Here is a 72,089-nt window from a genome sequence, read left to right on the forward strand (position 1 = left end):
CCGGCAGGAAGAGCAATGTCATCCAGGCAATAGCACTGCCTATTTCCAGCCTAAAAGTCGTTTGTACAGCTGGGATTTGGCTTTGTTCAAAGGAACCTGTGATTAAAGTCATAACATAGGCAAGCTGAACTTGGATTTTAAAAAGGTAAGCCAATTAGTACAACATGGATTTTTTTATTTTTATTTTTTTTTTAGGAGATGGAAAACTTACTCTTCTAGATTCTTGCTCTCGATGGCCCCAACATGAAGGTAGAAAACAAAGTCAGGCCAAATATATTTACAGTGTGTATACTGTTGGCTGCCTGAATATAGAAGCAGACTGAGCTAGATAGACGACCAAAGAATTGTAAAGGAAATAGGCAGAGAATAAAAGAGAAAGGTAGTGGGGAAGACTTTTAAGTCAGTCATAAAAAAACAATACAAGGCAAGGAAATAATGGAGGCCTGCTTTTTAATAATACCTATGAAATTTTTAAATCAACAAAAATTTAGGACATTAAGAGCTAATTTTCTTATCTTTTCTATCCAAGCCTATTTAAGTATTAAAACAAAAAACCTCAAACAAAATAAATCTCATAGGACAGGGCAACAATAGAAATATTAATTTTGCTGTTATGTCAAATTAGAATAATAATAAACAAGTTTTTAAAACAAAGCCTGAGGCAGAGCTGGGGAGAAGCAGAAAGATGAGGCCTCATGCTTGCTCTCTCTTTTGTAACATGTTTCCACTTTAATCCATCTACTCACATTCTGTGTGTTATTTATTTAAATAGAGGAAAGTTGTAAATACACCCAATATAGGAAGGCATAGCTGGAGATGTTTCAGCTTTGAAAATGTGGTAGGTAAAAGGTCATTAGGGCGCCCCTGGCCAGCACATTCCTGTTCTGCTGGCTAAGCCTGAGGCAGTACTGCAAAGAAATCCTAAGCAAATATTTTTTCAGTTAATGGGCGTAATTACTGAAATTTCACACCATACTTCAATCTCTCTCTGCAATTCAATTTCCTTTCCACTTTCAATATCCAACCGTTTAAAATACACATTATAAACCAAAATTTGCTTTAACAAGTTTTGAGTTCTGCCACATGGGTGGAAACATGCTTTGGCTTGGTTCAGGCTGTGAATTTCCTCTCTTTTTCTCCAGATATTTTCTGTTCAAGTTTAGGAAATGGGTTGAGGTGGGAATAGGGAAGGAGGGTTTCATATATCTTTTCTTAGGATGAAATTCCTCAGGAAGCAACCACAACTGTTTATATGCCAGTTGACATATATTTAATATCTTAACTTCTTTATTTCTACTAAGATTACTTCTACCAAGAAAGATTTGAGATTATAATGAAAACCATATATAGTACAATGAATGGGGCAACAAAATTAGGAAATAAATTTAAAAGCCATATAGTACAGGCAAAGAAAATACAATGGACCATGAATTATATTCAGAACTTTATAGTAACCAACAAGAAATATAAGCATGTATTGAGTGAGGTCTTACAAAGTGCCCAGCTCTATATCTGAACACAGAAAACACTCATAATAAATGCATAATAATGTCCAGTTATAGCATCTTCGGTGTAGACAACAAAGATGCTATAATTGGACATTATTTGGTGTTAATTAACTTTATTCTGGCTGTAGTTAAATATGATAATCAAAATATACCTTAAGCAGCAGTCATCTCTCGGGACTTATAGACTATTTGTAAACAGGTCTAGGGACATGAAAAGCTGCTGTTACCTATGTAATTGGGGAGTCTGGCTCCAGGCCAAAAGCCTATGTGCAATCTTTCAAGGCTGATCATAGGCAATTACTACACTTTATCTGGCAGACCTCTTGGGGAACTTGGAGTACAGTCTGGAGGGAGTTATTGTCAAAGATTTAGCCCCACACAGACTGGCCATGCCTTTATACTTATCTACATTCCAAGGCCAAGTTTCTCCATTCAGAGGCCTTCTTATAAAGGGCCTTCAAGACACTCTACACTCCCAGTGTTCAGTTCTTTCCCACTCCTTATTTCCATCCCCCATCCCAGGTTTTTCTTACCAGTGAGACAATCCCCCATCTGCACCGATAGATCTGACCTTTGCCTAAAAGCTGATTGGGTGTGTGTGTGGGGGGGGGGGGGGGAGAAGGGAGGAGGGACGGCGGGGGAGGAGGGTGTGGAACACTAAGGGAGCCAGTGCTTTTTCCTGTTTTGCCTCTTGATTATACTATCCTGGTGAATGAATAAAGCTTTAGTTGTTAGTTTCAGTTTGACTTGTTATCTTAATTGACCACCTCAACACCTGGCAACTCAGGTTTTTCTGATTCAGCTCTTGACAGTAATTAGATATTAAACTTTGGAATAGACACAATTTACAGTTCTTACCTAGGGTTGAATGGATATTTATCCCTAACAATCAGGCAGCTTCCCGGAATTCGAGTCTTTCTGCTCATTGAGGGTAATTGAAAAGCATCATGGTATCGTGGACAGGACACAGAACAAAATGTCAATAGTCTTAGGTTCTAATATACTCTGCTGTGTAGTTTGGGCATAAAACATCATCCAGATTGTCTAAGTTTCAGTTTTCTCAGGTATAAAATGAGAAACTTTGGACAAGTGGATATCATCTCAGATGCCTTTCACTCTATGGTCTTATGAAGAGAGATCTGAGTCATCACCTCTTCATTCCTGGATGTAAGTCAAAATACCTATTACTCAATAGGAATAGGAGTGGTGGAAAGAGGAGGGTAGGGCATAGGGAATAGTCTCCAATGCCTTTAAGGAACAACTGCCCAGTCCTCAGTCATCTAATGGGGAGCCGTAGAAGGTAGATAAAATTGGAGTTTTCTCTGAAAACAAGACTAATTGGCCTGGGAGTTTTACAATTTATTGCATATTTAGCAGAGCAGAAAAGTTCATGGTTTAGTTTTGGGGCATCCTCAGGTTAGTTTTTAGACACTTGATACGTGATGCTTTTTAAATTTATGAACATAGGAGAATAACTATTCTGATATTTACTAAATGTGTAGATTTTGAACAAACATGGGTATTATATCCTTCCAAAAATTCATATGTTGAAACCCTAACCTCCGATGTGATTGTACTTGCAAATGGGGTCTTTAGGGTGGTAATTAAGGTTAAATGAGATCATAAAAGTGGGGCTCTAATTCCAAAGGACTTGTGTCCTTGTAAGGAAGACCACTGGTGAGATTTTCCTTTCTCTACCCATGCATAGAGGAAAGGCCATGTGAGGACACAGTGGGAAAGTGGCCATCTGCAGGCTGGGAAGAGGGGTCTAACCAGAAACCAACTATGCTGACACCTTGATCTTGGAGTTCCAGACTGTGAGAAAAACAAATGTCTGCTAAACCACCTAGTCTGTGGTATTTTGTTATAGGAAGCCTGAGCAGACTAAGACAATGGGGGAAAACAAGCTGCATAAAGCTCATTGTGTAAATACCAAGCAAACAAAAAATGTGACATGATACTAAGTGATTGATGGACTGTAAGGAAAGAATATCCATTTGACCCTGACATTGGAAAAGGTTCCTTCAAGCAGCACAGGTTTATTGATAGAGGATTATGTTACATTCTTGGTGGGTCCAATCACATCATTTGTTCCGCTAAGAATAGCATTTCCTTAATCATATTTTAAATATTTATAATTGCTTTTCAGTTTTCATAATTCAGCCCTTAAGTAGTTTAGAACACTTAATTATAGGATTGCGTGTATATAAATCTACATGAAATAAAATTAGTATACATTTAAATAGGATAAAAATAAAAGGTAGAGATGATAAGCTGAAAGATGGTGTAGGAGGAGAGTTGGAGTAAAATGTAAGGAACTGCCTTGGTTAGGTGGCTCAGGTGTTTGGCGCATGATCCCGTACGCAGAAAAGTTTCGGGTTCGATTCCCAGTCGTGGCACATACCAAAGTTGCAGGTTCTATCCCGGTTGAGGCGAGTATGACAAATAGTCGTCGATTGATGTTTTTCTCTTGTCTTTCTCTCTCCCTCTCTCTAAAAAAATCAATAAAAATATCCTTGAATAAGGATTTTAAAAAGATGTAGGAAACTAATTACTCATTTTGTAAATTGGAGAGTTGAGCAATACTATCTGAAGTAGATGGATTAAGAAATAGAAAACACAGTTCTTTCAGGTTACAAAGATTATAGTAGTAGAGCTAAAAATAAAAATATATATATATATTTTAAGTTTTTGGAGGAAAGGAGCTAGTGAGCTAGAACCCATATTACTTATGAAAATCAACAAATTCCTCCAAAAGCTGACACACTAAAAAATAAAAATATAAGCATATTGTTTTGAATTAAGATACCAAATAGTCGTAAGTAGATGGTATTGGAATCCCAATCAATAGAGCCCCTCTTTGCCATCCAGTTTCTGAATAAATTGGGGAATAAGACAAGGAGTAAGGTTAATGGGAGATTCAATTCAACTTTATTATTAATAAAGACTAAGTTGGAGTACATGGCTTACTGTGAGAGCTAAAAGGCTTGTTTAATGCACTCCAAGAAGAGGAACTTCATCCATGCAGTTATAAAAGTGCTGAACCAGGGCAGCCCTTCCCATATTGCGGAAGGAGTCCACATCTGCAAAAGCTGTAGAGAATGCCTTCCCCCTGGGGCTCCAGCTCTCAGGAGAAAAAAAAAAAAAGGAAGAAAAAAGGAACAAATGCCAGCTTGATACCATGTCTTCAATACACATTATCTCTAATGTAGAAGCCCTACCTAAATCTACTTATTTTGTTCATTAAGACATGGGCTTGAGATGACATCTCAGCCACCTTGTCCTGTCTTTTGGGTGCTTGATAGCCTTGTTTTGTTTCTTCCATGTGAATAAATTCTAACAAGAATGAGAATTCTGGGAGGATGGATCTTCATGCCCTTTGAACAGACTGAAGTGGGCTATTTCCAACAATACTTGCTTCACTCTTGTCCATCGCTCTTCATTCCATTTACTCCCCCCACTCCACTGCACTAAGGATATATTTCTTTCTCTCTTTTTTGTTTGTTTTTGTTTTGTTTGTTACTGTTAATCCTTACCCAAGGACATTTTCCAATTGATTTTTAGAGAGAGTGGAAGGGAGGAGAAGAGACAGATACAGAAAGAGAGAAACATCTATGTGAGAAAGACACTGATTGGTTGCCTCCCACATTCGCCCTGAGCAGGGCTGGGGATCAAGCCTGCAACCAAGGTATGTGCCCTTGACCGGAATCAATCCTAGGACCCTTCAGTCCAAGGGCCAACACTCTAATCACTGAGAAAACCGGCTAGGGCAGGTACATTTCTTTAACCCACAGAACTAAATATCCTTTTTCCTCCATTTTCAAGGTGACCAAGGACTTGGCATTTGCAGAATCTTGATCTGGGTGGTAGCTACACAGGAAATCTTTGTATGTGAAAATGTATTGAGCTGCATACTTAATGTGTGCACTTTATTCAGTTTATAATATGTGTTATACACCAATTAAAAGATAAACTGTCACTTTTAATTTCTTGACAGTTTCTATCCCTGCCTCAAGCTGTCACAAGAATAGGTGTGGCCCTTCTACCAGACTTTAATTATGGCAATGCTTTGAAGGTGTGCTTTCTGAACTCTCCATAATCTGCTAGTGTTTTTCAGTCTTTTAAATATTTCTTTTCCTCAAGACTTATTGTTTTCAAATCACAATTAAATTTCTCCTTCATCAGATGTTGTTAACTGAGACACAAAATGTACAAGCCATTACTAAATATTGTTACTCTTTGCTCTATTAAAAAAGAACAACATCTGCATAACAAAAATACCATGATTAAAATAAAAATAAATGAAAAGATTAAAATGAGAAAAAATATTCAAAACTCAAGTCAAGTCAAAGGATTATGTCCCTAATAAATATAGAGTTCTGACTAGTTTATAAAGAACTCAATAGAATAATGGACAAAGGATATGAACAAAAAAATTCCACATGTAAAACCCCAAACACATGAACAGATACATGCTTACAATAGAATATTAAGCAGCTATTAAAAAATGAGCAAGTTATTGTTGTTTTAATATGAAAAAACTCTTGAGTTACAGTTGAGTACTAAAACCCCAGTGAAACATAATGTGAAGGATATACTAATAATTGTATAGAGAAGGAGGGAATGGATGAATGAAAGAGGGCGGAGGTCCAGAGCCGTCTGGAATATGTGTTTGGGGGACGAGGGAAACCCACGGTTAACAGGGAGAGATTCTGAAGTAGTCATAACTTGTCTTGCATAGCCTCCTTTCCCATTCTAACTCTTTTCTTGCCTTTTAGTTCTTTGTTCTTTCCCCTAATCTTCAACACTGGGTGTTCATAGTCCTGCTATACCTCTCAATAAAGCCAATCTCTCTGAAAAACAAAATTATATTTGTGCTCGTGAATTGTAGAATTCTTCCCAGTTGTTAGGTAAATTTTAAAGGAGGACCCGGAGGATGCCGATATCTCCCATTCTTTCCATAGTTGCAGGGTCAATGATCTTGGAGGCATGGGGGTGTGTTTGGTACCTCTTGGGCAGTTGAGGCTGGAAATGTTTGAAATGAGAATGCTTAATCATTTAATATTCTCAGAAACCAGGAAATGATTTTATTTTGTGAGGCATTTTTCTCCCCGGTGACTGCCTAAAAGTCCACTTATTTTATCAAAATAATAAGGTTTCCAAAGGAAAATAAAGAACTCCTTTGGAAAGAAGAAAACATGAGGTTGCTGAAGATATTGCAGAGCACCTTGTGTCCCCACAGAGTGAAGTGAAGAAGATTCGGAAGAACAGGAGAGAGTAGGAGAAAGGAGAGGAAGTAAAAACTTCCCAAAAACAGAGAAAGGAGAAAACTACAATATAGAGGGCATCTAGGAAGGAATGATGGGAGTCAAAAGAACTGCCATTACATCTGGGCTTTGTGGTAATGCAGTGGAGACCTGAACCCTCTCAATGCATATAAGCACAAGCAGTTAACACTTAAGAAGCGGGTAGCAGGCAAACAACTCAAGTCCATCAGTGAGGACTAGTCTAATGAACCATTGTCTATCTACACAACTGGATGATTCTCACTCTAAAAGGGAGAAGACTATCTATATTACTATAGCATGATCTCCAGGGTATATTTTTTAAAAAGTAAAGTGGATAGAATCATGTATAGTATGGTATCATTTATCTAAGGGATGAATATATTTGCTTCAAAAAAACAATGGTAGGATTAACTATAAAATTAAGCGAAATGGTTACTAGTGGGGGGAGTAGGATGGGGAAAGGGATAGAAGTTTATCTTCTTTGAATATATCTTGTTTTATAGTTTTGATTTTGGAATCGTGTATATGTTTTACATATTTATAAAATAAAAATTAAATTAAAAATAATTCCTAAAAATAGATATTAAAAAAAGACAAATGACTTTAACTCTGTATCAAGTTAGAGCCATAACCATACAGTAAGTAAGTATTCTAAGTGCCTTTGAAACAGTAATTTGATTTTAATCTTTAGAGGGATATTCTCTATGGGAAACTATAGAACAAGGAAAGTGGTTTACTCAACAATGACAACAACAAAATTTGCAAGGGAAATAAAAGAGGAAGAGGTGGGGAGGGAATCCTCCCAAGTCTGAGGAGGCATAGCTAACTCAATTGCAGTGTATCCATCATAGTTGGATTCTGATTCAAACAAAAATATTCTAAGACAAAACATTCTAAGTAATAGAAAAAATCAAGCATTCTAAGACAATTGGGGACATCTGGGTAGTGACTAGTTTCCTGCTGCTAAGAAATCATTGTTATTTTTTTTAGGTGTGAACATTTTATTATGGTTAAATTTTATTTTAAAAATAATTATTAGGATTTATTATATAATTAGAAATATTTAAAGTCAAAATGATGCCTAGGATCGCTTCAAAATAATCCCAGGAGAGAAAAAGTGGGTTATAGGTACATAGGCTTCATTATACATCTTTTTATATCTTTAAAACTTTCTAGTCTAAATAATAAGTTATATACAGGGCAGCAGGAGAGAGAAAATTCTCATTGAATGGTACATTAGCAAGTTATATGAGTAAGGTCTTCTTTGCACAATTGAGGTCTTTCAGTTAGACTCGAGTATTTGTGTTCTCTCCAGTGAGATTTAAACCCCTAGAGATAGTTTACTCTTTCAGGCCACAAGAGAATGATCAAGCCTTTGAGAAGATCAGAATTCAGAGGTTCCAAGTTCACTTTCATGTGCATCTATTCAGTACCTACTACACGTCAAGTGCTACAGTAGATACTGGGATACAAATATGAAGAAGGCCTTCCTTCAGAGGGAATTCAATCTACTTGCAGACAGCCATATCCCCAAATATACAGAATTTACAATTGATTGTCCCAATCCTTTATTGAAAGTTGTGTAAAATATACTTTTTTTTTTGTTTTGAGAATGTGTAATGGCAAAAATAAAAAAAAAATCACATTAATCAGTTTATTTAAATTGTGACAATTTAAAACAAGCTTTCTACTTAGAAATGGTGTATCAGAGAGGAATGTTTACAATTAGCTTAGTACATTAATGATGAATGCTTAAAGTTGTTTGACAACCATTAAAACCACTCCTTTACTTGTTAGAGATGTTCCTACTGATGGAGAAAACCAACTCCCTCTTCAGATCCTTATTTTTTCAATTTTTCTGTTGCCTACTTTTGGGGCACTTTGTTTTTTAATTAAAAATTCTCTTAAAGATGACTGGAAGGGGTAAGGAGATGAAGGTTAGAGCAATGTTCAAGTATACTTGTTAGTCAGGTGGCTTCTTGTTAACAGCTCTGTTAAATTTTTTATGGAGAAAGTAAGTCATTGACTGACCTGAGCCTTTGAGGTTATCACTGAAGTTTTGCCAACTCTAATCATACATTTAAATTTTTTATTTTTTTTTAACCATTTTGTATCTGATGCAAGATGGCTTTGCTTACCATCTTCTTTTGATTTAAAATGATTTCTTTCTTATAAGGTGATTTTTAGTAATTAATTAATATATTGTTTTTTTAGTTCTAAGTTGACATACAAATGAATATTTTCTATGTTATACTAGCACAAAATATTTTTGGTGAGCCCTTCAATTTATTTTCTTTTTTGTCTGTTATTTAATTCCTTTTTCTTGGCATTCGTTTCAGGTATACAGCTTAGTGGTTAGACAATCATATACTTTACATAGTTTTCCCCTTAATATTTCCAGTACCTAAACTGTTGCCATACATAGAGATTGCAATATTATTGACAGTGTGCCCTATGCTGTACTTAAATTCCCACTATTTTGTAACTACCAATTTGTATTTCTTAATCCCTTCATTTCTTTCTCCCAGTCCCCCAACTCCTCTCCTCTCTGGCATCCACCACTGTTTTCTTTGTCTTTGAGTCTGTTTCAAGCTATGGTACATATATACAATGGGACACTACTTGGCCATTAAACAGTATGAAATCTGCCTGGCCAGTGTTGCTTAGTGATTGAGCGTCGACCTATGAACCAGGACATCATGGTTCAATTTCTGGTCAGGGCACATGTCCGGGTTGCAGGTTCGACCCCCAATAGGGGGCGTGCAGGAGGCAACCGATCAATGATTCTCTATCTCTCCCTTCGTCTCTGAAATCAAATATATATATATAATTTATTATTATTATTTTTTTAAAGAAAAAAAGTATGAAATCTCACCATTTGCAACAACATGGTTGGACGTAGAGGGTATTATGCTCAGTGAAATAATTCAGTTAGAGAAAGACAAATGCCATAGGATTTTACTTATATGTGGAATTGAAAGAGCAAGATATATCTTTTTTTAATAAAGATTCTTTATTACAAAACATTACTACTCTCTCATTGTTCTTCCTCAAAACAAACCTCCAGTGTAAGACGTGTTGTTAACTGACACTGAGTTGCCTAGAAAATGAAGATATGGATTGTTTAAGGCATTTATTCTGAGTCAATGGTAGATCCAGGAAGATAACTTATTTGCCAGATGGCAGCCAATCTATTATTTTGTCTGTAGTATTTAACACAAACTTGCCCTTTATAAATTTTATACACTTATATGTGTCTAGCCATGGTGAATAGTGAAATATTCATCATGTTCCAGACAATTGCTGACCCATTTATATTGACAGCCAGCATCCTTGCTGAAGACACAATAGAACATTTTGGGCAATCACTTCCCAAAGCAAGATTCTGAGGTTTGCTTGAAATGTGTTCTCTATTATTATTTTGTTGGGATTTAGGGAAGGGCAGTGGAGATTGAGAGTCCAGTTTTATATTATTTTCATCATTATTATTTTACTTTTCGTTTTGTGGTCATCTTAGCCATGCTTGAGGAAAGAAACAAACTTGTCTCTGGCTAATTTAATTATGCAATTGCTTCTGTGATTCCTACAAGATAAGAGGGTAGAAATTATTCAAGGCAACAAATTATTCAGCAGACACACACAGAGTTGTACCCTCAATTACAACAGAAAATTATTTTCCATATTTTTAACCTAGTTTTCATTATTTCCTCATTTACTCTGAACCATGTTTGATAACAAACTGCTCCAGACAGAACCAAATTAAGGTCAAGTCTGTTCTTCACACCTAAAAATGATACAGTTCTCTGGAAATATAAGCTGTAAAAAATACAGCCTGAGTAGGATTTATAAACATGAGCCTTGGGCTTAGCCAAGTCTTTAGATCCTGGCAAAACTCAATGGCAGTAGTGCTCTCTACTGGAACGTTGTGAGTTTGGTATCAAGATTACATACCACAAAGTAGACATCCTGAAACATGTTCACCTCTGTCATTGTCTGTTTTTCCTTCTAATTTTCAATTACAGTTGATACTCAGTATTATATTAGTTTCAGGTTGTTATGGTCTGTAGAGAAACTAGGGTCAATGCTAGGAAGTAGAGGACAAGAGTATAACCCCAAACCCAAGAAATAAAAATAAACATGAAAAGAAGACAAAATGTTCTAATAGGGCAAGCAAACATTATGAGTTATTTTCCTTTTTTCTAGCCAGGAACAGACTGGTTAATAAGTGGTCAATAGGAGCAGTATTAAAACAAGTCCATTGCTCTGTTGCCTTAATAATGGAGAAGTCATTAATACGTTCCCCTTTCAGAAGTTGTACATGGTCCATTCTCTAAATATGATTGAGAATGAATTTTTTTCTTAAACATTTTCAATTATTCCATAGTTACGGAATAGATAGGTATTTAAATTTTTTAAAGGTTCCCAGATAACGGATACCCAGATAATGGGTACCCAAGACGGGAAGGAGATGTAGTTTACTGTCACTATGGCTCATTGCCATTATTTAGAGTTGTCCTGTTCATGAAGACAACTGACCACTTAAAATCTGGCTAGTACACTTGAGGGACTGACATTTTAATTTAAACCTAAAAAGTTCTCTCTCTCAGATATATATATATTTCATTTTCACCCTCTCTATTTTCTGTAACTCTCTTGGCTTAACTGCTTTCTTGCCTCTAGTCTTACACTTTGCTAAACTAGTCTCAAAAGAACTGCCAGTTACAATGAAACTTGAACATTTTTTTGAAGTATAAAAGACATACAGAAGAATAAAACATTACAAGTATATAGTTTGATGAGTATGTATTCCTTCTGTGGTTTGTTTTCAATATTATGCTTGTGAAATTCATCCAGGTTGTGATGCATATCTGGAGTTCATTTTCAATGCTCTATAGGAATTTAGTATGTGGATATATCACAATCTCTCTATTCTCTTCACAGACAATCTGGTTATTTCAAGTTTTAGGCTACTATGAATAATACTCTGAACATTTTAAAATGTGTTCTGTGCACACATTTCTGTAAGATCTATTCCTAGTAGTGAGTTACTGGGTAATAGAGTATACATATGACCAGTTTTAGAAGATACTGAGAATTTTCCAAAGTAGTATGAAAGCTTATGTTCTACACCCTCATAAAAAGATACTGTCCATCTTTTAAAGTTTATTCTTTTTATGAGCATTTAATGTTGTGCCACTATGGTTTTATATACATTTCTTTACTAATGAAGGTCAGCATCTTTTTGTATGTGTATTAGAAATTTGTTCCTTTGAAGTTCCTGCTCTCTTGCTCATTGCATGGATTGTCTTTTTACTTATTTTATTTTTAAAAAATGTTTTTATTGATTTCAGAGAGGGGGAGATGCAGAGATTGAAACATCAATGATGAGAATCATTGATTGGCTGCCTCCTGCGCATCCCCTACTAGAGATTGAGCCCACAACCTGGCATGTGTCCTTGACCAGAATCCAACCTGAGACCCCTTGGTCCATGGGCTGACACTCTAACCACTGAGTAACACAGTGCGAGTCTTGAGCTTTCCAAAGCTGTCCCTCCTTTCCTGTATATTCTGTAAATTGAGTCAGGTGTCAAATCCATTTCCAGCACTTCATTTCTTTATGTAGATCTCTTTCCACCTGGTATAATTTTCCTTCAACCAAGAATTTTTTGTAACACAGTATGTAGTGTAAGTATTCAAGAAAAATTTTTCTCAGTTTTTGTTTAAAAGTTTCTAACCTTCATTTTGAATGACACTTTCCTCTGGTATAATACAGTGACTACAAGGTTGACAGTTTTTCTTCTTGCATTTTTAAAGATGTCATTCCATTGCCTTCTAGCTTGCATAATTTCTAATAAGACTTCTGTCTTTCTTGTTCCTCTATATCAGGGGTCACAAACTTTTTTAATAAGTACTCTAGTAAATATTTTTGGCTTTTTAGGCCATAGAGACTGTTACAACTACTCAACTTCACCATTGTAATGTGAAAACCCCATAGGCAATAGGTAAACAAATAGGTATGACAATGTTCCAATAAGTATTTACAAATAAAAAGGTTGGCTTGAGGGCTGTATATAGTTTGCTGATCTCTGTTCTATATGTAACATTTTCTTTTTCTCTAGTTGCTTTTAAGAGTTTATCACTTTGCCGAAACCGGTTTGGCTCAGTGGATAGAGCGTTGGCCTGTGGACTGAGGGGTCCCAGGTTCGATTCCGGTCAAGGGCATGTGCCTTGGTTGCGGGCACATCCCCGGTGGGGTGTGTGCAGGAGGCAGCTGGTTGATGTTTCTCTCTCATCCATGTTTCTAGCTCTCTATCCCTCTCACTTCCTCTCTGTGAAAAATCAATAAAATATATTAAAAAAAAATAAAAAAAGAGTTTATCACTTAAATTTTTTTTTCAATTACAGTTGTCATACATTAGTTCTATGTGTACAACATAGCAACTAGACATCATATAACTTGGGAAGTGACCACCCCAGTAAGTCTGTTACCCACCTGGCACCATATATAGTTATTACATTATATTCCCTATGCTGTACTTTAAATCCCTGTGGCTGTTTTGTATCTGGCTTTGTACATCTTCATCTCTTCCCCCTTTTTACTCTTATCACTGTTTTTAATTAACTTATGATGTGCGCTGGTATAGTTTTGTTTATTCTGCTATAGTGTTGAGCTTCTTGGGTTTTCCATTTCTTTATTATGTTCATGTTTTTCTTTACATTACCATAAGCTGTTAGTTTGTCCTTCCTTTCCATAATTTCTTGAATCTGTTTCTATTGATTGGTTTTTCCCCTGGATAGGAGTTATATTTTCCTCCTTTGAATTCTGATAGTTTTTTATCAGATGCTAAATATGGTGAATTTTACTTTCTTAAATGCTGCGTTTATTGTATTCCTTTTGAGTGTTGGAGTTTGTTCTCCAAGAAGTTAAGTTAGTTACGAATGAGTTTAATTCTTTCAAGGACTGCCTTTAATCTTTGTTGGGTGTCAACAATCAGCCTTTACTCTAGGGCTAATTTAGCTCCACTAGATACAATAAGAAACACAAGATACAACCCAGGATAAAAGGGGAAACTAATAAAATTTGGTCCGTTAGTATAACTCTTGAGCATAGTGAAAAGTGAGCAAAAATTAGTCAATTGAAAGCAGGCAGGGAAAAGTCAGGTGAGGGGAATGGCAGGCTATACTGAGACTTGCATGTGTAAAAGCCTACAGATGGGAAATACATCATGTCATTTGAACAAGAACTATGTAAAAGATGAGGCCTGTAAAACAAGCAGAGATTAAACAAGTATAGCAAATAAATTTGTTAAGAACCATGTTTCTCAACCATTCAGAACACTACCTACAAGTTTTAACAAAGCAGAATTTTTTGTTGTTGTAGGAATCACATTTGGAGTTCAAAAGCGTTAAGTGAGCCGAAACCGGTTTGGCTCAGTGGATAGAGCGTCAGCCTGTGGACTGAGAGGTCCCAGGTTCGATTCCGGTCAAGGGCATGTACCTTGGTTTCGGGCACATGCCCAGTCGGGGGTGTGCAGGAGGCAGCTGATCGATGTTTCTAACTCTCTATCCCTCTCCCTTCCTCTCTGTAAAAAATCAATAAAATATATTAAAACAAACAAACAAACAAACAAAAAAGCATAAGTGAAATAGATTATAGACATTTTATTTCATAAAATTTATTGCGAGCCTTTATTAATATGTGATTTGCTTAAGTCTTTTGCTCACATTTTTCATCTATTGTCCTTCTATTATAGCATTGATAGGTTCAAAAGTTGGAGTTCTGAAGACTTATAATCTGTCTTATTTTCTTTATCCATAAAGAGATAAGGAAGGACAAAGATAGGAATCCACTTACAGGGCTGGTATAAGTTAAAAAGACATAAATATCAACCAGTGTCCAACACATGCTAGACACTCAATATGTTAGTCTCCTTGGACAAAAGCCCTAGGAAACAAATCATTTTTTTCTAGCCTAAAAGTTCTCAATCCAGGTTGCACATTAAAATCACATGAAAAACTTCCAAAAATATTAATACCCAATCTTTATATAATTTAATAGGCCTGGGTGGAGCCTGGGTATGGTATTAATTTTAAAAGCTTTTAAAGTGATTCTAACATGAATGCAGTTTAAAACCGCTGACCTAGCCAAGAAAGGCTAACCTTTGCATCCTTCTGAAATCAAGATGTGTGTGTGCATGTGTGCGTGTGTGTCTCACACAAAATAAAACCTAAAACATGAGCTCTGTTAAGAAAAAAACAACTGCAGGCCATAACTGACACGGATGAGAGCTGGCAACACACTTGGCTGACTTCTTAGATTCTATTTTTAATGTTACATCCACACTGGTTATGTAACATTGGGGCTAAAGGTTTTACATAATCCCTTAGAATTTGTAAACAAAGTAAAGATTTACAAAAATCTTCATTTCGTTAAAAAATAGTTCTATAGCAAAATTTCTTCTTATATGGGAAAGCTGCAGTTTCTTTATAAGTTCAAGTTTAATTTTTTTAAAAGCAGTTTACTTTGAATCCTTGTTTTTTTTTAAAATTCCCTACTCATTTTGAGGTTCATTCACTTCTAAAGAGGACTCTTTAAGAAAATTAACTTAGTAAAAACAAAATGAAGCTAACACTATGATGATATATGGCAGTTTGGTAAATGTTTATATGTGTGTGAACAACTTATATTTTAGACTTTTAACTTGGGAAAACTTTTAACTCAAATTTCCTTGCTGTTGCACTTTAACCTCTTAGTTACAGGATCACTTTTACCTTACTCCTCTAGATGATGTTACTGATACTATTTTTTAATATATATTTTATTGATTTCAGACAGAAAGAGAGAAGGGGAGGGAAACAGAAACATCAATGGAAAGAATCACTGATTGGCTGCCTCCTGCATGCCACCTACTGGGCATATACCCTGACCGGGAATTGAACTGTGACCTCCTGGTTCATAGGTCGACGCTCAACCACTGAGCCACACTGAGTTATTAACAGTTAATGTTTCCTAATAAGTTTTCATAAAATGTGAATAACTTATCCTTTATACTTCAAAAATATTTAGTTTTAGAAGTCTAAACTCTTTAGAAAGTACAGGATGAAAAGTATGTACAAAGTAGAGCATTCTTATGAGAAAAGATACTATATATAGATGTGCACGGTATTTCCTCTGAAATATTCATTTAAAATGCTCTCTTTGTATAGAGTATATTATGTGAAGTACACAATCATAGAAAAAGATGTACTAATATTTAAGAAGTAGAACGAAATACATAACATCAAAATTACTGGTGATTTCCAGTAAGATCTGTGTACTGGACTAGACCAATTTTATTTTCCTTAAACTGTGCTGGGCACACAAACATTCAACACTGTTTATAAGAGGTTAGGGAAAAGTTTGTAAAGATGTAGCATATGAAATGACAACTTATTTTTACAAATAACATTGCCATAAAAAGAACAGAAATGAGAAAGAACATTATAGATTTTACTTCAAAGACTTACTTTTGAAATATTTTTGTTCTTTCCCAAATGAGTTAAAATATAATAGATATTTTGAACCTGTCTCAAAGTCCCTGATAGCTAGACATTGGGAGAGACCTTTACTTCTATATCCAAAGGATTCTTCTGTTATCTTACAGCATTGAGACAAAAGTCAGGGTCTCTAGCCCACTGCTGCCCGGCTCCCCTGATTATTCAGCTGGAAGAGGTGATGAGAAGATACTTGAATGGAGAATGAGCTGATTCCCTTCTCCACCTTGAGCTAGCTAAGTGTCATGATTCAGAGTTGCACAGGCACCTTTGTGGATGGATTACCAAGTGCTTGTATGACTGACCACATCACATTTTTCTTCTCTGAAAATCTCTCTGGGGAGAAAAAAAAAATCTACTTTTCTCAATGTGTCAATGAAGATCTTTAAAAGGACAGACTTACGTTTCTAGTTTTTCATTTTTGTCAGTAGTGAGGCTTAATAAACTCCTTTTAAGCAGCAATGAGCAGCTTTATAAACTGATTACCTTGGACTGAACTAAAGAGAGATAGCAATAGTACTCTAGTCAGCCTTCAGAGTCAGGCCTTAGAACATTTGCAAGGGGCAGAAGAAAGTACAAAGGCTAGGAATATGGCAGGGGAAAAAAAAAATCAAAACTGGGAAATAAAGCTGTAAGGAACAAGGATGCTAATTACTGCCTGAGGAATAAGTAGATCATAGCAGTCCTTAGTATTAGCTTATTTAAGTTCAGTTGGGTGGGTTTTTTAATGAGGCTTCTGGTTACCCTAGTTCCAAGTCTCCCATAGACATAACACTAAATTCAGCAAATAATGCTACTATATTTTTAATCTTAAAAGGAAGTTTTTAATTTCAAGTCTTTGGTATTAGAATTAAGTTATCAGAATAGTTTTAGTATTACATACCTAAAATTTCATTTTTTTATCACTTTAACCCTTTGCACTTGCTTGCTTTTTTTCTTGATTCCTTTATTCTAATGCTAACCGTGTCGAGTCACACTCGACATCCAAGTGCAAAAGGTTAAAAATTCAATACATATTACCATGACATAAAATCCTTAAATGACTTGATATTTATAGATAAAACTGTGTATTGGTCTAATTGTTTTTTAGGAAACTTCTAGAAGCAGCTGGGTCCAATATCAATCCTCCAATTATTAAATGACTACCAATTTCAGTGAATGCTGAGACTGATATAACTTCATTATAAGTCATTATCTAATCTTTGGATAAGTGAGCACATAGGATAGCTTAGAAATTCACCATTAGGACAAGAAGAAGCCCACAGGAAAGGAAGTGCAATTAAAAAAACCTCCTGGTTCATTCATTTATAAGGAAGAGAAATCTTGATTAATACTGTGAAGAATTTCCAGTTGCTAACTAATCCAGTCAGTTTTTCCAATCTTCCTGGCGACTGGAAATAGGTTAGAAGTGGAGGTAGTGAGTGGAATGAAGATGAGAAGTGTGTGTTTAATCACTACCATTAAAAGCATGGGGAAAAAGATAAACCCCCAAACACCAAAGAACATTCTTTCCTTAAAATGTTTTCAAAATAAATGAGACCAATCTCCAGAACAATGTACAGCCAGGGATAAGTTAACACCTTTAGGAAGGGGGACAATGGGATAACTCTTGAACACTGTATAATCAAGACTCAGGAGAACTGACTTGTTTCCGTTTCCTGGCAGAAGAAAATGTGAAATGGTAGGAGCTGACATTTTAGCATATCTGAAATGATGAAATAGAAACAATGGTGCAAAACATCACTTAAATGAAAAAAGAAAACCAAAGGTACAACTCTAAATGTATGTGCTCAATGTTTAATATTCTGAGGATTAAGTAACAAAATCAAAAAAGATTTTTTTTACTTGACTAGGTTTATTTTCTATGAATTCTTCTAAGAGTTAAAAACAATCACACTCATCGGTTTAGAACCATCAGATTTTTACTTCAGGAAAATCTAATAATACCTTTCAAAAAAGTTATAATTTTAATGTTAGCACAAAAAAAAATCACTCCCTAACATTTCATTTTAAAAAAGCTTTCCCGCAGCCAAAGATTCCTATTTTTGAATTACAGTACTGCAAGGCACATACAGAACTCACCTCCTTCAAAACACACAGAAGAGGGACTCCCTGAAATAGAATTTTTAAATCCCTAAACAATTAGAAATACTATAAAGTTAGCAATTTGTAGGCAAAAATGTTGCTCCTATAGGATCATGCACTTTTTCTTAAAATCAATTCATCATGTATGTATAAATAATTCCTTTAAAAACATTTGTACTTCAAATGCAGGTAGTGCTGCTGAAGACAGCATTAAACAAGCCTGACAAGTACAAGAGCTTGATAAATTTTATGTTATTGCCTTCATTAGAGACTCCTATCATCTCTCATATTTTCAAAGATTTAAATTTAATAATGGGATAACTACACAGGAAATAAGGGATTTTCTTCTTTTCAAACAATATTTCCTTCACCTCTAACATAATTCTTTTATGAAGGATGCTAAATGAATTAAAATTTTTGTTCAGTAAAACTGAGGATAGGAGCATTTAAATGCTTCTACTAAATTTAATGCAGCTTAATTAGGGACCAGGTATATATTTTCCTTTGAAAATTTTTGGTCAAGCATGTCTAACCATAAAAGCAAATGGAATTTTAAGAGGTAGATTTTTTTCCCCATGATGCATTTTGATAATAAATGTATTGTCAAGAAAATAAAAACAAGCACTGAGTGTGTTTTCTTAAAGTATAAGGGTCTAATGAAAAGAAAAATAAAAGATAGCTATGATACTTATTACAGTCTGACATTTTAACAGTCAAAGTATCGGGTGTTTTGTGACCAGTGCATTTTGGACTCTCTCAGGATCAAAATACGAGTCTGCTGACTGTATTAAATCCTCCTCCACCCCCTCCGCCAGTTGGTCCACAGCTTCCTGGTGGGTCATTGTCATCAAATCCATTTGGCCGAAATGAACAGGAGGCAGAGGCAGCTTGTAGGGCCCGGGCTCGAGCATTCAACTCTTGTTCCTAAAATTAAAAATAATTTTAACAAAGTCATAATCCTAAATACAATGGATGGATATATCACCTGTATAAATATTTTAAAGCTGCCTTAATCCTTAATAAGCATCCTTCAAATCTTAGTAACTTTAAAAATACTGACTACACTAATTCTTTCCAAATCTTACTACAGTAAAGTACATAATCACAGATGGAGCAAACTTGATAGAGAAGAAAATCTTGGTATAAATCTACAGAATGACAGATCCAAAAGGCTGTTTGTTTCAGTATCAGACTATACAGAGGAGGAAACTGAAGCCTACAGTCCAAAAATTTCTCTATATTTCAGTTCATCCCCAAGAACTTTCAAAATACAGTAACACCCATCAGTACGTAAGAACGAATTTTTTTTCTAATATACATTATGCAGAATTAAAGATTATGACAATGGATTATCTACTCTAACAATTTTGGAAGTGGGTGATTACAATAAAAAATACAAATAATGAAAGAAAGCTGGATTTTTAATACCTTTTCCTTAGAGTATTTCTCAGTAAGTAAAACATCTCAAAACACTGCTAAGGAAAATGGAGCCTATCTTCTTACAGTAACACTGAAAACTTTTCTCTACTAGACCATTAACAATTTTATCAGGAATTATATTCACCTATGTGCCAGACACATATTAGGTGCTCAATAAATATTAATGATCTCAGGTTAGAACACTATTTGATACTTATCCACAAAAGGAGAAAAAGTGAATATGGCAAATTCATTTGGCAAGTTCTAAAACTCGGCTCTAAAAACTGGCACTAACTCCTTGGAAGAAGATGTAAACTATTCTGGCATGTGCCCATTTTTCTGGGAAAGGGCCTACACCTTTCAAATGAGGTCAGTGTCACTCACCCAGGTCTGAAAGCCACTGTGGTAGCAAAACCCTTAACCTGTTAGGCATAATCATCCTCAAGAACTTTCAAAATACAGTTAACATTAATAACAATAACTGTACTATATCCAAATTTAGCTTAAAGCCCAGTTACGTTGCTCCATCTGGCACGGTAGTATTATTATATATTTTTTGCTTTAAACAACTTATCAATCTGAGATTGAAGATGAAACTTAGAATTGAACAACACTGAAAAGCTGAATGAAAGTACATAACCCTCTTTAGGGACAATTAAACAATAATGAATGGTGCTCAAATATTGTATAGTCAGGGGTAAATGGTAAGACAGAGAAAATCATTTAGAGCTAGGCTGCAATATAAGTAGTTATTACAGTTTATAAGAGTTTTTGGCATTCTTATCACAGAAATTAGAGTAGTTTCTCATTTTTTCAAAATCCATGTCCCTCCTTTGATAAATATTTCACTCAATCACTGCTATATAAATAATATATATATTTCCAAAAATCAAGATTGCACTGGGTCATATTTTTCTGTATTTTATACTATAGAAAATTTCTACTTCAACCTAACCCTCTTACCCTCACCCCACCTCTTTAATCTTTAAGAATCGTGATGCTTTTAACATCCAGTGCTCGTTTGCTATCTAGGTAGGACATGGTTGAATACATTATATTCTCTGGATTATAAGCCTTCTGACTGGAGGTGAGAATCTTATTTGTAAATCAGTTCTAACAAATATTCTAGAGTTTCTAATTTTTTCTGAAAAATGTATTGTTTTTGTCACTCTAGTACATTGCATACTCCTTTAAGAATGTATCATGTACCTTTAAGTATTTTATAATACAGTAAATTTCAAAACTTTTTGAGAATTCCTCCTAAAAATCAGTACTATAGTGGTCCATTTTTTCTCTTATACTATCTGTACCTTTCAGTTTTGGGAGCTTCAAACACAAAAGTTTTAGAAATTGATTTAAGCTCATAAAATCACTTGGATTATCCAGTTAATAAACTTACAACTTCACATATAATTTACTGTTGGTCCTTTATATTAATAGCTACTTGGCAGGCTTTAAAGAAAAATATTTTGAGCAAGATCTTTATTAACTTTAAAGTAATAAAATCACTAACTCCTTGCAAAAAGTGTATTTATAAATTCAGCTTATATGAAACCTTTATTCCATGACTTTTCTTTACTAATTTGTTATTTTTTCTCCTTGGTTTTATTGCTCAGATCCTTAAGTAATACAAATAGCCTGTCTTTATATTTTCTAGCTTTTAGTGTCCTTTATTTAATCTACCTGAATGTCAAGAAATAGCCCTTAAAATACTTACACAAAGGTCTAAAAGGAATAAATACCCAATTTAGCAGCTGTTTTCCCTGGTAGGTGGGACTAAAGGGAAGAGGATACTACCATTTTATTAAACTCTATATTTTTGCCTGGAGTGTTTTATAATAATCACATCATTTGTAATTAAAAAAAGGTATGGTCTTCTATATTGCAACTAACTTCAACTTTTAATAATTCATAACTTTAGAAAGACAACTTGGTTATATAGGTTGAACTCATTTCATATAAACCCAGACTCAAATTTCAGAATTATCACTCTGTAAATTCCTTGGAAAATATAGAAGCTGTATTTCAAAGTTAAGGTGCTCATTAAACTACCTGTCAATTGTTTAACTATTTTCCATAAATGATGAAGCTTATATTTCCAACTTACCTGTAAATATAGTTTATTGTCTTTTGTTATAGCATCCATAAGTTCTTTCTGTAGAGGTGGGTCTCCGTTTACCCAGAGTCCACTGGTTGAATTATTACCATTCAAACCATTAGTGCTGCTCTGTTTTCTATACAAAAGCACATAAGCTGTGTCCTTTGGAAATCTACTCGTAATTTTCTGGACTGACTGAAATGAAGTAAACGTCACTCTGCTGTCATTAAATAAAAACCATTCTTTTGACATTTCCTTATTTTCTAAATCCTGTTCAATAACTGCACTAGGACTATCTCTTGCTAGTAAATGACTCTGGGAGGAAGCTAATGCCAGAGTTTCAGACTGGTGGCACATCTGGTATGAGGACTCTGTACCTGTGATGTTTCTGGCATAAGAGTAGTAATGCCCACTTTCAGAGGATATACCAGAGTGAACGACAACAGAACTTAATAGATAGGGCACCAAAATGGGACAGCAAGCTTCTTCAGTCCCAGAAGGCTTTAATTTTTTAGCTAGGTTTTCACTAATATCAGTGAAGTCAACATCTATAGACCAACTTTCTGACAATGAAGAGAAAGAAGTAGTTCTTTTAACTGGCAACTCCAAAACCAGTGGCAGTGACACATTGTCTAAAATTTTTCTTCTCACGTGATACTTCTGATCATATGAAAATCTCAGGAGAGTAAGAATAAGGTATTCAGGTTCCTCTGTGATTTGCATAGTTTTCTCGGCATTCTGCAAAGAGGCACAGTTTTCACAATAATACTGGTTGTCTCCAGTAAGAATCTCTGGAGCCAAAAAATAATTTAGTAAGTCAGTTACTGAAGGTGTGGCTTCACCTCCTGGCTTCTGAGGTACATCTTTATTAACAAAAATCTTACTAGATTCACTAGGGACAGAAGTGTTTTCAGTACAGCAAAATTCATCAGGAGGGCTGCCAACCATTCTTTCGTTCATAACTGAATCATAGACAAAGGTAGCCGCTGCTGGATTATAAATTCCTGGTTCTTCTGAAGGACCAGGACAAGCTCGCAGTATACCACCATCCGGTGTACTGAGCGATGATGCTGGATCTTGAAAAGACAAGCTGTCCATAGAAGAGGAAGGACAAAAGGCAAGGGAGAGATCTGTAAAGGCTTCCACTTTTTGTGAGGTACTCCTGCAGTTCAAACAACATATGTGAGTTCGTAGTTTTCCTCCAAACATTTTTTCTATCAAAGTCTTCTCACCATCACTTGTGTAAGGGGTCTCTGTCAGTACAGCTGCCTTACTGGCTACTTCCTGTAAAGAAGTTTCAATGCATCCCAGACTTTCAGAAGGCTTGTGTGAGGACTGAACTTTCAAGATTTTTTCTTCTTCATGGAGCCTGCAGGAGAGTATATCGTTACACAGCTACTTCACTTACATTTAAATGTCATTTCTATTAAAAAATATTGGTGGTTTATAAAGACAGGCCAATTATTTTTTTTAATCGAATATATAATATTTAACTTAAAAAAGCAAGTTTCTCCTCTTATAATCAAGAGGAATTCTGAACAGTTTGACAACGTAGATTAGAAGAGAAGCTACAGGCTATTTGGACACTGTATTTCATTACACTTTCTTTATACTACTATTTTATAGCACTTATTACATTACAGTTAATTGCATGTTCACATTAACTGTCTTATTTCTTTGTCTGCCTGGAGTCTCATACAAAGCTTGGCACAAAGAAACCACTTAACATATCCTCAGCTGAATGGAAGGAAGGCTGCGTATGTTGAGCTCAACTTGCTTCACTAGTCATTCACATAACAGAAGGGAGGCAGACAGGAAGTTATAAGATAATAGGCTTTATTAACTAAGTGCTAGGGAGGCAATAAAATATACCAAAGCCACACAATTATGAATCGGTCCAAAGGAGCAGCTTTTACATTTCTTTGGTCTCAGGATCCCTTTGTACTCTTAAAAATAATTGAGGAGCCGAAACCGGTTTGGCTCAGTGGATAGAGCGTCGGTCTGCGGACTGAAAGGTCCCAGGTTCGATTCCGGTCAAGGGCATGTACCTTGGTTGCGGGCACATTCCCGGTGGGGGCTGTGCAGGAGGCAGCTGGTCGATGTTTCTCTCTCATCGATGTTTCTAGCTCTCTGTCCCTCTCCCTTCCTCTCTGTAAAAAATCAATAAAATATATTAAAAAAAAATAATTGAGGAGCCCAAGAGCTTTCATTTATGTGGTTATATCTATCCAAAACTGAGATTAAAAGTAATAATCTATATTTTAAAATAACAAATCCATTACTTATTAATATAAATAACTGTTTTCCTGAAAAATAGTTATATTTCATACAACAAAAAAATTTAGTGTGCAGAATGGCACTGTTTTACATTTTGCATATATTTCAAGTATTTGGCTTAATAGAAGACAGCTGGATCCTCATGTCTGCTCTGTATTCAATCTAATGGTATATGTTGTTTTGGATTAAGTATATGAAGAAAATCTGGCCTCAACTACATATACACAGATATATAGCTAGAAAAGAAAGACCCCTGAAAGTGTTTTAGGAACCCTTAGGAGTCCTCATACCACACTTTGAGAACAACTGGTCTAAAGTAAAAAAAAACAAAAAACAACCAAAAAAACCTCAAATTAATCATAGAAGAACACTTAAAAATATAATGCAAAAACACTTGAAATATATATTTTAAGGCTAAAAATAATATTGTGTAGAAATAATCTGTTATAAAAGAACACAATTCAAATTATAACTTTAAAAATACTTTTTACTTAGTCTTGGGTGGCTCAGTTGGTTGGAACATCATCCCTTAACTAAAAAGTTTGGGGGTTTGATTCCCAGTCAGGGCACATACCTGGGTTGTGAGTTTGAATCCTAGTCAGGCCACATGAAGGAAACAGCTGATCAATGTTTCTCTCTCACATCATCACATCAATTTCTTTTTTCTCTCCCTTCCTCTCTCTAAACATATCCTTGGGTGATGATTAAATATATATATGTAGTTTTTACCTGTCTAGCAGAAACCTGAGGTATTCAGAACAGTCTTGCTGTGATCTGGGGGTAAACCATGGAGGTCTGGAAGCCTCAAAGAATATCCGAGGTGCATATGCTTCTCTCTTTTGATATCAGTAGAGAAAACACAAGAAAATGATTCTCACACCATGAACTAAAAACTGAAATCTTACTATATGTTGAATAAAGATTACTTTAAAAAATTACATTGAGCTTAACCTTTACTCTAAGCTGTCAAACATGTGGGCAAATAAACTAGTTGGAAATAGATTTAGATAACCATTAGTCATAACTTCTCATTCTGTAGTTGAGATTTAAGATCTAGAGCGGGGGTGGGGGGTGGGGGGGAACGTCCAGCCCGAGGGCCATATAAGTCCTGTGAAATCATTTGGCCTGGCCCTGACAAGGCATTAGGGGTGAGTTAATTAAGTGTTTGACCAAATACAGCAGGCTAATTTTCAAGCTGATAATTTTGTTTGGCCTGCAAATGATGTTATAAATATCCAAATGGCCCTTGGCAGAAAAAAGGTTCCCCACCCCTGATCTAGAGAAACTGTGTGACTTGCTCAAGGTCAGAGATTATATCAGGGATTAGACCAGGTCACATCTAACTCTTAGGTCCACAAAATTGTTTTAATTGTTTACTTCTGTGAAAATCTACCAATTTAGTATCTATAAACTATTAAAATGCATTTTAAAAGGTTTCTTTATGAGACTTTATTAAGTAGAAAATAATTACAATAATGAGTCAGCATAATATTCATCTACAAAAATGGAAAGTAGGAGAAATAAATAAAAAACTTAAGGGTATATCCTGATTTTAGGCAGTATCTTTTTAACATTTCTAAGTAGATTTGGGTGAAATATATATCTTTTCATCAGTTAAAAAGAGCTTACCAAGTTTGGTATAATGTGAAATTTAAAGAATATTATCATAACAACATGAATATTAACATATACACACTACTCACACTTACACTCACCTGTGTATGAGCCAAAAAGGCAAAAAGATGCTGTAATTTTTTCATTAACGAATTGCACCCATTTAGATTTAAAGATAATACTTGTCTCCTGAAACTGAAAGAGAAAAAAATATAATGATTTTCATATAAATGTGTACATACATATGCATTTTTTAAAAGCTAAAAGGAAATTAGTTCCAGAACTTACCTTCAAAGTAAAATTTTACTTACCAATGGCCTCTTACCTAGCAAAGATACTAATGACAATGTAATGAAGAAGGAAGGGGAGATTGATGGTACCTAAGCACTTACTATGTGGCCTGGTAATGACCTATATGTACTGTCACATACCATTCCTATTTTCTGGATCAGCAAGTAGAAATAGATTAAACTATTAATTAATACCCTAAGTAAGAAATTTTAAATTCTTTCAAGTCTGCATGAAATAAGTAATATCCTGCCATTAAAAGATCCTATAAAGTTAGAGTGATTTAAAAATGGTAGTATAGGAACAATTGGGGGAAAAAATGGAGTTAGGAATTATCATCCAGATTCTATAGAAATCAATATGAAAGTTCAAATACTGAAGCCTTTCTGGAGACATGTGTCATGTCCTATTCAAAGAATACCCTCTCACAGGCATATGGGCTGAGAGATTCATTATGAGCAAAACAAGCTATTAATAGTCACCAATAGGAGTAAGGTTGAGTGAATTATGGCAGATACTTTACTGAGAACAACACAGTTCTGTCACTGTCCTAACATGGGGATATTCCCAACTCAAACCATTAAAAGGTGTTAAAAAAAAAAAAGCATGCAGCTAGAAAATATATAAGATTCTCTATATTTTTTTTATTGTTGACACTATTATAGATGTCCCCCATTTCCCACCCCGCTTTGTCCACATGCATTTTTTTTGTACTAGATAAAATCTCTTAACTACAAAAAAGGTCTAGAACACTGCACATAAAACTTAAATTATCTTTGGGAATGGGAATGCCTGATTTTTTTAAAAATTAAAATTATAAAATTTTATGTACTTTTACATTCAATTTTTTAAAAAAACCATAAAGATTTCACATATTACCAAAGACAGAAAATATGCTGTTTGCCTATTCTGAGATGGAATTATTATTGGCCACTGTACAATAGATGAGCTGTTTGAACTGCTATTGCCAGTTATAACTGAATTAAGTTACTCTGCTTTCTCTATCATCTGTAAAGTAAGATGGCTGGAAGAGATGACCTCTGGTGGTGAGATATGGTTTCTTTCAGGTTTATGCCTAGTATCACTTGTGTCTAAGCAAACCGAAAACAAAAGAAAACACTAAACCAAACAAAAAACACCTTAGTTTTTGAGTGTACACATGTACTTTGGAGTCAGGAAATCAAATAAAGCTAACTCTTCATCTTTTAGTTTATGATTCCTCTAGGCAGGCATAAAAAGACCTGGAACTCAACTTGTATATATCTTTAGTCAAGTTCCATGCATCTCTATTGGTGCTGAAGAGAAAAATTCAACCATGTTTTTGCCTTTAGAAAAAATTTATCATTAGTTTGTACCTTTACAGATAGCATTCACATAGCTAACAACCTCTGGTTTCCTATTTGCTTGGCTGTAAAAGCAATGAATTTAAAAGTAAATCTGTAAGAGGGCAAAGGAACAAGTCTGTTTACACATTTGTTCAGTAGTAATCAAATTGGGGTGGGAAGCAGAGCTTAAATTTCTTTAGCAGCAACAAATAAGTTATTGATCTGATAAACAGCAAGATATCTACAGACAGAAAAAACTAAATAGGACCCCCTCAAAAGATATACTGATTTAAAAAAATTCACTACTATCCTAGCCAGTTTGGCTCAGTGGATAGAGCATCGGCCTAAGGACCAAAGGGTCCTGGGTTTGATTCCGGTCAAAGGGACGTGCCTCGGTTGCAGGCTCCTCCCCGGCCCGGGCACTGGTCAGGGCTCATGCAGGAGGCAACCAATCGATGTGTTTCTCTCACTTCGATATTTCTCTCTGTCTTTCCCTCTCTCTTCCACTCTCTCTAAAAATCAATAGAAAAATATCCTCAGGTCAGGATTAAAAAAATAAAATAAAAGTTCACCACCTTATAGGATAATAACAAATTAGTATTTGAGGACACAAACTCTTAGGCATAAACTCAACCAATCACTCTGTTACAATAATAACTATTAAGTCGGAGTAATTCACAAGATTCTAAATGTAAGACATAATATAAATATAAAGTAGAATTTGCTTAAGTTAATATTTTAATAGTACCTTTTCATTTCTGAATAAGGCAATTGTATGAAAATATTAATATTTCTGCCATTTATAAGAAATAATATGAAAACAATCTTACCATTTTGCATTTCATCATCATGCATCAATTTCTACAGTTAAAATGAAAATAAAAAGCTTCAAATTTAAACTTAATTTAAACTTACTCTGTGGCCATAAACAATGCTTGTATAACACTGTTCATATAACACGTATTTCCTAGATTAATAAGACCAGTTTTCCCAGTTTCAGATTTTCCAGAAAGTCTAGACAAGCAAGATGCCAAAGCGTCAGATTGAGAAGTCCAGGCACTTTGATTGAGAATCAATTTAATCTTCTCCTCACTAGGCTTAGGTAAATCCTGTAGATCATAAAGAAGAAAAAAAAAATTTAAAATATACACTATTCTTGTTATTAAATTAACACCAAAAATATTCTTCCACTAATACTTAACCTTTTTCCCCTCCCACTTAGTTTTGATAGTACTTGACCAATCGTCAAAAAAAATTAAATCATACTATATGCAAAAATAATTGTGTCCTAAAATAAATTAAAATCTTCTAAAGGTAGAGTTTATCAAGCTGAGGAATACTAAAAAACACACACAAACACAACAGGAATTCAAGTCACATTTGAACTATTCATGTTTCCTATTTATCAGAAAAATGTTTTAAAAATAAAACTGAGATCAGAGAGTATACTGTAGCACTATTCAAAGGCTATAGAATAAGGACCTAAATTAGCACGCAATTCAATAATCTAAACCACTTTCTTTTATATTATGTAGTAAAAAAAAAAAAAATCTCCTTTTCATTCACTACCAATACCCAGTATTAACCTTATAAATAAAGTCTCAAAGTAATCATGATGAAAAATGTTTAACCATATTGAAAATTATTATAAAATACAGATTATTCTTACCTGCTTTGTGATTTATGAGATAATATTTTAAGAGTAAGTGATTTCAAACATGAGTAGAGCACTGGAGAATAAGAACACTTGGTAAAATCATTAAGGCTTTTTGAACTGCTATTATCATCTGGTACTTATACCTTAGAGAACAAATAATTTCTGAAGGAATTTTAATCTCCTGATTTTTTGGAGCTATTAGAAAGTGCTTCCTGCGTTCAGAGTAAGATTACCCTTGCTTCTTCTGAGCTTATTTCAGTCAATAGAATTTTCAACACGTAAAGCATAACTAGCTTTCATCTATAGACATAGTGACATCATAGAGAGGGATTAACACTATCAAATCCATGACAACTCCTATACATAAAGACATTTACTTCTGTAAGTGTCAAATGTCAAACCAATGGTACGCATTAAGTGCTGTGTTCTGGGTTCAACCAATATCATTTTAATTTAATTATATAGAAAAATGTTTTTTTATCCATTTCAGATACAGAAGATAATGAGACCTTATATTGTATTTCAGATCTCAAAAAGAAATATCAGTAGAACTGATTTATAATAATTTCTGATTAAGTCTGACTGAGGAAAGTTCTCCAATTCTTTTGCTTCTCCCTGATTATGCAGTAAGTTTACTAAGAGAAAAGTATGCATATTGTGACCCATTCTTCAAAACAGAGAATTAGTGGTTTTTATATCGAACATGTATACAAACTAAAAAAACAAGGCAAGTTCACAAATAGTGCAAGTAAAGATTCTATGAAATATGGACATCCATGAACAGTCCATAGCTAAAAAGGAATAAAAAAACATCAAAGAAACCAAAGTTAAATTTTCTTTAATGAATCCTGATTTTAATGAAATTTTTCAAATAAAAAGCATATTGCCATAAGGTAATAAAATGAGTAGCTGGTTATCATCAAACATCCATCTATCACATCACGGGCTGCAGATCCACAAATACTGTTGCAACTATTATCATACCTTTATTGCTTCCAGAATAGGTTCGTAGAGATCTGGAAATCCAGAGTAATGATACATCATACAGTGTATCAATTCTGTTAACTGTACTAAGAAGGCTGTACTGGAAGGCAGACCATCACTTCTGAGGGAGTGAACCAAATTAACCACATGAGGAACAATCTGAAGAGAAAGGAAGACAAATATTCCTCAATCAATACAAATTGGCAACAAATTCTCTAGCCTGCAAATAGAATTCAATTGTTACACAATCAGCAAATAACTTTCCATATGTTCAGCTACAGACTTTTTCTAAAAAAAAAAAATGAGAAGTAAAAAATTTCTGGAATATCAAGGTAAATTTAGTTTTTTAGTATTATATGATTTTAATTCCATATAATACCCCTATCTTCATCCTTATTCTCCATCCAAAATGCAAACTAAAGTCCTAGTCACTGCAGTCTAAAAAATGCCTTCAGTTGAAAAATGTTAGGAACAAACTTAAAAGATACACCTAGGATTAGCATAAGAGCTCCATCTAGTGTGAATTTTAGAACTCTTACTTGGAAGAATTATACACACTTTGTATATTAAAGTTTACTTCAAGAAAAGTCTTCAAAATACCTTTTGCATGTATCTAAAATTACAGCTCAGGCTACAGGATTACCTTTCATTTAGATAAGCATAGGGATGATGTCAGATGTTAGCATGGTGATCCTTACAAAATGACACCCATTCCCCCTCTTAAAATAAAGGGAATCCAAAACTATTATTTTAAAAGACTGGGGTTAAAAATAAAAGGGAAATCTAAAATGCTTATTGCTCATAAACATTTAGAAAACTGTTAGTGTTATAAGCACAATAATGTTCTTTCATTATAAAATTAGACTAAAAGTTAATACAGAACTAATCATATTTTAAGAGGTTATTAATAAAATAAACTATTTTGCAGAAATGGCTCAATCCATTAGTACAGTGCTATACTTGTTCCAATTAAATTATTGTAATCTGATATTAGGTATTTACACTTCATATGTAAAAATATCTTATGTTTTATTTGTAGAACATTTTTCGGGTTGCTAACTAGTAATAAAAGTGAAGTTATAGCTTTAAGGTCTTATCATCAAATAGCATTAATAACAATTATAGTAATATCCCAATCAATCTCTTTCCTTTCTGCTAAAGAGAATAACCATATTCTTAAATTAACACCACTATTCCTATTCTGCTCTGTCTGGTTTACACTTATGCTTGAGGTCTTAAATCACATTTTAGCTTTTGTACTACTTTCTTTAATCTTCATCAAAGGTATTATTCTGGTCAGGAAACTACCAGCTTCTAATGATTTCACTCTACTGTATCACCTTTTCATTTCTAAGCAAATCTGAATTAGAATTTTACTGCATACCTATCAGATACTCTCTTGCTAAAATAATCAGAAGTCTAAATTTATTTTGTTTCTTCGGAGGTGAAGGGGGAGAGAGAACTGGAAAAGGAAAAAATTGTAAAAATGATTATTTAATTTGCAATCCTAAATACTCCAGTATAAATTTAGGCTTTGCAATCAAGTAATAAAATTGTCTACTATTATGTCCTATATAATCAAAATGATCACTGACACAGAAGTAAGACTAAGTTCTTAAAAGGCATTTAGATATATGTCCATGCAGGCGATTACCTTCCTTCTTATTTTTCTTTTTAAATTCTCATCTGAGAATTTAAATCAATATGTTTTATTGATTTTTATAGAGAGAAGAAGGGAGAGAAACATCAATCAGTTGCCTCCTATATGTGCCCCAACTAGGGTTCGAACCCACAACCTTTTGCTGTCCAGCCAGGACTGGTTCTTTTTTTTTTTTTTAAATTGATTTCAGAGAGGGAAGGAGAGGGAAAGAGATGGCAGAGAATCATTGATGATAACAGAGAATCACTGATCGACTGCCTCCTGCACACCCCCTACTGGGGATCGAGCCCACAACCTAGAATTGAGCCCGTGACCCTTTAGTCTGCAGGCCAATGCTCTATCCACTGAGCCAACCCAACTAGGGTGCCGGTTGATTCTTGCATATGCCTTGACTGGGTATCGAACCCGCAACCTTGGCATATCAGGACAATGGTTTAACTACTGATATATGTGGCCAGGTCATATTTTTACTCCATTTAAATTTTTTTCTCCACTTATAAAAAGCACATGAAAACCAACTTGGTTCATATTAACACACATAATATTAATCTTGGTTTGCTCTAAAATACTTTAAACATATAATGAATAATGATGCTGGTGATTACAGATTATTGCTCATACTTAACAACTCCTAACCTGAGTCCTTTGCTGAGTTTAATTTAGAGTTATAGGTGATTTAACTACCACATGACCCACTACTAGATGCCCAAGCTAATTTTAGTTGAGTAGGAGGTCAGGCTATCCCGACTACACAGGCAGTAATTAGGTCTTTGTTTTTAAGTTTTACTAAGTCAGATCACAATTTAATTTCAGATCTAACTAATCTATATATAAAAGGCTAAGCGACCATTGCAACCGAAACAACCAAACGGATGACCAAACAGGCTGTGTGGGGCGACCAGGCTGGCATGGGGGTTAGTGAAGGGAGACCAAATGACTGAGCAGCAAGCTGTGTGGGGCGACCAGGCCGGCAGGGGGTTAGTGTGGGGCAACCAAACGACTGAGCAGCAGGCTGCATGAGGCTACCATGCCCGCAGGGGGGGGGGGGGGGGGGGCAGGTGGGGGAGACCAGACCAGTTGGGGGGGGGCAGTGAGGGGCAACCAGGTTGGCGGCGGGGGGGTGGGGGGGGACGGACAGTTGGGGGTGACCAGGCCGGCAGGGGGAGGCAGTTGGGGGTGACTATGCCTGCAGGGGGTGCAGTTAGGTGCGATCAGGCAGGCAGGCAGGTGAGCAGTTAGAAGCCAGTGGTCCTGGATTGTGAGAGGGATGTCCGACTGCCAGTTTAGGCCCAAACCGGCAGTCGGACATCCCTCGAGGGGTCCCGGATTGGAGAGGGTGCAGGCTGGGCTGAAGGGACACCCCTCCCCCATGCACAAAATTTCGTGCCCTGGGCCTCTAGTCCTTAAATAAATGGTTTCATATTTATTTACTTCAAGAAGGCAAATAATTCAAAGGCAACTATTTATTATCTCAACTACTTTTTCTTTTTCGGAGAGATTAAGGAATGTGCGTATGCTCCATGAGAAGAGTAATAAACCTTAGAATGGATGATTATGTTATGTTAGAGATTCTCCTTCTTGGAAATTTTGAAAATAAACCCCCCTCTCAAATGGCATACACATGATTGTGCCTGAAGCCAGGGACAAATAATTGATGTTTTTTTTCTAGGGAGACTTTGCTAGCATATTTACTATATTAGCTCAAGTTTGAGTTAACAAACTGATATAAGGTTATTGATTTAATGATCAAGCCCAACAATTAGGGCAATTAACTGCTGAAATAACTCATCCTAAGTGATTTACATACATTGCTGTTTTGTGGTGACAAATGGAAACACTTGGGAGAAATACTAAACATTATGAAAATAGATTCTTTGGAGGGAAATCCCACAATCTCAAATTTCTAAAAAATCATAAAGCTATAAGTAAATAGATTTAAGACTAATGTACAATCTTTTCACTATATACAAATGTGACTCAATATTAAAATAAAATTTTAAGACAAGGTTTTTCAATGTAGAAACCTTGTCATAACTTACCAAATGGAATGCCTCTGGAGAATGCTGAAAACTAAGCAGCATGTGAGAAAGAACTGCAAGAGCACCAGGCCTCACAAGAGGAAACCGAAGTCGATTAAAAACCTTCAAAAAAAGACAAGACATCCATCTACAGAGTTTGTAAGAAAGCCATTAACCAAATCAGTGGTTATTTTCCTAGGACCAAAAATTATTTATGTGAATATCCCCCTTTCTGGAAGGTTCTATCATACCATATGTTGCCTTATTAAACCTTGTGAGAGGGAGAAAGTTGGAAAGTAACATGACAGAGATCGAGGGAATATAATGGCCTAAGCAACTCTTAAACTTCCTGATGAAATGAAAATCTGTCAAACCAAGTTTTTAGATGGTAACTCCCTGGTCCATTATTCAATTCATTCGACAAGTATTTATTGTCACTAGAGGGTGAGTAGGGACAATAAAAAGTAACATGGAGATAAGTGATATGAAAACAGGGTATGATAAATAGGAAATGCTGCATTTCCTATTTATCATGCAGGAGGCAGCCAATAAATGATTCTCTCTCATCATTGATGTTTCTCTCCATCCCCCGCCCTCCCTCTTCCTTCCTCTCTGAAATCAGTAAAAATATATTTTAAAAAACCCCAAAAAACTAAAGGAAATAAGAGTAAACCTGATGGATAATCTGGGAGAAGAGCATAGGAAGCAGGACAAAGGCTCAGCGCCTCGAGGTCCTCCACCCGGTGTACTAAAGCTATAGCAAGGAGGGCAGTGTAAAGCACAGACGCTGCCGCAGTACAATGGGAGACTGGATAAAGAGAAGCAGCAGTGAGCCAGATTAAGTAGGACCTATGGGACACCTGTAGCAGACCAAGGGCAGGGCAGGGAGACTACTGCAGTCATTCTAGAAAGGGATGATGATGACTTTGGACCAGGGTGGTAGCGATGTGACTAGTTAAAAGTGGTTGCATTCTGGATGTTTTTTAAAGATGGAAGTAATAGGGTTTAGAATATGGGCTGAGAGAGATTGAAGAGACACAAGGATAGCTTCAAGGTTTTTGGCAATAGAAGGGGGTGGAGTGGCCATTTGAGATAGGGAAGACTGGGTCTGGGAGGGAAAGATCAAGGGTTAGATTGTGAATAAGTTGAATTTGAGATCTAAGTATAGACAACTGGATAGATGAATATTGAGCTCATGGAAGAATGGACTAGAAATATTAAACCTGGCAGTCATTAGCTTAGGGATGTGCTAAGTATGGGTGGAGAAGAAAGTAGATCAAAGATGAAACTCTAAGGCACTCTAAACTTAGAAAGATCAACTATAGGAGACTGAGATACCAGTGAACTAGGACAAAAACCAGGAGAGTATGATGTCCTGGAAACTAAGTGAGGAAAGTGTTTCAAGAGGGAGTGATTAACTGTGTCAAATACTGCTGAGAGGTCAAACGAGAGGAGGCCTGAGAAATAATTCCTAGGTTTAGCAACTTTGGAAAGCACTGGTGTCCAAGATAGTTTTGGCAGAATCCTATCTAATAAAGAGGGAGTATGCTAATTGACCCTCACACCGTCGGCAAAGATGGCAGCACCCACAGCCAATAAGGAGGGAATATGCTAATTGACTGCCCCACCCTCAAAGATAGCAGCACCCACAGCCACAAGATGGCGGAGCCCAGTTCCCTCAGCCCCTCCAGGGCAGCAGGTGTGCGGCAAGGCCGGCCTTGCCATGCGCCTGCCTCCGGAGTCCCCCCAGTGCCTTCAGCCCTCCAGCCACCCAGGGCCGGCCCGAGGCACAGGCAAGCCTTGGCTGGTGGCTGCCCAGACGCCCAGGGCCGCCCGAGGCTCAGGTAAGCAGGGCCGGCCGAGGCTTGTGCTGCCAGCAGTGGCAGCAGCAGAGGTGCGATGGGGCGACGCCTTCCCCTGATCGCTGGGTCGCCTCTCGCCCCTGAGGGCTACTGGACTGTGAGGGGGCAGGCTGGGCTGAGGGACCTCCCACTCCAGTGCATGAATTTTCATGCACCGGGCCTCTAGCAATCTTAATAAAAGCTCGATTAGTTCGATTCAAGGGAAAATGGAAGAAACAGGTTTTCATATTAAATATCTGAAAATAGCAAATTACTTGTTACCTACACTTAAATAGCATTTTAATTTTTTATAGCCTATTCAAAATTATTATCCGAAACAAAACCAAACAAGAACATACTCAAAATTAGATGCTTTAAAGGGGACAACCCAAAGATAAAAAGATTGATTATATAAGTTCATACATCCTAATCCTATATAACAAAAGCCTAATATGCTAAGTGTTTGGTTATCCGTTCAACCAATCAAAGCATAATATGCTAATGATATGCTAAGGCTGCTCAACCGCTCACTATGATGTGCACTGACCACCACGGGGCAGATGCTCCAACCAGTAGGTTAGCTTGCTGCTGGGGTCTGGCCGATCGGAACTGAGCAAGACAGGCCCTCAAGCCTCCCGCGGTCCCTCCCTGGAAGGCTGGCCCTGACAGACCCCGATCAGGACTGGGTGACCCAGCCCCAATCATGCACTGGTGGGGTCCCTTAGCCTGGCCTATGCCCTCTCGCAATCCGGGATCCCGTGGGGGGGTGTCGGAGAGCCAGTTTCGGCCTGATCTCGCAGGCCAGGCCAAGGGACCCCACTGGTGCACGAATTCGTGCACTGGGCCTCTAGTAGACATATACTCCCACTTACCAGTTTTATTTTCAGTAAAGTAACATCTATCAAAATAGTAAACTTTTGGACTGCTGCCAGTCCTTTCAAGAGTGCAATCACCCACGTATCCACATGCTGAGCCAATGGCCAGGACAGCCAATCAATCATTCTGAAAATTAAAGAAAAAGAAATTATTAATATTGACAATATTTTCAACATTATTTAGAAATAACAGGTTACAGTAGATAATTACTCTCTTTGTGACTCAATATTTACTGAGCTTGCTTGTGAAAAGCACTAATCAAGATGTAGAAACGAGTATAATGGGTGCTTGTACTCAAGGAGTTTCCAATCATATAAGCTGAGATTCTTATATAACACATTTTCATAAAAAGAATTTCTGATAAACTATCATTTCACCTTAAGTTTTAAATTTATGCTACATATTGATATTAAGAATTTATTAGGCAAATTTACTCTAAGAAGAACAGTTCAAATATAGCTATCTGAACTAAGACATATAAATATAAACCAAAATTTTTCCTCTCTGGAAATATGAAATGCACTGTTAAAAACACACCTAGACTTTGAATTGTGATACAGGTCTCTTCAACCTTGTTAGAATTCTACTAAACAAAGTCAACAAAAGGAAACTTCAAATAGATAAAAGAGTACTGAATGTGCAAATATCCTAAGTGGCCTCATTGTGCATTAGTGTTTTCCTTCTTGAATATCAGCCCAGTTAATTGGGAATAAAAACAAAGTAATATAGGGTTTGATGGAGATTGTCCCTAATGTTAGACATCAACCACAATGAAGACTTGTACAACTCTTGGAAAGCAATTGGGCCAAATATTCATATTATTTGATCCAGCAATCCAATTTGGGGGATTATATAATAAGAAAGTAGTAATGAAAAAACAAACAAACAGATTTTAGTCAGAGTGATCTGGTTTAAAAATCCAATTCACCATTTATTAGCTGGGGGACCTTAAATACTTAGGTAAATTATTTAACCTCTTTGTGTCTGTTTCCTTATCTGTAGAATATATGTAGACATGCTTATTTTATAGAGCTTATGTGAAGAGTAAATGAGTTAAAATATAACACTGGAAATACTCATTGTGATGCCTCTCTTCCACCAAATATTTTTAAAGGACTGACTTCTAAATTGAAATGGCTATTTTCATAACAGCTAAGTTATAACTGTCTACATTAACACTAGGGTATTATCTTTATTAAGGTTTCTGCTCTTAAAATTTATTTTACATTGGTCAGGGTGAATGCAACCCAGGTATGTGCCCTTGACCGGGAATCGAAATGGAGACCTTTTGATATATCTAACCAGAAACCAACTGAGCCACACCAGTCAGGGCTGAGGCTGCTCATAATGTCTAATGGAACATTTGCATTTCTTTGCATTACAGAAAATGACAGTAAAATGTAAGTGCTAATATGTGGGAAAATATAGAGTATAGGGAAGTATAAGGTGGGAGTATGGTAAGAATAAACACTGCTATCCTTTTCAATTACATTTGTAATGTAAGAATAATTACTCCAGGTAGATTATGGGTTAAATAGCATTATGTAGCTAAATTAGAAATGCAATACAAAAACTGGATCACAACCTCCCATAGAAACCAGTAGGTAAAAATTAATTTCCAAATATATTTTAAAAACAAAATAAAATCATAAGATGGATGTTATGGTTGTTTTGAAAAGATTGAAAAATTAAGACCAGGAGTGCTGAATGGGAAGAAGTGGAATTTGCACTTGACTTAGTAAGTGGTGAAAGTCACTGTAGTTTGATCAGAAGGGTAAAATGAGTAGGTCAGGCTGACTTAGAGAAGAGAGATAAAGTCACTGCTGGCAAAAAGACCAACCAGAAGGCTCTGTTGCAATGTTATGGCATGAAATGAAAATGTAAGCTACTATTACTTAGGCAATGAAGGTGAGGGACCAACCAATTGATTTCTGATTTTACTTTCACTTGTAAATCTGTATTTCTCTGCATCTTCCTATTTTACTTAGAAGACAACATAATTTATGATATATTCATTTCAAAAAGAAAGAAATTTTAGTGCTGTTGCAGTCACAATGGCACGAGTGTTGCTGCTAAATAGGACACAGAAGGAGTGTCTTTGTGGACATGGAGGAGATAAAAGGTGTTTCTTAAAAGTAAATGAACAATGAGAACTTTACATAAAGACTTAGAACTCAACCACATATAAATGAGAATTGATAAAGTGATAATAAAGGGAAAAGTAAATAAAAAGAAGTAATATGAAGAAGATCCTAATAGTATGGTATCACAGGACTAGCTACTGAATAATAAGAAAATAAAAATAAGAAAAAAACACCACATTTTAAACAGACAAATACTAACAGTGTATTACTCAGAAATCCTGATTGAAAGAGAAAGTAAAAGTAAATATTTAGCTAGAAGAAAAAAATAAGATCCCAGAGGGAAGAAACAAGTAGCAAGAAACAATGAGTAAAGAAACTAGTAAAATACAGTAATAATCCAAAAAACTCATGCCTGTACAATATGTGTAAATGTATGTATGTTTTTGAAAATTAAAAAGCTGAAATAAAAATGGATTTGTGAATTACTGGGATGCCTGTCAAGCCTATAGTATAGTAAGGTAAACAATTAATTTGGAGAATCTTTAGATATTTGATTCCATGATTTCAGTTTTAAACATTTCTCTCTAAGTTTTTCATTATTGACAAAAATGCAACAAAATATCTCCTCCTCCCAAATCTACAGTTACCATCTATAGTGTCATGAAGAAGTACCTGCAAAAAGCTTGGGTCATACTTGCATCTTTGACATTTGGATCCGTAGTAAGGCTCCTGATGAGAACTGTAATCATCTGAAGAGGAATATGCTGCACAAGGCTTGCCAATGCTACAGAAGGTTCAAATGATGCATCTATTTTTTTTAATTAAAAAGAAAAAGGGATATGGCAAGAAGGTTCAAGTGAAGTATTGAGAGAGAACAATTAACCAAAAAAAAAGTAATTGCAGCAAAGGTGTTAATCAGAAAACAGTTGTCAAGCTCGACCTCATGGGTACTCGTAACATAAAAGGAATGTTACATTACAGAAATTAGAGATTAAGAATTACAATGATTGTTCATTCTATAGACAGAACTACTGCAATATAAAAACTATTGCCATATTGGGTCCATGAGTTACTTTATTTTCTTGCATTTTTTAATATTGTCTTTGTCAAGCTAAAATATTCATTTAAAAAGCAGAAATGTAAGATTTAATTCCCAGGTTAGATTGTCCTAAGTAACTTATAGCTATTAATTACAGTAGTCTGTAAAGTGTTCTAAGGAAAATACTTAAAAATCTCTTAAAGCCCTAGCTGGTTTGGCTCAGTGGATAGAGCGTTGGCCTGTGGATTGAAGGGTCCCGGGTTCGATTCCAGTCAAGGGCACATGCCCAGGTTGTGGGCTCGATCCCCCATAGGGGGCGTGCAGGAGGCAGCCCATCAATGATTCTTTCTCATCATTGATGTTTCCATCTCTCTCTCCCCGTCCCTTTCTCTCTGAAATCAATAAAAATAAATTAAAAAAATATATATCTTAAAGAAGTGGAAATTTGGGGAGAGGGAAACTTTACTTAAACCATATAAAAATTAAGCAAATCCAAGGTGAGCATCTTTATTGCTACAGTTGAAAAAGTTCTGGGGAAATATAACAACTCTAGCAACACAGGCAATACAAGAAAGATTACCATTAAAAAAAAAAATAAACCAATTCAGATCCTGCAAATACAAAGTTGGTAATTCTTTTGTAAATTTATTTAATTCATCAGAATGCATGGAGCTTGTTAAAACTCTACTCTTCTGGTTCTCAAGATAAAGGAGGACACCTCTGTCACAAGTTCAATTTCCAACAATAGCCAGGGAGAATGGTTGTACCAAGTAGAGAGGAACTGAACATGATTTTGGATCTACTGTCCCACAACCTACAGAGCCAGAAGCTCCAAGTGCAGGTAAAATTCCTGGATGACAAAGCATTTTCTTGCTAAGTGTCACTTGACCCCTCGCTGCTTTCTAAGGATGCAGTTCATGGGCTATCCTCCAAGTGAAAAAACACCCATTAGGTCCTCAGATTCTTTCCCTTCCCTCCCTCAATCTCTCTCAGGAACACTACTGTAGACAGAAAATGTCAATACTCAAAAAACTACAGTTAACTGGGATAAGCCAGTAATAAAACCAACTGCACAGACCTTGAATTTTAAAAAATGGGAAAATTAAAAAAACAGGGGAGCCAGGCTGGTGAGGCTCAGTGGTTGAACGTAGACCTAAGAACCAGGAGGTCAAGGTTTGATTCCCAGTCAGGGCAGATGCCCAGGTTGCAGGCTCCACCCCCAGTAGGGGGCGTGCAGGAGTTAGCCAATCAATGATTCTCTTATTGTTGATGTTTCTCTCTACCCCTTTCCCTTCCTCTCTGAAATCATAAAAAAAAAAAGGGGGGGGGGAGGGCTCATGATACCAAAATAATAGGGTTACAGTGCAATAATAATATGGTAAACATTTTTAGGCTACCATTAGTCACTAATGAATAGAAGCTTTATTTAGTAGCTGTCACTCCCAAAGCATTTCATAACTAGAGCAGAGGCTGGGTAATTAAGCAACCTGTTTAGTGCCAATGGTCTTAGACCTCCAAGTTCTCAACGTTGAAAATAAAAACACGGCCTGCTTTGTAAGGTAGAAACGACATCCTGAATAGGATAGTGGATGGGAATAACATTTTGGATGAGGCACTAAGATCTGTTCTCCATTAACAATATTTTCAGGGTAGGGAAGCAAACGTGGGGTGTGTATGTGGGCGAGACAGACTGAGCTTCCAAGAGAGATTTTCTTGGGATACAATGACCCTTACCTGTGGAAGAGATGCTTGCAAAAATTTCTTGCAGGGAAGGCAGCAAGGTGGAGGGCTCGGCCTTCCAGATGTTCTGCAGCAAGTTGCTCACTTTGGTCACCTGAGCGACATACTCCCGCAGCTCTTTCTCCTGGGTGGACTGGCACTGGAAGTGGCCTATCGTCCGGACCAGCTGTTGACAGAAGGTGACGGACAATTTCCCCTTGGGCACGCACTGCACGAAGTCGCTCAGGAGGTCGCTCAGCCGGGCGCACAGCGGCGGCTCCGGCCTCTCACACACCAGCCGCAGCACCTCCACCTGCAGCAGGCTGAAGAGGTCCAGCACCGAGGGGCAGCTCATGATGAGCTTCAGGCCGTTGTGGATGTAGTCCAGGATGGCTACATCCTTCCTGTCCAGCGAATGGTAGCCCTGCTGAAGGAGGCCCAACACGAGCGTCTTGTTGAAGAAGGACTCGAACTCGGGGCGGTGGTACCGCGCGTAGGCCTCCAGCACCTGGTGCCCCACCTGCCGCTGAAAGGGGTCCTGGCCCTCCAAGATGAGCCGGGTGGTCAGGTCAAACATGGCCTGGCACTGCGCCTCGTCCTGCCAGTGCTCAGCCGATTCCACCACCTTCCGCACGATCACCCGCTTCACCGGCAGCGGGTAGGAAGAACTCACCAGACCCTCCAGGATCTTGTCCATGGTCGTCACGCGGCAAGGCCGAGGGGGAGGGAGCGGGCGGCGTCAGCCCCGAGGCGGGGCGGGAGGACCCCGGGGCGGAGGTAAACTTGGAGCGCAGCAGCAGCAGCGGGATCGGCCACCGCCACCGCCGCCTCAGCAGCCACATTTATCGGGCAGGGGGGCCCATGCAAGCGCGGGCGGGAGTTGGCAAGCGTGGGGCGCGTGAGGACCAGCACCGCCCGCGGCGGGCCTAGGGAGCCGGAGGCCCGCACGCCGCCGCCGCCGCCCCGGGTCCGCGGTCCTTCTCAGCATCAGCTCGGAGGCGCCAGCGGAGGCCCCCCCGGCAGCGGCGGGCTCTTAGGATGCGGGGTTGCGAGCCGGGAGGTGGAGGAAGCGCGCCTTCGCGTCACGGGACAGGCGTGGACGTTCGGGCTCCGGCAGGAATTGAGACGAGACGGGCCCTGGGTTGAGCCTGGAGCCGCTGTCACCGAGGGTGCCGCCGGATCAGCCGGGAAGGGAAGGCGAACACCCTTGACCCGGATTCAGAAGGTCCCCAAATAGGAAATGACGGAGTAAATATCTGGGTCAAGGTCCGCCCCTCCGCCCCTCCGCCCCTCCGCCCCGCCGAGCCGCCCCAATCCTTCCCCGCCCCTCCTCGGCCCCTCCTGCGCCCCGCTAGCCTCACCCTCCCCGCTGCCCCCGCCACCACCCCGCCCCGCCGCGCCCCGCCCCTTCGCTGCTGCGCACGCGCGGCCGCCTCCTGTGGAGTCGCAGGGCGACGCTCGCGTCACTGGGGATGGAGTGTCGAGTCACAGGCGCCTTTCCGGAAGGAGGGCCCGAAACGCAGGCGGCGGCGGCGGCCTCGGCTTTAGGATTCCCACCTTCGGATCTCTGCCGGTTCTTTCCGGGTCAGGTTACTCGTGGAAGCCCGAGAAATTGCTGTTTATGTAAAATGTTGTGAAGGACAAAGTTTTGGAAACTCAAGCACTTGAGGAGAAAGAAGGAAAAAAAAACAACACACCCTCAAAACTCAAATTGAGGAGAAATCGTTTATGGACTTGGCTCATCCATCAAGAAATGAGCTAGAGTTCCTAAAAATGCGAGTGCCTTTCTTCTCCTTTGTGGCTAATAAAGTAAAAACTGCCCCTGCGGCAGAGGTTCAGCGACAGTCAGTATCAGTAGAGTTTGTTTTATCAAGCCTCTAGCAGATATTTTTTTTTTAGCGAGCTTTTGTGGCATATGGAAAACTTACAAGCTGTCTAAAAAGTGGAAGGAGAGTTACTGGAAAAATGACAGGTGAGAAAACGGAAGATGGGTATATGTAGGGCATCCCCCAAAAATGTACACACACACTTTGAATAACTATAAGGACAGTGTTTATTAAAGTACATTTCATTTCCAAAATTGAGCTATCAGCTTTTAAAGTGTGTATGCATTTTGGGGGGACACCCTCTATATATATCTGGGTCATAGTAAAGAGTACTTTGAAATTGAAAATTAGTTGAAAATTTCACCTTATTTAATAGATGTATATGCTAACATTGAAGATAGTTCATAACAAGGAAGAACAGATACAGTCATCATGCTTGTACTCTTTCAAGTTAAAGTCCACAGATTCACAGTAAGACTTTTGGCTTTAATCAGAGGCCTTTATATTGGAAAACATTCCCTAATTATAACCCTGTACAGAGTTGGCCTGTAATGGTTGTGAACTCAGACATTAATGGCCTGTAATATGGACACAAGATTACATAAATGGTTTGTTTTAAATGTCCAATAGAAAAATGAACAAAATTGTAAGTTGTTTACTTTGCTAAATACTGTTTTGAGTGTTTTGTTTTGTTTTTACAAAGTGGTTACACCAATATATTTAACACATCAAGTAAGATAATCTTTAAAAGAATAGTTTAAAGAGATCGGAGCTGGGCAGAGGAAACGAGAATAAATTTGTGGGACGAGATTGAAGATAAAAGATGAAAATATTGATGGATTTAAAGGCAATCCTGCAAGAGCACAGGAGTAGCTAAGACATGTTTCCTTTTCAAATAGGTGGAAGGTAAAACTGCAGTGAAAAGTTTGACTTTATTGGGAATGGTGCCACACTAAAAGACAAAAATAGCCTGGTTGAGCCTTGGCCTGTGAAACAGGAGCTCATGGTTCGATTCTGGTCAGGGCACATGCTTTGGTTGCAGGCTTGATCTCCAGTAGGGGGCGTGAAGGAGGTAGCTGATCAATGATTCTCATCATTGATGTTTCTGTCTCTCTCTCCCTTCATCTTTAAAATCAATAAAAATATATTTTAAAAAAGAAGACCAAAATAATGTAGAAATTAAAGCATTAAACCCTAGCCTGTTTGGCTCAGTGGATAGTCAGCCTGCGGACCAAAGGGTCCCAGGTTCAATTCTAATCAAAGGCACGTACCTTGGTTGCAGGCTCCTCCCTGACCTGAGCCCTAGTCGGGCTCGTGCAGGAGGCAACCAATCGATGTATTTCTCTCACATCGATGTTTCTCTCTGTCTTTCCCTCTCTCTTCCGCTCTCTCTAAAAATAATAAATAAATAAATTAGAGCATTAGAGGAATGAGTATGTGGATTTGAAATGTAGCAGAAAAAATTTGGAGCCAATTGAGGATAAATGAGGATTGGTGAACAAGAGTAGTGAAGTGATTACTCCAAAGCAGATAGGACAAAAATATTGATTAGTTAAAAACTTGATAAATTCTCTGAATCATCAACAACATTTCCCCATTTCTGTTAATATTATGTCTTCAGAAACTGAATGTTGTAAAATAAGATGTGTGAGAGATACAAAGTGCAATTTTTTCTGTCTATATAATACAAATAACATAATTTCATACTATCAGGGTTCCCAAAGCACTGTGACTCAGTATTTTTGTTGAGGATATCACCCCAGGATATTTTTCCCATTGATTTTTAGAGAAAAGGGAAGGGGTGGAGGGAGGGAGAGAGAGATATCAGTTGGTTGCCTCCCCCATGCCCTCTGCCTCCCCACAGGCCAGGCCGTGACTCAGTATTTTTAAAGTACTTCTTGAGTAATACGTGCATGAAACAAGATAATTTAGCAGGTTCTTATGCCAAAGTATTCAAAATATGTTTCCTTCTTTTGCCATTAGTAAAAAAATTATATACTATGTTCTGTTATGATTATAAGATTTCAATTGGAAGTGGTCTACTTTAAATAATTTATTTGATAACTAAAAATTATATAACAGTGCCATATTCCTGTTCAACATTATTTTACTCTTTTTTAAAATACATTTTTTATTGTTGATAGTATTACAGATATCTCCCATTTTCTCCCCCTTCCCCCTCTCCTTCCAGTCTTTAATCCCCACTCCCCAGGTCTTCACCACAGAAGTCTATGGAAAGTTTTTACTATAATATGCCTTGCTGCTAATGATTGGATTAGTAGGTGCTATCCTACAGGCTTTAAGATTTCATGTAAGGATTTAGTCTAAGACCTCAATTGCTAATTAAATGGTTTTATAAGTATACATCTGGGAATGGGAGTCAAGTGATGGGGATGAAAGAATAAGCTCAGATAGAAAATTATTAGTTATTAAACACCCTCTATTTGCCTGAAACAATATTTTATACTTTATCCTTAGTTCTCAAAACAGATTTTTGGAAATAGATGCTAATAGTTTCATTTTATAGGTAAAGTAAAGAAACCATAAAAGTTTAAATAAGTGAGTATTAGGTGAAAATTGTGTTTGTTTGTGATTGGCAAAGAGAAAAAGCATTTCCAAAAGCAGGTTAGAGCTGGCCAACTGAAACAGTTCTATTATTAGAATAACTTTTCCCTATGGTATTTATGTCACCCTATAACATCAAATTTATTGTGTAGAATAGAAAGAACTATTGTTATTGGGGAAAATGAGGTATTCCTTCCCCCATTGAGTGCTGGAATTTTCTGAGACTCGCATAGGAGACTGAGTGATTTTTATTTGTGTGGAATTACATCTGTGTGTTTCTAAAGTCCCATTCCAGTCATAGAAGCATAGTTGGGGTTTCAGTAGAGCTAAAAACAAAGCCAGTGTTCAGAGTTTCCATTCCAATTTGCAGCCAGTTTCAGTTCAATATCAGGCTAATTATAGTCCATTAGTCCATTGTGTGTGGGGGTCTACATGGCAATCTGCTTTGTTCAGTCTACTTAGTCAAATGTTAATCTCATTCAGAAACATCCTTACAAACACACCAGGGAATAATATTTAACCAAATATCTGGGCATCTTGTGGCCCAGTCAAGATGACATACAATTAACTATCACAATCCACCCCCTATCAACTTGGCACCCATACACTTCTCAAAACCATATTTAATCTCCAAATAAAGACAATCCTATCTAATAAAAGGGTAATATTCAAATTAACCATCACTCCGTCACAAAGATGGCAGCGCCCATAGCCCCCCGGCTGCGTGGAGGGAGGGAGGGACCTCTGGGGGCGACGCGAGCCCAGCATCCCACGCCCAGGCTGTGCGGAGGGAGGGAGGGGCCTCTGGCCAGAGGCCGGGGCACAGGATGCTGGCATCATTGAGGCTGGGCTGAGGGACCCCCCCCACCCCCGTGCACGAATTTTGTACACCGGGCCTCTAGTAAGATCATAATTCTACCTAACCTGCATACAACCAGAAAAGCTAAACCTTTCCCCAGAGAGGAAGTAAAGTCCTTGAGGGATGTTTACTCTTCTCCTTGATATCCTGTAATTTAAATATTATGATGTAAAATTAACAATACTTAAGTACTATATGTTATGTTACATGATAAGGGAATAAAAGAGGAAAGAAAGATCATATATATATATATATATATATATATATATATCCTATCTAATAATAGACAAATATGCAAATTGACCATACCTCCGACACACCCACAAGCCACGCCCACCATCCAATCAGAGCAAGTATGCAAATTAACCCAAACCAAGATGGCTACAGCCACAGAGAGCAAGGTTTCCTAGGTAACAGAGGAAGCCAAGCTTTCCGCCTGCCCTTGCCAGGCCTAAGCCTCCACTCAAGCTACAAAGTTTCAATTATAGAAAGTAAACAAATTCAAACAAATGGCGGCAGGATGGAGCTTGAGAGAGCAGGCCAGGGTTGCCGCTGGCAACAGGGGAAGCAAAGCTTTCCACACACCCTGGCCGGGCTCACCCGATTAAGGCTACAAAGTTTCAATTGTAGAAGGTGAATTAACTGCCACAGAGATGGCTGCCGCCCTGGAGGAAGCAGCAGGCTTGGCTCCGCTTCAGGCTACAAAGTTTGAATTGTAGAAGGAAAATAAATTCCAGATACCAGGGCCTCTGTTTGGGTTGCCAGAGGGCATGGCTGGCCTGCAAACCACCACAGGCCCCTCGCTCAGGCCGCCCCACACCCCAAGGGAACCCCACCCTGATCAGGGACACCCTTCAGGGCAAACCAGCTGGCCCCCACCCATGCACCAGGCCTCTATCCTATCTAATAAAAGAGTAATATACAGATTGATCATCACTGCAACACACAATATGTCTGCCCCCATGTGGTCAAAGATCCTGCCCCCATGTGGACACAAGATGGCCACTACAAGATGGCCAGCAGGAGAGAGCAGTTGGGAGGTACCCGGCCTGCAAGGGAGGGCAATTGTGAGGGACCAGGCTTGCAAGGGAGGGCAGTTGGAGGTGATCAACCCTGCAGGAGAGGGCAGTTAGGGGTGACCAGGCTGGCAGAGGAGGGAAGTTGGGGGCAAACAGGCTGGCAGAGGAGCAGTTAAGCATCAACCAGGCTGGCAGCAGAGTGGTTAGGGGGTGATCAGGCTGGCAGGCAGAAGCGGTTAGGGGCAATCAGGAAGGCAGACCGGCAAGCAGTTGGGAGCCAGCAGTCCTGGATTGTGAGAGGGATATCCTACCGGGATCGGTAATCAACCTGCCACCAGGTAGATGGCTACCATCGTGGGGAATGGTGCCATATCAGGAACTCAGTGTTGGTTTTTGCTGTTAGCAGATTGGGCACTTAGCAGTGGCCATAGCCAGGATGGCCTTGTTAAGTGGAAGCCCATGTTGCTGAGCCCATGTGTAACCATCCCTGTTACCCTGGCCACTTAGTTCATGAGCCCATTGTAATAAATAACAGTGGTGGCTGGGGGAAAAAGTAATTGGCCACAGACTATACATTATTATGTAACCATATTCATAGCCATTTCTTCTTCCAAGCAAAGTGAACAATGAGATACATTGCTCACAGTTATGCCCATTGGGAGAATTTTTCTTTGCTACTGTCTTTCAGGTATGTCCCAGAAAGAGGGACTCTTGTGTTTCAGTTGCCCACTTTTGGGTGGTGCCTGCATATTGTCCCAGATGATCTAGTAAACCAGGCCAGTTTTCTCTTCCTCTGTCAACTGATGATAGGCAACTCCCTATGACACCAGAAGTGCAAGCTGGGAGAGAGAAGGTAGTGTGGCAAGAGTGGCAATCATTGTTGCACTTCATTTGCTGTAAAGTGAATTCCCTGATCAGAAGCAATGCTGTATAGAATACCGTGATGGTGCATAAGTTCTCTAAGTTCACAGATGGTAGTTCTTGCATGAAGCATTGTATGCAGGGAAGGCAAACCCATATCTATAGGCAATCATAGGCATTTGGGTCACTTCCACAGATAACTGGTGCTTTCAGGGTCTGCTTAGGCCCAGTCACATATATGCCATTTCTCTTTGATGATGGAGTGCTGCTGTGCGTTCTACATTTATGGCTTGGTGGGTTAGCTAACACCCAGTTCATGCTGGGCAGCACAGGTCATATGGTATCTTCATGGCTCATGGTTGTGCATTCAGTCTCTACTAAGGCTCAAAAGCAATCCAAGAGCTATTTTTCCAAAAACTGTATATCTGCATGTAAGTGTCTTACAACAAAGTCTAGAGTAGTTGCTGCATTTTGCACACAGGTCCAATCAGCATAGTGTCATCAATTAATGCACCAGTGTGCTATCTTGTGGAATGGAAATGAGTTATGGTTCCTAGGTAACTGGTGCTTTCAGGGTTTGCTTAGGCTCATGAAGGCCTATTTGAAGTTAGAGCTCATGAGCATAAGTGAGACCAATTTATTTGTTTCCTGTAGCCATGTTGGTATATGAACAGGTGCAAGTATGTAAGAGGCAGGAAGTTGAAAATAACCAGGGTTGTGGTTTGGCCAAGTACAAAGAGACAAGAGAAGGTCAAGAGCATTGAGTGTATGTAAGGGAGTGATTATGATTGACCATGCAATTTAAGCTAGATAAGGACAAAAGTTAAGATATGAAGGGTGAGAAACAATAAGAAGATGTTAAAACCTCAGAGGGAAGGCAGGGGAGGGTGGGTGGGTGAAAAGAGATCTAAGAACTTGTATGCATATATGCAGAGCCCATGGACACAGACAATAGGGTGGAGAAGACCTGGGGCAGGTGGTGGGGGGCGAGCTAAAAGGGGTCAATGGTGGTGGGGGGGAGATATATATAATACTTTCAAAAATAAAGATTTACATTTTAAAAAATACGTTAGAATAAATGAATTGTAGTTTCTAGTACAGTCAGAGGGTTGTTGGAATTTTCCAGATTCCAAGCTAAAAAGAGAGGAGATGGTGATCAGAGAGTGGAATGCGTCACACTGAGATGTTTGAGAGGCAGTAGTTACTAGGAATGACAGGGACTAAGTTATGGATGAGAGTAAGTAGGTTGAGTAGGGTGGAGGATAAAGTTATTGAAGGAGAGAAGGTCAAGGCACTGAGTTAAAACTTATTAGATGGATCATCTATGTGAACACTGAAGCCAACTGGGAATTATGACAAGAATAGGGTTTGAGACAGTGTCAGGGAGTTAGGAACTAAAATCTCCAAGGAATGGAGTGGGGAGGAGAGGAAGTGGATACTGGCTCAGTGTGACGCATTCCACTCTCTGATAACCATCTTTGAACACTGCTGCAGGGATTGGCAGTTAGTGTTGTAACTTTATGTCATAAAATTTAAATGGGAATGTTTATGGAGGAAGGAGAAGAATGATCTGGAAGGAGCAACAAGGAACAGACATGTCATCCTCTCTACCTGCAGGCCTAATAGTAGTGGAGTTTGGGCTGCATCGGAGAGGGCTGCAAGGTTGATTGGTTTTAAAGCAAGAAGTGAAGGGAATGTTCAGAGAAGGCAATTTTGTGTCTTAGAGGGAAAAGTGGAAAGATTTAAGGTGTTGAACAAGCTAAGAAATGGGTCAGAAAAGGGGATGTTCAGAGCCTTATGGGTATTAGAGTCCCAAAGATGACTTTGGTGTTTTGTGACAACTAAAATCAACAGGCATAAAGGGCATAATGGGATTAATCTTGATGAGAGTCTTTGATAAAAAACTTTCAGAACTGAAGCTATAATGAAACAAATGTGAAACCTCAATGCCTATTCAAGGACAAGCTTGGAGTTAGATTAGTCACAAGTGAAATGCCTGTTGGCAAAGTGTCTGCCTTGTAAAGGGCACAGGGTGGTATATGAGGTTATGAAGAAATCTGAAGACCTTGAAGATAATCAAGGTTTATTATTCATTACCTTTAATTTATATCCTATAGCAATTATTGCTGTTATCTCAAAGACTTCCATTATCATAAGAGGAGCTTTTCAAAAGCTAGGTGGTAAGTTTCTGCCCTCTTGCCTGAGAGGAGATTGAACAGCTGTAGCACCTTATTGATTTATAGACATTTTTCCAGTTATTACATTCAAACAAAATTAGATACTTGAAACTTGATTTTTTAAAAAATCCCAAAAGATCAAAGCAGTCGTAACTGACTAACATGAATTCAAAATGAAAATGGTGGGGGATGCCAAACTTAAAAAATGGACATAAATGTTTATAGGCACATAAAAAGCTAACATTTCTCTCTGTGGTACCTAAAATCATCAACACATGATGCAAGCAAAGAAAGAGGGTAGGAATATTAATTATTGTTTGATTCCTGTTTTGGTCAACCCCCTTATCTTCTCCCTAAGACTAGACCTGTGTGTCTCCTCTTTACTTATTTATAATAGAAATTCAGAAATATTATTACTACTTTTGAATGTTGAGAGGTGAAAAGTTTTCTGGTCAGGGACAACCAAGGCTATGACTGGCTTGGAGAGCGGCATGTAACTACAGGATGGTATAACTAGGAATGAGGTATAGAGCAGGTGGTTGTTGCATGGTTGTAGTTTTACCTGTTTTGTGATTGAGGTATTTGCAATTCGGAAAACTCCTGTTTGCTAAAATGGGTAGAGTGCTGGAATGCATAATTGTGCAGTGTTTTAAAGATTTAGGTGGAAGGCAGGAATGAGAACCTTATCATTTACTGTTTATGTTCTTTTTAAAGTTTCTGCAATGACAATTAATGTAGAAGACAACACTACGGCATTGCAAATTATAGAGAGAACAAACTAGGGTCTGTAAAGCTCATGGTTGTTTTTTGTTTGTTTGTGTGTGTGTGTTTTTTTGGTGTGCAATTAAATTGACATTTTTTTTCTTAAAATTTTTGTAGAAATTATCCCCTTAGATTTGGAATGTTTTACATAAAATAATTACTCTGGTTGCAGCAAACCTCTCTAATTATTTAGATCAGCTCTTTAATGTTGTGTGTGTGTGTGGAAATAAATATATATTAGTGATCTCTCCCACGGTCCCTTTACCCAAGTCTCACTAACTCATTCTTTCAGATCCCAACTGTCCCATCTTCAGGGGAAGCCTTACCTAACTAGGTCACATATTCTGTAAAAAATCTTCAGAGCATCCTGTATTTCTCTCTATCACTTACCACAATTAATTTTTTAGAAATCCTTGAATGTCTTTCTTCTACCCTACGTGGTAAGTTCTATGAGGACAAGGATCATGTTTATCTTCCTTCCTATTCCTTACCAAGCACCCAGTGCAGTATTTCCCAGTACTCCAGCACTCAATCTATATACTACTATATAAAAGCCTAAGCGGCCGGGTCGATGGTCGCTATGACAACGCACTGACCACCAGGGGGCAGATGCTCAATGCAGGAGCTGCCCCCTGGTGGTCAGTGTGCTCCCATAGCCAACCTCCCCTGGTCCCTCCGCCTGGCTGGCTGGCCCCAATAGGCCCTGATCGCTTGTCAGGCCGAGGGACCCCACCCGTGCACGAATTCATGCACTGGGCCTCTAGTTATTAAATAATGAATTTTGGGTTTTTGTAAAAATTCAATTTGGGATATCCTCATGTGGGCAGAGAGAGATAAAAATCAGAGGAAAAGAGAAGGAGATAGAAACATTAATGATGAGAGAGAATCATTGATTCTCTACATGCCCCCACTGGGGATCAAGCCTGCAACCCAGGCATGTGCCCTGACCGGGAATCAATCTGTGACCTCCTGGTTCACAGGTCGATGCTCAATCACTGAGCCACACCAGCTGGGCAATAAAATATATTTTTAAAAACTTAAAAAAAAGAATCAGAGAATTAGGAACAAAGCAGGCCAGTTATCTTTCTGTTTTTTAATATCCTATACTTTTTTACTTTCAGGTCAATGAAAAAGAAATATTACTGTTTTCAAAACATACCTAAGTGGATTGATTCTACCTTCTCTTTTATGTTGTGGCCATGGGTAAGTTACACACTAGGACCTCTGTTTCTTCGTCTGCAAAATGGGGATAGTACCACCTTATTCCAAGGATAGGTTAAATGTTTTAGTATACATCACGTATCTGACACATAATGGCACAGAACTGTATATTTCCCCTCTTTTATCAGTTGGTGGGTAAGGGGAAGGGAGGAATGAATAGGTAGAACATGGGGGATTTTTATGGTAGTGAAACTATTCTATGTGATAGTGTAATGATGAACACATGATATGATGCATTTGTTAAACTCATAGAATATATAACACAAAGAGGAAACTCTAATGTAAACTGTGGTCTTTAGTTAATAATGTACCAATATTGGTTCATCAATTGTAACGAATGTGCCACACAATACAAATTGTTAATAATAGGGAAAAATTTAAATCATTTAAACTTTCTGTGGAATTTTTCAGTTACCTAAAGCTGCTCTACAAAGACCTATTAAAAAAAAACACCAAACACATTAATGGCTAACACAGAGATGCTTAGTGTTTGGTTAATGAATGAATAAGAGCCATGACGGCTCTACTGCTCCCCCCCCCAACTAATTTCTGAACTCTGTTCCTTAATATATTATACAAAGTTAAATGCTACAAATAACTTTATGAAAGATATGTTAAAACTGAAAAATATAAGGAAATATGCAAGTTTATTACAGAGTTCTAGAAAAAGGCACTTTCTAGACATTTGAAAATCCCTCCACAACACCAGAAGCCCACAGAGCTTGAATTATTGGAGATGTTGACCAGAGATAGTTTTTAAAAATATATATTTTTATTGATTTCAAAGAGGAAGGGAGAGGGAGAGAGAGAGAGAGATAGAAAGATCAATGACAAGATGTTTGCATGCCCCACACTGGGGTTAGAGCATACAACCCAGGCATGTGCCCTGACCAGGAACTATGACCTCCTGGTTCATAGGTCAGTGCTGAACCACGGAGCCATGCTGGCTGGGAATTTTTTTTTTCAAGTTTCTGCTAATGGGCTTGCTAGAGGTCAGTGGATCAATATTCATACTGGGCTGATTAGCTTTGCTCTCTTCCTGAATCACAAACTGCGCTGTTAATTCTGTCTTCCCTTTTTCTTGCAAGATGCATGCCATCTTCATTAAACAAAATAAAACAAAAACATATTATGAAAGATGTTATTTACCTCATTCATCTATTCTGAACCTTGGGATCTTTATTACAGTGTCAAACAGTGTCTGTTGGTTCTGAGATTTGATTTTACCATGCTTGCAAGCTAATAAGTTAGCCTGTTACTATTTCATTGATGCGTCAGTATGCTTGCCTTGGTTACCTTGCCCCTCATTTACATGGGCCCTGGTTGGGAGCCTGCACATGCAGTTGGCTATATTATATGATAGGAACACTGAGCTTGAGAATCCACTGTTATTATAGTAAGCAGTAAGCAAGCCTGCTTTTTGTGTGGAATGGGTATATTACCTTACCTTTCAATTTTCTCTCTGCAAACACAACCTTGAGAAATGGTCAGGGCTGTTCATTTTTGGCATACCCTGAACAAATGTGCATTATGCTAACTGCCAATGGCACTTTGCCTCTCCCAACAGGTCCTTTCAGTTCTGGTATCTTTTTCTAACAATACTTAGGGAAATAAATTTTTTACATAAGAACTTCTAAAAACAACAAATATGTATTTCTATGTACAGTTGACTTATGTATAGGTATATAAAATTAAATATTAATTATTTACAAATGGAATACTACTGTCAATTTCCATTTTCTCCTTAATAAGTATTCTTATCTCTTCTGGTCCAATCTAGATTTTTTTCTTCCACATCCTCCTAATCCTCCATTTTTTGTATCAAAGCCCTTATTGCTATTCACAGAAATTTCTTTATCTTTGCATCTGCAATTCCTAGTGCATACTTCAAATATGGTCCTTTTCTAATATGATTGCTGTTTACCTTGTTTTCTTTGTCATGCCCTGTTTTCTGTGATGGCAAAGGCTATGGTCTACTCCCTTTGGCAGGAAAAATTGCTTCCTGTTTGATATTCAGAGCGAAAGCCGAACACAATGGACAGAAACATGGCCACTGTAATACTTCCTGGGTAACATCCTATCTAATAAAGAGGGAATATGCTAATTGACCCTCATGCCATCGCAAAGATGGCGGCACCCACAGCCACAAGATGGCGACACTGGGGCGGCAGGCGCATGGCAAGATGGTGGCTGTCCAGCCACCCAGGGCCGCCTGAGGCTCAGGTAACCAGGGCTGGCCGAGGCTTGCACTGCTGGCAGTCGCAGCAGCAGAGGTGTGATGGGGCATCACCTTCCCCTGATCGCTGGGTCGCCTCTCGCCCCTGAGGGCTCCTGGACTGTGAGGGGCCAGGCTGGGCTGAGGGACTTCCCCCAATGCATGAATTTTCATGCACTGGGCCTCTAGTTATTAGATAATCTTCCACTTGCCTGCATCATGCCAGGGACATTGTTGTTTATTCATTCATTCTCAGTATTGTGTGGATTGTAAAAATCCATGGAAACAGGATTTAATATTCAATCTACAGATATTTTATAAAAATGAATGTCCTTAATGAATAAAATGGAATAAGGCTAAATGGAGTGCATATCGTTTATAACTATCATTTATGTAATAAAGGCTGTGGAATGTCTATACCAATTCAAAATATAATTTCAAATCCTATCAATACTCCTTTATTCCTCCAGAATAATATGTTAATCATGTATGTTGATGTAATTATTGCTATTTAGCAAAGTTGATAGAGTTGATTTATGTCTCTCCCTTGTCTTTGCTTATCTCTATTGTTGCTTATAAGAAAGCAATGAGCCCTAGCCGGTTTGGCTCAGTGGATAGAGCATCAGCCTGCAGACTGAAGGGTCCCAGATTCAATTCCGGTCAAGGGCATATGCCCGAGTTGTGGGCTTGATCCCCAGTAGGGGCGTGCAGGAGGCAGCCAATCAATGATTCTCTCTCATCATTGATGTTTCTATCTCTCTTTCTCCCTTCCTCTCTGAAATCAATATATATATATAACTATAAATATGTATATATATATGTGTGTGTGTATTATACTAGTATTTTAAAAAAGAAAGCAATGAAAGCATGAAATAGTTTGCATTATCTGTGAGTACAGAGAGAACAAAAGAAACTCTCCTAATCTCATGTTAATTTTCCTAAAGGTCCAGTTTTATCTCATTGTTTCAAAACTGAGCAGCCCATGCCCTTTTTTGGGGAAGCACAGGAGGTTATGCTCAGTGGGATATCAAATGGTGATTACATTTTGAGAAATTGAGTAAAAATAATAGATAGTGTTCTCTCTTTCTACTTCTCCTGACGTAAGTAAATCCCTTGGTGGAAGTCACATATAATCAGAAACTGCATTAACATTTGAAGGCCACTTTGGTACTAGTTAATAAATTACCCTTTCAGCATACTAAAATAGCACCTGGATGGACATTTCAATGGCTTTCAGAGAAAGAGTAGTGTAGCAAGGCAGGGTTATTGAGAATCAAGAACAAGAGCTCAATTGGGGAGTTAGATTGCCTGGGTTTAAAACCCAGTGGCACAATTTACTAGCTATATGACCTTGGGAAAATCTCCAGGCTTCAGGCTTCTCATAGGATGGTATTAAACATAGAACATAGGGCTTTTTGGATGATTAAATGAGATAATCCATGGAAGGCACTTAAGTGTCTGTCACCTAATATTCATTATACAAATGAGAGCTCTTACTATTTCTTGGGATTATAATAACATATTAATAATAGCAATAGTTAATGAGTACTTGCTATGAACTTGGCACTGCATTTTTCAGAAGCATTGATTTATTTAATCTTCACCGCAATTCTCTGAGGTAGTGATCTGAACACAAAGGATGGCATTGTCAAATCAGACACATGACAGTCAGAGATCTTACCCTGCATCAAGCTTTACTAATATTCATTATAAGTAATCATGAGGAACAGGCTTAGCAGAGAGAGGTCTGAGACCACCAACACAGATCCCCACATCCTTTCTTACATTAGTATTCACTCTGGCACAGATTAACGTGAAGTCTCTAAATTAGTAATGCAAGTTGCTATATTACTTACACAAAGGGAGCTTTTTCAGTAATGACATTTCCAGTTTATACTCAGGTAGTTATGAGTTTACCTGACATCCAATGTTATGGTCCATAAATCCTTAGGTTCCAGGTTTGTCTACTCTTAAGTAAACAAAACAGAGCAGGTATATCCCGCTAAAGTCTTTCAGTAGATAAGGACTATATTAGTCTGCTAGAACTGCCATAACAAAATACTGAAAACTGGGTGACTTAAAAAAACAGAAATTTATTTTCTCAGTTCTTGGGGCTAGAAGTCCAAGATCAAAGTGCAATTAGTGTTGATTTCTGATGATGTCTCTTCTCCTGGGTGTAAATGGCAGCCTTCTCACTGTGTCCTCACATGGCCTTTCCTATGTGCCCATGCAGAGAAAAAGAGAGGGCTCTCTTATATCTCTTCCTTTTCTTACAAGGACACCAGTCCTTGACCAGGAATCAAACCCATGACCCTCCAGTGCATAAGCAAACACTCTAATCACCGAGCATGCTGGCCAGGGCACCAATACACTCTTATAATATGGTCTCCACACCACTTGCAAAGTGATCTTTCAAAATGCTAAACTGATCATGTCATTCCTCTACTTAAAATATATTAAGGATCCCCATTCTTAAATAAAAACAGAAGGCTTTATTATAGTCTGTGAGACACATGGTCTAGCTACCAACTACATTTCTAGCCTCAGTTCACACTGTGCTCCTGTGTGTTCTCTGTACTCCAGCAACACTGGCTATTTTGCAAAGTCTTGCAGTTTCAGGGCTTCCTCCTGAACATAGTTTTTTGCATATGCTGTTTCCTTTGTTTCCTCCCCCTTTTGCTTGGTTACTTTTTAAAATTTATCCTTCTGACCTCCATTCAGTTTCTTTTTTCCTCAGTGAAACCTTTTCTCACCAGTCTGACTAGGCCAGATTCCCTATTTTCAAAGCATGAACTTTAGGTAATCATTGAGAAAGAGTTAACTTGGAATCAATTCCATGAATGACCAATTAGCTAAAAATAAATTTGGCCAAAGCCAATTTGCAGAAGACCAGTTCATCACTCTCACTCTGTTCTAGATAGTTCTCTGCAGTTTTCTTTCTGGCAGAGGCAGAGGCAGAGGCAGAGGCAGGGAGAGCTTAAGTCTGAAGATAGTAAACTGCATTTAAGAAGAAGCCCACCATTTGCTTACATTGGAGCACTAAAACATTGGGCATTAGAGAAGGACTTGGCATCTGAAACATGAAAACATGAAATTGACATTCAGCCCAGACTGACTGTCAAATTTTGGGTTAAAGAACTGGAATGAAAGGACTGTGTCAAAACTTCTGTGAAATTAAGACTTCAGAACATCTCCAATAATTCAGTGAATTGGTCATTTGGTGAAATGATGATTTGGCAGATTATTTTTCATCAAATTGATTTTCTAGCAATTGGCTTTTGGCGAACTAGCTTTCGATGAATTGTCTGTTAGGGAATTCAGAGAATCAGTCATTTGGAAAATTGACTTTTGGCAAATTGGCTTTGTGCAAATTGATTTTTGGCAAGTTGGCCTTCTTGCCTTCATATAACACACTTTGTAGCATTTTTCATAGTTAATGTTTTCCATTTGTTTTATGATTATTGGATTGGTGATGCTCTCCCCCACTATTCATACGTATCACCAGGGGAGAGGTAATATGTGTTTTTATTCACCATTATATTCTCAGCTTCCAGCACAGTGTCTGGCACATATCAAGTACACAATAAATATACATAGAATGTATGAAAAAATAACAATTTGCTACAGATAAAAATTGAAAAAAAAAATGGATTTTAGGCACCACTTAGTTGGGCTAATTACCAAGTATCTAGAGGAGCTGATTATGAGGCAGTTGCTTCTAGGTAAGTGCCTATATGAAGGCTGTATTTACATATAAGAAAGTACCATTTTAACTTCATAGTAATAATCTCTAAACTTTATATATCACTAACTTTATGCCAAACTTTACAGTTATTAACTCATTTAGTACTTGCAACAATCCTGCGGGATAGGTTACTACTGCTATCCTCATTTTACAGGTGAGGAAGCTGAGAGGCCCAGAGGGGATAAAGAACCTGCCCAAGGTCACCCACCTGCCTGAACACAGGCAGTCTGGCCCCAGCATTAGCCAGTATGTTGCAGCTCTCTTGATTCAAGAAAACTGAAATTTTGGTCAAAATCAGGTGATGGGGAATGAGTAGTTTTTAACTTTCAATATCTCTTAAGGTAGGCATGGAGGAATACTAGTAAATAGGTTATGAGAAAGGAAGAGTATTCTGGGCATGGATACTAATGTGATCTATGAATGCTATTTTGAAAAGTGTCATGGAGCATAATGTTTGAAAATAGGCTAAATCATGGCAGGATATGATGGGAGAAGAAGGATTTTTAAGGTTCTTTGTATCTCTACCAGCCTTCTGAATAGCTAGCCCTAAAACATACAACATAAAGAATAGCAGAGTGCTTGTTTTGCAAGCACAGCATCAATGCAAAAGTTCCTCTATTTACACTAGAATTAAAGCAATTTCCTTGCTGTGCAAAATTCAGTTTTAAGACAGTTTTCTAATGTCTCCTTCTTACCAGATTGTTGCTCCAAGTTCCGCCTATATAGAAATTCTAGAGCTGAGTCCAGTTCTCAAAAGGTCACCTGGATGAGAATGAAAGCAACAGAGGTGAGAAATGGCTCAGTAATAACTATGGAGAGCTTGTTAGCATTATTAAAATACAAAGCATTCATTACCTTGCTGTGCAGAAAGATAGAGATAAAAAGGATAGAAAGAAGTTATTGCTTTAATGCCAGTCTTTGTGTTTATCATTTGGTGGAGAAGGGAGTACATCTGTGTATGTACTACATCTAATTTTTACAGAATATTTTCAAATGAAGTATTATTCTTCCCATTTTACAAATAATTAAACAAATTCAAGGTAAGTAACTTTCCCGAGGTCATGTATCTACTAGATCATCAGTCGCCAACTGTGGTCTGCAGACCACTGGTGGTCCGTGAGGTCCGAAAGGTTGGCGACCACTGTACTAGATGATCTTGGAGTACTAACCAAGATCTGTCTTATTTCAAAACTTGTGTAACTTTCATTACACCATACTGCCCTTGTAGGATATTGTAAAGTAGGGACAATAATGATAGTGTTGGAAATTGGATGTTTTTTCTCAAGCATATATTGCACAGAATGTGAAGGAAAGCAACGTTTATGCTAAGAAATGAGCATTGGTGAATGATACAAAGGAAAGAGTTTGATGCCTGTTGTGAATAGAGCCCATTTAACTAAATAGAGAAATTTGTTACTGAAGTCATCTGTCACAACAGCAATATATCAGCAGCACAGTCATCTTTGGTTTGAAAACAGGACTGAGTGAGATGCTGTTCTTGAGAACACACTATTGAATTTATCTCTAGAGATTTGGTATATACTTGAAAGAGACTCAATGCATTGAATGAAAGATAAACCACTGCTTCTTGCAAAATTTTCTTTTCTCAATACGATGAAAATGTTGATTATTGCTAAAAATTTTTTTCTGAGGAATGTAATAGCTATAGACCAAAACTGAAAGGTTCAAAATGATGCTTTCATGAAGTTTCAGCAGCAGCTATATAATTGGCCTTGCAGGGAATTGTTAATTTCATCAAATTATATACCTGAGGAATGGACTCAGGTATATTTCTTTTATCATATTATACTCTCTATTTTTCTTCTGTTGCCACCTAAGGAAACTACTGGCATTAGGCTAAGAGTTAGATATATTATTAGTCATTTTTATTGTTGAACTTTATTTTCAGTTAAATATCCCCCTACCCCCTTTAGTGCTAAAAGGCTATATAATAAAAGGCTAATATGCAAATTGTCCCCTCTACTGAGAGTTTGACTGGGAGTTTGACCAGGGGGCAGGGCCGGCTGGACCCCACCCATGCACGAATTCGTGCACCGGGCCTCTAGTAATAAACAAACATGTACACATCCTTAGATCTGTGCACTTTTTATTTCTAGACAGAGCTCAGGGTAGTATAAATTTGGGCCTCAAATATTTTAGAAAGAATCCAATGCATTGTTCACTAAGAAAAAATTTTTTTTGGAAATAAGATTTTTGTATTTTGGATAGAGACAGAATTTGAAAAATGCCTTTCTTTTTAGAATTGTTTCTAGTCTTTAGCTACTTAAAAAATATCTCTGAACAAATTATTTCCGAACTCTACAAATGCATGCACATGCAATAACATAAATTTGTAACCAGGATTTGTTGTGGTGATATGGAACTGTGCCTTTTAACATTTTTTGGCATGATAGCAGTAAAAGTTGTACATTTCCTTCTGTCACTGTATGAATAATGCTGCTTCATTAATTTTGTGGCTTCATCTGTGAAGGAACTAATTGTAATCTTCATATCTCTATCTTTTAGAACTTTTTAATAACATAGCTCAAAATGGGATTATATAACAGTTGAAATTACTTGCAAAGAAAGCAGTAATGAAGACATTAGTTATTCTATAAAGTTTGGTATGCTGCAGAATCTTTTCAAAGCAGAGCTGGTTCAACATAAAAAAAATAAGGTGTTCTGAATATTTCTTTCCTCTGGTTCTTTGAGTTGATTATCAAGAGAGTAATGTAGCTTTGGGTTTTTTTGGTTGTTGTTGTTTTTTTTAATCTTCACCTGAGGATATTTTTTACATTGATCTTTAGAGAGAGAGGGAAGGGAGGGAAGAGGAGGAGAAAGAGAGAAGAGAGAGAAACATCTATGTGAGAGAGACATAACTACTGATTGCCTTCTGAACGTGCCCGACCAAGACTGGCGATCGAACCTGCAACCCTTTGGTCCATGGGCGATGCTGTAACTACTGAGCCAAACTGGTCAGGGTAACATAGCTTTGAAAGTTGATTTCAAGTCTCTGTCTTTACCACTGACCTGATGCTAATTTTCAGGTAGATCTAATTTGGGAGATTTCCCCTCCATATGTAATTAACTAAGAGGGTGTAAACTGTTCACTTCATTTCTATTTTATGCCAATGTATTTTAGGTCAGATTTTTGGGCAGTGGTGTGAAAAATGGTCTGAGGAGGGGCAAGATGAGACACAAGGATACTAGTTACAATGTTATTGCTGACCGTTTAGGATGTTAGTCAAGAAAGGAGAGAGATTTTAAATAATGCAATGTCAATAAGGATGATATTAATGAAATAATCTTTGTTTATTAAATACTTTCTATGTGCTAGGCACAGTGCTGTGTGCTATACATAGATTGTTTCATTTAATACTCACCACATCACTATGAATTAGGTTCCATCCTCTTTTTACAGAAGAGAAAAATGATGTCTAGAGAGGTAAACAACTTATTTTTAACTAGAGGCCTGGTGCACGAAATTCATGCACGGCACGGGTGGGGGTCCCTCAGCCCAGCCTGCACCCTCTTAAAACCTGGGACTGCTGGCTCCTAACCGTTTGCCTGCCTGCCTGCCTGATTGCCCCTAACCACCTCTGTCTGCCTGCCTGATCACCCCTAACCACTCGCCTGCCTGCCTGCCTGATCACTCCTAACCACCTCTGTCTGCCTGCCTGATTGCCCCTAACTACTCACCTGCCTCATCGCCCCTAACTGCTGGCCTGCCTGCCTGATAATCCCTAACCGCCTCTGCCTTGGCCCCTGCACCCGAGACGCAGGCTTCCCTCCTCCAGCTGGCCACAGGCAACTGGTACCCGGCCTTCCCTCCCTCTGGCCGGCCGCAGGCACCCAGGACCCTGGCCAGCTTCTCCCAGGCCAGTCGCAGGTACCCAGGACCTGGGCTGGCTTTGTCCGGGCAGGCAACCTGGACCCCGGGCGGCTTCACCCAGGCAGGCACTGGGACCCCAGGCAGCTTCACCCAGGCTGGCCGCAGGCACCTGGGACCACGGCTTTGTCAGGAAGGACGTACAGAATGATGTCCAGAAGACATCTGGTCTATCTGGTCTAATTAGCATATTACCCTTTTATTAGTATAGATCAGGGGTCCTCAAACTTTTTAAACAGGGGGCCAGTTCACTGTCCCTCAGACCGTTGGAGGGCCAGACTATAGTTTAAAAAAAACTATGAACAAATTCCTATGCACACTGCACATATCTTATTTTGAAGTAAAAAAACAAAACGGCAAAAATACCCGCATGTGGCCCGTGGGCCATAGTTTGAGGATGCCTGGTATAGATGTTAAGCAGTCAGCTATGGTATAGCTGCGATTTGACTCCAGAACCTAGGCACAAAACAACCATAACAGAACAAAATATAGGGTGTCCCTAAAAAATGTATACAGACACTTGGAATAGTTATAAAAGTCTTTATTAAAATACATTTAATTTTCAAAATTGAACTATCAGGTATTAAAGTATATATACCCTGTACTTAAGAGGTAGAATTTAGCAACTAACTAGAAGCAGGGAGGATAATTATGGAGAACTCAGATATGACTGAGGATTCTGGATTGGGCATCCTGGTGAATGATAATTCTTGTCTCTGGGTCAGAGAATACAGTGTGAGGAACATGTTTGGAAGATTAGGGAATAATGTGTTTAGTTCTGGGCATCTTGAATTTTAGATGCCTTTGAGACACAGAGAGAAATCAAACTGGTTATCTGGTTTATGTGGATCTGGAGCTCTGGCAGGAATCTGGGCCAGAGTGCTTGGCATGATGCCTGACATAGAATAACTGCCAATGAATATTTGTTGGATGAAATGACAGACAGATGGAGATGGAAATAGAGATAGAGAGGGAGATAGAGAAGTGAAGAGAGAAAGAGGGAGGGAGGGAGGGAGGGAGAAGGGGAGGGAGGGAGGGAGAGAGAGAGAGAGAGAGAGAGAGAGAGAGAGAGAGAGAGAATTGGTAATTAAAAGAGTACAGTTAGGCCCAGCTGGCATGGCTCAGTGGTTGAGCGTCGATCTATGAACCAGGAGGTCATGGTTTGATTCCAGATTGTGGGCTCAATCCCCAGAGGGGGGGCGTACAGAAGACAGCCGATCATCATTGATGTTTCTATTTCTCTCTCTGTCTCTTTTCCTCTGAAATCAATACAAAATATATATTTTTTAAAAGTACAGTTGGCACATGGGACTTTGGGAGTGATTAAAATTTCCCAAAGACAAAGTGCCAAACAAAAAGAAAAGAGAATCCAGAATAACTCTGGGGCACATCAGTATTTAACAGTCAGATAATAAAAGAAAAACTTGAAAAGATGACAGAGAAGGACAAATACTTCAAGAAATGATATCAGAGAAGCCAAAGAAATTGAGGATTTCAAGAAGGATTAAAAAAATGTATTTTTCATCTGTCTCTGAAAGGAAGTATAAGTAAAATAAAGAAATTAAGAGCCTGTTTTAATTTATTTTTTAAGTATATTTTTATTGATTTCAGAGAGAAAGCCCTGATGTCCTGGTTCATATGTTGATGCTCGACCACCAAGCATCACTCAGATTATCAGCGTGAAATTTTCATTTGTTGTCTGCCATTCCTCATAAGTAAATTTTCATGGTTTTGTAGGGTTTTACACCTCTTGTATTCTTTTGCTGCTGCTGATTTTTCTCATATTGTCAATTTGTTCTAAATTTTATTATTAACAATATATAATAAAACAGTAATAAAGGAAAATAGGCTAGTGGAATGAATAGCAAAATAGGAATATGCTACTAAGAAATGGTTTAGTGAATAAATTTTCCAGTTTCATTTTGAATATGATTAAATTTCAGGAAAAGAAATTTATATGAGACTTGAAAAAATTATTTGACTCCTAGAATTGTGTTTTTGATATTCAAGAGAAGTTGAATGTCTTCTTTGATGCCCTGTGAGAGTAGCATACACAGCTTCTTTGTACTGGGAGTGTATTCTTGAGTATATTCTTTAGCTTGGTTCTCTCATTGTAAAATGGGATAAAAATGCTCAACTCTGCCATTGTAGCATGAAAGCAGCCATCTACATATATAAAAAACTAAGTGACTGACCATACATTCATCTGACCAACCTACTGGCTGGTGCATATGACACACACTGGCAATTTAAAAATAAATGTTGACTCAGGCATGCGCAATACATATAAAGCTCTCGCTGGCGCCAATTGCTTGCGAGCCAGAATGTATCTGAAGACCAACTATTGGCACAACATACCTCTGAAGCCAAAAGAAAGCGATGTTGTCGACAAAATATTGTTTATTTATTAATCAATTTATATATTATTTTCATATACATTTTGCTACTTTTCTTTCATCTCTGACACTTCTATTATAGAGAAAGGGTGAATAGCGATATTAAAATATTTTGTATTTTAATTTTATAATACTACTAGAGGCCTGGTGCACAAAATTCGTGCATGGGGCGGGGGTTGTCCCTCAGCCCAGCCTGCACCCTCTCCAATCTGGGATCCCTCAAGGGATGTTCAACTGCCCGTTTACAGGGATCGGGCCATGGGAGTGTGGCCAGCCTGAGTGAGGGCTGAGGGCTGTTTGCAGGCTGGCCACACCCCCTTCAGGATGGGGGTCCCCACTGGGGTGCCTGGCCAGCCTGGATGAGGGCTGATGGCTGTTTGTAGGCTGGCCAAGCTCCCCAGCGGGGACCCTCACTCACCCCATGGGGGTGTGGTCAGCCTGGGTAAAGGGCTTTTTTTTTTTTTTTTCAGTGCCTCCTTGAGCCGAGGCCAGGGCCGGCTGGAAGCAGGTATCTGGGATTTATTTATCTTCTATAATTGAAACTTTGTAGCCATGAGCGGAAGCCAGGGCCGGCTGGAAGCTTGGGTTTCCCCTGGAAACCCAGGCTCCCAGCCCCTCCTTGAGCGGAGGCCAGGGCCGGCTGGAAGCAGGTATCTGGGATTTATTTATCTTCTATAATTGAAACTCTGTAGCCTTGAGTGGAGGACAGGGACGGCCAGGGTGGGCAGGAAGCTTGGCTTCCTCCATCGCCGGGGCAACCCAAGCCTTCTGCTTGCTCCAGCTCCGTGGCGGCCACCATATTAGTTGGGTTAATTTGCATACTTGCTCCTGATTGGCTAGTGGGTATAGTGGAGTGATGGTTGATTTGCATGTTTCTCTTTTATTAGTGTAGATATTATATATACTATTTTGACATGTAATTTTTTGCAGTAATATAATTACCACATGAATCTTTCTTCTAATTAATTTTCTTTCAATGTGCACAAATCCGTGCACCAGGCCACTATTATACAATAAGTAAATAACTGGACATGGCTGTTTCCAATACAACTTGACAAAAACAAAAAGCTACATAAATTTGACCCAAGGTCTATAGTTTTCTGATCTCTGCCCTAGGGAGAACTGATTGGCAGGGAAGCTTCTGCCCCTCTTTCCACCTTGTTAGTTGAAGGACATTATTTGATTAATTTGGGATAATCTGATAATACTGTTTAATCTGATGGTTTTTGGTTTAGTAGATGGGAGAATAGGAAAATGGGGTTTACCCTGTATTAAGGTACCTCATGCTCTTAATTTCTTTACTTTCCTTGTATTCCTGACTATGTGATAGAATTGAAAGAGACTAGGCTGAGTTTTCCTCTGCATGAAGAATAATTTGCCACTGTCTTTGTATGGCCTTTTCTTTTTGTTTTTTTTTGCAAGGCCTTTTCTTTGCCTTGCATGTTATGTGGTGTATGCGACTACAGGTATGTCACCTGGCAACTCTGGCAGTTTGGCAATTGGCTTTTGAGTCTAATTTTTGGTTCTACTTTTCTACATAAGTGGGTCTATTATAAAATAAATATATCTTTGTTGTTGAAAATATTTCAGTTATTCCCCCCTTTTTTTCCTATTGACCCCTTTACTCCACCCCCCCACCCCCCCACCCCCGCCAACAGGCCTTCACCACACTCTTGTCTGTGTCCACATGAGTGGGTCGTAAGGACCAGACTCAGGGTGTTAGTAGGATGCCAACTTAGGTCTCAAGTCTAATTCACATTCTTGAATTCAGGTGTTAATAGAAAGATCTGAATTTTAAAGTGATTGGGCATTTGTCTAGCTTGAATAAAATAGATTCTATATTTACAAGTTTTTTTTATAAGGGTACTTTATAAGTTAGAACTCAGGGAGGTGAGTTTAAGTTCTCTGAACTTCCAATGTTAAGAATCAGGTATTCAAACAGGTTTATATTCCAAACTAGGAAGCCCAGGACTCTTTTTCTTGTTATTCGGTTTGCAGACGGATCAATTCCTTCTTTCTAATCTCTCTCTTCTTGTGCCTTATATAATAGAGGCCCCATGCATGGGTGAGGTTGAGCCGCCCACCCCGATGGGGACCGATTGGGGCCAGGCTGGCATGAGGGAGGGGATGCAGGAGGTTGGCTGGCTGGCCCCGCCCCTGATTGGGGTGGGGGATGCTGATCGGGGCTGGGCCAGCAGGGGGTGGGAGCCACGGGAGGTTGGCTGGCCACCCCGCCCCCAATGGGGGGGCCAATTGGGGACAGGGCCGGCCGGGGGGAGGGGCTATGGGAGGTTGGGTGGGGCTGATCGAGTCAGTTGGCGGCTGCAGTGTGCATCTTAGCGATTGGTCATTCCAGTCATTCCAGTTGTTCCGGTTGTTCCAGTGTTCCAGTTGCTTGGCTTTAAATATATAGATAGCTTACAGAAGATCATTGACACTTTCAACATTCAGTCTAACTCATTAGCGGGATCCACAGATTTGTTGGGTACATTATCTTGTTTTCAAATAACTTCAGGTAACAGTTTTTTTCACTTATTCCTCCACTATATGCCATGATTTTTCATTTTTTCCAGACTCTAATAACAATCATCACTGTCTCTCAGAATCCCTAACAGTTGGTTCACCATTCCTCAGGTCATCCTTGCTCCTTTTCCAGCCTCTGCTTACCATATGATCCTCAAGACAATGATGCATGTTTGTGTTTTGTTAAGTTAGCACCTCACTTCTAGTTACAGGTTTCCAAATCAATTATTTACTGCTGCATAATAAAGCACCCCCAAACTTAGAAGCTTAATAGAGCAACCCATTTACTTACTTTTGCTTTTGCAGTTTGACTGGGTTCAGCTGGGTGGCTCTTTTGCTGGTCTTTCTTGGGGTCACTGGTGGGGCTGCAGTAATCTGGCTGCTCTATTGGTAGTATGTCTGGCTGTTAACTTGGGCTATTGGCTTTTAAAAATTTATATCTTCTCTTGTAGGATAACCTGGGTTACTTATATAGTTACTGCACACATTCAAGAGGATGACAGTAGAATTCTAAAGTTTGAGTCCAATGCTTAGACGTCACTAGCATTATTTTGCCACCTTCTATTGCTCAAAGCAAGGAACTGACCAGTCCTGTTTTAAGAACTTGGGACACAAACTCCACTTTTTGATGAAATGTAAAAGATTCTGTGGTCAAATGAAATCTTTGTATTTTTAAAATAGTTTTAGTTAACTCCCTCTGGATAGCTTCCCCTGACAATGTCTCTCACATTCATCCATTCCTTCATTCACTTCTTTATTCATACATTCAGTGTAAATGTAAAAATATTTATGGGATATTTAATATGTATCAGGTATTGTGATGAGCATTGAAGATGCAAAGATCTATTCTTTGGAAACTGACAAATTTAAAAATTTCTTTTAAAATTATAAAATTCTTAGAGCTCTATTATGGCTTTTGATCTTGAGTTTTAAATGCTTTATCATTGTGAAAGCTTATAACTTATGATTCAATTGAGTTCCTCAGTTGCAAATAAGTTATAAAAGCTGAATGAAATGTCAAGATGAATAATGTCTTTCTGTGAATGATTTTTTCTACCTTAATTTGCAGAATAGCTTGGTTTCAACTTCATAAATTAATAAAGAACAAGCAAGGATTTGCTTTCCTCAAAAATAAAACAAAACAAAAGATAGGGCTTTTTGTTTGTTTTGTTTTAAAGGGTAAGTTGTTGGTTTTAAATGATTCAGAGAAGCCCCTTGGGTATCCAGAAATCTGTAAGTGCTGAATAACCAGCCCTGATGAAACATGAATGGACATTATCTCTCTGGATAGGGAATTCTGACACAATGAGTAAAGGTAGAATTCTAGACACCCATGATACAAGAATGAATAAGAGACTCCTTTTTGACATCAACTAGCCCACATCCAGTGGGCAAGGTAGACATTTAAACAAATAAGGACAGTGTAATGTGATTTATGTTTATGAGAAGTGTTCATGCTGGGAACATAGAAGGTGAAGTAATGAATGGTTTAGCAGAACTGGTATCAGGGAAGCATTCACTGAGAAAACAAAGTTTGAACTAATCCTGAAGATTGAGTAGGAATTCATCATTTTAAAAAACATAAACTATGGAGATAACATTTGCACTCTAAGAAATGCCCTTAGCATCTAGGAGTAAGGGCAACATTAAGAAAAGGTCACCCCAAGATATGATTGAAATGTACAGTAAAGGAGTCTTAATGATAAGATGCTTATGACCTAATTAACTATTTTTATGTTTTAAAATTCTGCCACAAACAGAATGAGAAAATAAATAGCTATGTACTAACATATGATGATATCAAATTAGAAGTTACAGTGCTTAAGAGAAAGGGAAGATTAGTGTGGTATAGAAAGTTCTAAAAGTCTTTGTAAGAAACTAGGAGCAGCCGAAACCGGTTTGGCTCAGTGGATAGAGCGTCGGCCTGCGGACTGAAAGGTCCCAGGTTCGATTCCGGTCAAGGGCATGTACCTTGGTTGCAGGCACATCCCCAGTGGGGGGTGTGCAGGAGGCAGCTGATCGATGTTTCTAACTCTCTATCCCTCTCCCTTCCTCTCTGTAAAAAATCAATAAAATATATTAAAAAAAAAAAAAGAAAGAAACTAGGAGCCCAGTGTGCTATTCAAAATGGCGTGGCGCCGCCCACCCTCAAGTGGCCAGTCCAGCCCTGCCTCGCTCCCCGGCCCTGGAAGCAGTCGCGGCTGCTGCTGATCAGGCCCTCCCCCAGCACAGACGCAGAGGCCCCTGCCATCCTGCCCCCGATGCTGCGCGTGCATCCTCCTCCTGTCCAGTCGACCTGTTATGGCGTCCCAGTTAATTAGCATATTTCTCTATTATATACTGTATATATAGATGATGCTTCAGAAGAAGCCTTGCAGACCAGGAAGAGTTGAGTAGGTGGGGAGAAAGAGAGGAGATTGGGTGCACAGGAAGAAAAGAATATCAGGAAGGAAGGGATGCCCCACCAGCATGGCTCAGTGGTTGAACATCAACTTATGAAACAGGAGGTCATGGTTCAATTTCCGGGTTGCAGGCTCAATCTCCAGTGTGGGGCATGCAGGAGGCAGCTAATCAATGATTCTCTCTCAACATTGATGTTTCTATCTCTCTCTCCCTTCCTCTCTGAAATCAATAAACATACATGTTAAAAAAAAAAAGAAGGAAGGGATGATTAATAGAATCAAATATCCCAGAGCCCAAATAGGATAAAGACTGAAAGGAGACCAACCAGTAGGAGATCATTGATGGTATATTGCAAGAGGAGGTTTGGGCTGGGGGATGGGGTCTCAGAATAAGTGGATTTTCATTGCATCAGGGAATTAATGGAAAATAGATAAATGACCTCAAAACTGTGGTCATGTGCACGTCCTCAGGGGGAAAAAATAGATATATTGAGCAAATATATGAAGAAATACAGTGTATCTTGCTTTTGATGCCTTGGATTATTTAGTAGGGAGCCAGTTGTTTTAAGTTGAATGAAATGTCAAGATGAACAATGCTAGTTTAAGCAATTATTAATGGTTGAAGAATTAAAGAAAACAGCCTCCCCCCTGCATGGAATTTTTATAAGTTTGCGATGAAACCTCATGGTATTCCTGAGACTACAGGTGCCTTTCAGCTGCTGATAGTTTGAGAGGGAGTTTGAGGTACTTGGAGGTACTGATGTATCTATATCTGTGACTTGCAAAGTTTTCTGAATATATCCTCAGTAAAAAATAAATTTTATATCAATACACATGTAGGCACAAGCACACACATAACTGAAACAGAAGTTTAAAAAAACGCTATTACTTTTCCTACTACAAGGGAACCATTGATGCTTTTTCTTCTCTTCAATATCATTTTTAAAAAAATATATATTTTCTTGATTTTAAAGAGGAAGGGAGAGGGAGAGAGAGATAGAAACATCAATGATGAGAGAGAATCATTGATTGGCTGCCTCCTGCATGCCCCACAGTGGGGATTGAGCCTGCAACCCAGTCATGTGCCCTTGGCCGGAATCGAACCTGGGACCGTTCAGTCTGAAGGCTGATGCTCTATCCATTGAGCCAAACCAGCCAGGGCCAATATCATTTTTAATAATTGATAATCATGGCTTTGCTTGGGATTCTGTCAGTTTGAGTATTGGCTGTCTGAGATTTTTTTTTTTATTATGGAAAGGATTATGTATTTTTAAAATATTTATATTTAACATATTTTAAATATTTTTATATGTTTCTTATTTAATTTGCAGTATACTTTAAACATTTATTCAATCTAATAATTTTATGTAAAATAAAATAACCATCTTTTAGAGGACTTTTATAGTCATTGTATATAGCTGAATAAACTCACTTGAACAATAAATCTGTTTTACAAATTTAATTACATTTTCTGAAACATTTTAAATTGCCTTTAGTAAATTTAATGTATTTGATTTTTCTTTTTTAAAAAACCCTCACCGAAGGATATTTCTTTTTATTATTTATTTTAGAGAGAGAGGAGGGGGGGAGAGAGAGAGAACACTCACAAGAGAAACATCAGTGTGAGAGAGAAACATCTATCGGGTTATCTCCTGTATGCAACCTCGCCAGGGATTAAACCTGAAACCCAGGTATGTGCCCTGACTGGGAATCGAACCTGCAACCTTTTGGTATATAGGGCGAGCCACCAGGCCAGAACAAATTATGACTTCCTTAAGCAACAGTCCCTGAAGTACTTAACCTTTGTATATGTAATAAATTTAAAAATAGAGCAAACCTCAGGTTCTTTTAAAAATGTTTAGGATGTGAAAAAATCAATCCCAAACTTAGTCTGGAGCAATGTAGTCTATTAACCTTTCTGGAAATAATGAACATTTCTGAATAAGTGTTCAAGCAGTTTTACTGAAAGATTTGAGAACCTCTTCTGAGAGACCCACCCTGATTATGAATCATGGAAGGGCCCTAATAACTTTTAAGCAGTCTTGCAAGGAGTTTAATGATCCTTCATCAGGTATTCTTTCATATCTAGTTTTGCAATGATTATCTAATCACTCTTTTTTTATTAATCCTATAAAATATCACTAATAGGACCCAAATCCTTGAATTGGTTCTGTTAGAAAGCCTTTTTTCTTAGAGCAGGTTTGAAATAAAATTTAAAGTAAAATAATTTGTAATATACTTATGTTAAAAAATAATTTTTTATAAAAGGCAACATAATGGCTCTTGTACAAATATAAAATGAACATGAGTCAGAC

General features: G+C 38.1%; 1 protein-coding gene across 1 annotated transcript; it reads right to left on the bottom strand.

Annotated features, from left to right (window-relative positions):
- Window positions 1–18,111: 18,111 nt before the first annotated feature.
- Window positions 18,112–42,531, bottom strand: USP38 (ubiquitin specific peptidase 38). The gene is made up of 10 exons (XM_079771166.1): window positions 41,330–42,531; window positions 39,229–39,364; window positions 36,469–36,598; window positions 33,777–33,878; window positions 30,078–30,236; window positions 28,352–28,545; window positions 25,925–26,018; window positions 24,939–25,045; window positions 21,942–23,301; window positions 18,112–19,339 (listed from the first exon to the last, which is right to left on the bottom strand). Exons 1-10 carry the CDS (start codon window positions 42,009–42,011, stop codon window positions 19,178–19,180), a joined length of 3,126 nt encoding a protein of 1,041 aa, XP_079627292.1. The 5' UTR covers window positions 42,012–42,531; the 3' UTR covers window positions 18,112–19,177.
- Between the last annotated feature and the right edge of the window lie 29,558 nt (window positions 42,532–72,089).

This window comes from Cnephaeus nilssonii (genome assembly GCF_951640355.1).
Source record: "Cnephaeus nilssonii genome assembly, chromosome: 5".
Classification (NCBI taxonomy): Eukaryota; Metazoa; Chordata; class Mammalia; order Chiroptera; family Vespertilionidae; genus Cnephaeus; species Cnephaeus nilssonii.

Coding starts and splice junctions, on each gene's coding strand:
- USP38 (XM_079771166.1), bottom strand. CDS start 42,011: ATGGACAAGATCCTGGAGGGTCTGGTGAGTTCTTCCTACCCGCTGCCG. Junction 36,599..39,228: donor ATGACCCAAGCTTTTTGCAG/GTACTTCTTCAT, acceptor TTTAATTTTCAG/AATGATTGATTGGCTGTCCT. Junction 19,340..21,941: donor ACAATAAACTATATTTACAG/GTAAGTTGGAAA, acceptor TTTTAATTTTAG/GAACAAGAGTTGAATGCTCG.